Raw genomic sequence first — 71,483 nt, 5'->3', positions numbered from 1 at the left:
AATTTATTTTTTCCCCTTGTTGAGCAGAAAGATTGTATGGGCTCTCATGTTGAGATCCAGTCAGTAGGAATGTACAAGGCCTGCTAACTTTGCAAAGCTCCAGAGCGCAATGACAGTTTCGGATTACGAGGTCTAGGAAGCATACACACACACACACTGCTTTCCCTGTTGTAATATTAAACTACCTTCGCCAATCGCCAGTATTCCACAGCTCTGTTGGTCATCTCATTAGTAAAGGTCAGACAAAGGTTCTGTCCGAATAAGTTTTCTTTTTTTGAACATAGTCTATCTATTTTTCATATATTGACTGTATACATTTAGGAAATGTTGTGCCCATTTTTTTTATTTGAGAATTGAGTTAAACTGCATTATTGTGGTATTGTATTCTGTTTGTGTTACTGAGCTGACTTGGAAAGACCTGTTACTGTGAATCATAAATATTAACACAGATTGCTCCAATGGTATTTCTGCTGGAATGGTTATCATACAGCGAGTACTGGCTTCATAGAAGAGATCAGATGTAATTTCAATTTAAAAACTGAACAAGCACTGTAATTTTGTATCGTTATACTGTTATCCATTTTGCCTTGTGGGCATGTGGGTTGTGCACAGGAAGTGTTTATGGTATTCAGCACTGCATTTAGATGCACATGCTGCCTCATCACATTTCCCATTAAGCAACTTATTTTTACTCCTGTACTGTGGGTCAAAGGTTGTTGAAATGTCTCAATGTGAGTGATGTGTTTTTACCGACCAGTTGTTTCATTTATGAATGTTGCAAGAAGTGTTGCAAAATGCTGTTACGTCAGTAAGGGAGAACTTTTGTACCGTTACATCCATGTTGCAATGTGGCACTTTTAGATTCTCCCCAAAGAATGCAGTAACCCACACTGAAAGATAATATATTTTACAGAGATTGTTTCAAAATATAATTTTTTTTGTCTATACATATACACAATACACATGTTATCCCAAACATAAATATTTTGGCTATTTTTGTATTTTGATGCAGAAGAAATGTTTATCAGCGGTTGGGTTTTCAGTACAGATGTAGATCATGTCTGGGTGGAACATGGCAGCAAATCCTTTGATTTATTTCCCCAAGTAAAGTATTTTTCCCCCCGTGCATGTTCTGTAGTTGCATTTGTCTTCCTCCAGGGATGCTCCACTTGGGATGCTTTGAGCCAATATTGACATTTTAACAAAATTGTACAGAATTGTTTGCATTACAGTAGGTGGTCTATGCTTTTAATTACTATACATAAGCAGTACACGCAGACATCTTTTAGCTGTGCATTTCAGTAAAGGACCTAACACGACACACACACATGTTAAATTAAAAAGGTTAAATTAACTCAAGATATTACTGTGTAGTAAGACCACTGGGGGTCATATATATAATGAACCTGTTAATACTCCAGGCTTATCAGTTAGAGCATCCCTATTGCATTATTGTAACTTGGCATTTTCAAATTTTAAATAAAAACTATGAAACATTTACTGGTATTAAGTCCCCTCATTGTCAGATGAGACACAACATTAAACCAGCAGAGGGTGCTGAACATTGTAAGTGAACTAAAGTTTTTGAGAGTGATGATTCCAGGTTTGTGGTTTGACACTAGCCCACACAGCACCATTCTTGCATCCAATTGAATTTATACTTGACAGTCAAGTGCCATGGTTGTTCAATTAAGTAAAACCAGCTTTTAGGTCTAACGTGTGCTTCCACACTCACAAATTATTTCTTTTGAGTTTCAGAATGTTTTGCAGTTGCATATCTTTTAAACAATTGTACAAGTGAACTTGCGTCACACACTGGAGAGGTTAAAGACTTATCAGTTGTTCAAGGATAAAGATTTGTCACACCAAAGCATAGGGCCTTGTACTGCCTTTGTAGTTTCAAATGAGTTGCGTGGGGGGCAAGGCAGGCGAGAGCAGAGCTCTACGCATTCAGAACCCAGACCATGGCCATCTGTCCTTTGAGGACCTGATATGGTGTCATTATTTTGGCTCAAGGTTCCAAATATTGGCTGCTAACCCACCAACCTGCAGCCAATGTGGGTCTCGCATTATACCACACAAGTGGGACCTTGCACAGTCGGCATGAAATAGTATTCAGCTATGGTAAACCACCCCAATCACATTTAAAATTGTATTAAATTCCACGACTGGGAGGGTTTACCAGGCTAGCATTCAGCAGCCAGGAGACATCTGTACACTGAATAACCTAAAACATGTCCCTTATGCAGTACATAAGACACAATCCATCTGTGCTTTGTTTAATTGTATGGTGATAAAATGCTATAAAGAAAAACTTAAATTAAAATGATGCAAAATAGAAAACGATTAAAGAAAACTAAAGGCAAAATATAGCAAAGCCAGGACAACTGCATTGCATTACTGTGCAACGTTTGAAAGTATGTGTGTCGTCTGCAGCCTGAGCTCAGGCAACCTTTAGAGGAGTTCAGGGGCACTCTAGGGTGGCCAGCTGCTTGTCCTTCAGACATACGCTGATGCCTGCAGCTTACCATGCACCATACTGCATGAACACTTAACAGACTGTCAAAGTTCATTGTTTTACAGCACATATGAATTGTCAGTTCCAGTAAGTTTGGACACGCATTTAGGCACGGTGCAGCTGTGTCACTTTCAGCACAGAGGTGACAGGTAGTCCACTATCCAGTCAAACATACTGTAGAATCGTGTGTTAATTTAACTCTGTGTACAAATGTAACCAAAGCACCCCTCGTGTCTTCTGCTAAAAACAAAACAAAAAAAACAATGTATACCAAAACTGTCATTTCAGCAAATGTTTCAGCTGTTCCTGAAGGTTTTTTGAGTGCTCCACGCTGCAGGATGAAAAATAGAAGGAAAAAACAATAATACAAGACAATCAGCATGGAAATGCTGTCATACAGTATGTTATGGCTTTCCTACCCCAAACCTACTGTCCCCATCCCCTAGACATAAACAGAACTATAATGTTTAGACTTACTTTTTCTGAATGGCCTCTTGTCTGGGTGATAAGAGAGACATGATTATCATTTCAGTTATTTCATTTACATAATCATTCATTTGCAAAATCAAAGGGTCCTTATATTTCAGCTGGGTAAATTAATATGAAAACGAACACTGAATCAATACTTACTGATATTGTAAATGTGTGGTGATGATGGACATTTTTCTCAGACTCTGCAAGGAAATAACAGGGCAATGATCAACATCTGACATCTTGTGGCTCGAAAGGCGTACTGCAAATAGCGTGGCTACGTACAACGTAAAGCCGTCCCATTCATACTCATTAGCTATAGCTAGACTCATAGATTGTCATACTTACATCTTCAGAGTGTAGAATTGCATCCTCCTGAATAACCATATTTCTTGCTGCTTGGCCAAGTAGCTGAGGGGGGAAACAAAAAAATACATTAGCTGGATAAAGAGGCTAACTGAGAGCTACGGTAGCTTGCAATGTTATTGTGTCAGCATTCGTCTAATTCCTATCAGTGCACTGGTGTTACTTGAAATGCTAAATAATAATGCGATTGACATTATTATTTGCATGTCAAGTGATGTGATTGTGATCGTAAAAGATAATTATTTTCAGAGTAGATCAGACCCGGTAGTACTGTATTAGCCGCATCCCAAATGTGATTTATTATTTTAACACCGTCTAACCTCCTGACTCCGGGACCCCTTCAGCACCTGGCGGGTCAACGCAATAACGTCCCCGCTGCAAGAGCCAACTTTATCAGATAATAAGCCTTTAACAGATTGGCCGAACCTCGGCTGGGACTCTGTGGACGCCATCTTTGCTGTTTGTTGTGTTTAGCTACGGCACGTCTGCCGGGACATAATAAAGCAGTTTCTCGTTCTCGTAGTGAAATCAGTAATCACATTGGTACTGATGGATGTTTAGCTACTGCGGTAACTGCGCTATAGTTTAAAACCCAGCTATTCATCTATCTATCATGTATGATAGACATACACACACACACACACACACACACACACACACACACACACACACACACACACACACACACACACACACACACTGTATGTGTATTGCTACTATAGTCACAAACTATTTGTTGTTGTAATTGTAAATATGTTGTGTTGTCTATAAATGTCTAAATTAATTGAATACACAGGAGGACCACAATGGAAACAATACCCTGGGCTTTTTGTGGTATCCTTTTAACAATCATTTAAAATTGAAAATTGCACTAGTTGCAAACTGATAAAGTATTCAATTAACAAAAAGCAAAATCATTGTAATGCAAGAAAGCGGAAAGGTGAATAATAACCACCATTTCAACTATGTGTTTTCTAATTACAAGTATCTCCCTCCTTCTCCCCTTTCCCTCTCTCTTCAGTCTTCAGCATAGGCACATGAAATGTGACTTTGTTTTATTGCCAACTCCCACAGACAGATAGATACCACAGCAAGATCTATGTTGTTAAGGGGATGAGGGGTCAAGGAGATGGCACTGAAGGAGGCGCATAAAACTCGCCTGCTGCTCGACAGTTATGCAGTCTGCATCTGTCTGTGTTGCTGCTTGACCTGATCCTCCTTTGCACGCCAGACTTCTCTCATAAGACATGGATTGGTGTTTGTGTGCTCTCATGATCTTGGCAGTCCTGTTGGCTTCGTTTCTGGTTCTGCAGGCATGGATGGCATCTCTGGGGAGCCCCGGGGACCCTCCTCACCTGCCTGCGCTCCCCATTATAGGTAGTCTGCTGAGTCTGCATAGCGACCGTCAGCCACACATGCTTTTCCAAGACCTGCAGCAGAAATACGGACACACTTATTCCCTCATGATGGGATCACACAATGTCATCATTATCAACCACTACTTACACGCCAAAGAAGTGCTGCTGAAGAAAGGAAAGATCTTTGCAGGAAGACCCAGAACTGTGGGTGGTGATTTGATTAGCCTTATTATTAGAATAGAATAGAATAGAAATAGGCCATTTTAACCATAGGTGCATCAGCAATGCATAGCCTGGCAATATATATTATTTTAATCAACAAGAAATGGATTACAATAATTGGGATGTATCACTAATCTGCGAGGGTTTAATCCAGGTAACCACAGATCTGCTCACCAGAGATGGAAAAGACATCGCCTTTGGAGATTACAGCCCTGTTTGGAGATTCCACCGCAAAATGGTCCACAAAGCCCTGTGCATGTATGGCGAAGGCTCAGCATCCATTGAGAAGATCAGTGAGTAGGCCTAGTAAATTCTGATGTTTGTTTCTGTAAAGTAGCACTATGTAACTTGTCCAACATGTATAATGTTAATATACAATATAACTTATACAATTGGGGTGGTTGTATTTTGTCACCCAGCTCTTCTATTGAAAGATTTAGATCTTGTCAAAGGTCATGTCTCACCTAAACACAGGATCTGACAAAGATTTTTACGTGATCAAAGATAATCAAGATTCAATTTATCCCTTGAGCAAGCAGGCAGCGCCAATACTGGCCATGAAATATAGCTTAAGTGCATTAGATTAAAATGGCTAGATAGATGACACAAAAACGGTTAAGTTTAGCTTCCTACCGTATTTTCTTCTAACTGGTTCTTGCGACTCTTATCCCCGTGGACAAAGGACAAAATGACAATGTGACACTTTTACTGGTGTTCCTGCACCTCGCTTCATCATCTGTTCTTTGTGTCCTGTGTGACTACTTTGTTGGCGACAACATTTCCCTTGTGGGATCAATAAAGGCCTATTTATCTTTATCTAATAGAAGTAGTAGTATTTAATTTAATTAAAGTACACATTTACCCCTCCCCAGTCTGCCATGAGGCCCAGTCTCTGTGTGACACCCTGTCTGAGGTGGCGTGTTGTGACCAGGCGTTGGACATGTCCCCAGAGCTCACCCGGGCCGTCACCAATGTCATCTGCGCCCTGTGCTTCAACTCCTCCTATCGCCGTGGAGATCCTGAGTTTGAGTCCATGCTGCTCTATAGCCAGGGTATCATTGATACGGTGGCCAAGGACAGCCTGGTGGACATCTTCCCCTGGTTACAGGTAGGTAAAATCACAAGTTTTGTCATGCAGAAAAAACAGACAAGTCAACATCCTGCCTATTCGCCTGTTTACCAAACTAATAATGTACCCATATATCTCTCACTCTCAGGTTTTTCCCAATGCGGGTCTGCGCCTCTTGAAGCAGTGTGTGTCAACCAGAGACTGTCTGCTTCAGAAGAAATATGATGAACACAAGGTAGGATTCTTTAAGACAATAGTAGGCAACAGGCGAAGTGGTGGTAGGCCAGAAGAACTGGCCTGCCAGCGATAATAAGAGCACCTGTCTTCAATTTGAAACTGGTCCTAGACAACTAAGTCTTCTAAGCTTGACACCAGAAATACCCCCCCCCCCCCCTCCCCCAGTGTTTTCTGTACATAATATACTCTTATTGCTCCTAGTGTTGATGATTTATTGTATGTTATATGTCTTTAACTGTCTTGAATTGTATAATATAGGACGACAATGGAAATAAACCATCAGATATTTTTGTGTTCCATCCATTATCATCATTGTATCAATCAATCAATCAACCAATCAATCAATCAATCAATCAATCAAAACTGCAGTTTCACTATAGCCATTTGTACTTGACATGCATATGGTTTAAACTTGAGACAAGCATTATGCTACTGGCACGAACTACTCTTTCCATTCTTCTTTGAATGTTCTGTTTTCACTGACAACTTTACTCTTTAGACTTTTGGATAAATTAAATCAGTTTCACGTGCCTTAAACAATAGTTTCTCTCAGTAACTAAGAAGAGACCTTGAACAATGAAAGAGCTCTTGTTTTTGATTTGCTATAGTGTATATCCTCTAAATACCACATTCAAGGCCTGGTCATGGACAACATTATTACACAATAATTTGTATCGGCACCTGTAACATTAAATTACTCACAAACTTCTATGAGTATACATTGACAATATAGTTGTATCTAACTTCTAAGGTGGTCTGTTGCATGTTCCAATTATTAAATTAGCCATTGATTGTGTTACAAATTCATCTATGCATTTGTCATAGGTCCGCCGGCCAGCCAGCCCACCGGACGTCCCTATGATAGTATTAGGATTTGAAATGGGGCTGAAGTGGTTAAATAATAATATACATTTTGGTATTGAGTCCCAAGAGTCCCTAGTAATGTAGTTTCAAAAGTACAATATTTCAATTTGAAATGTGGCCTGAGGGAAAGTCATGTGCTTGCAATGAAAACAAATAATCCAAAAATGTACTTAAGTACAGTAGCCTACTCAAGTCCACCACTGGTGTGCATGTAGGCAGACTACAGTGACCATGTGCAGCGGGACCTGCTGGATGTTCTGCTGGGAGCCAAACACAGCGCAGAGAACCAGAACCCCAACACAGCCCAGTTCAGTGCAGAGACGGTGGGCCTCAGCGATGACCACCTCCTGATGACAGTGGGAGACATCTTTGGAGCTGGGGTGGAGACGACCACCACTGTGCTCAAATGGGCCATCGCCTACCTCCTCCACCATCCACAGGTATGAACGAGACATGGACAATTAACACTGTAAAAGGTTCACCATCAGTATACCAATGGGCTTTATCACATGCATGCACGCATGCACACATATAGTTTTATGTTATAGTATCATTAAAAGTGATGAGTAGTGTTTTGGCAATTATTTGGGGGCCCACTTGCAATACCCTCATGGCCCACCAGTGGTCCCCAGCCCACAGGTTCAGAAACACTGCTGTATTCTTTCTTTTCAAGGTCCTTTTATTATATAGATATGAATTAACATAACAAGCATTATTCACAGAGGAAGACACCATTTGACTTCACTTGTGTGTGTTCTCAGGTGCAGAGCCGTATCCAGGAGGAGTTGGACCTTAAAGTGGGAGCAGACAGGACCCCCCAGCTCAGTGATAGGGGCAGTCTACCCTACCTGCAGGCTACCATCAGGGAGGTGTTACGCATCCGCCCTGTGGCACCACTTCTTATCCCCCATGTAGCCCTCGCAGACACCAGGTACTGCTGGACACACACACACACACACACACACACACACACACACACACACACACACACACACACACACACACACACACACACACACGATTGTAGATCCCCCTGGGGGTCCCGACCCACAGGTTGAGGACCACTGCTCTAAACAGGATTTGCGCACTCAATAGTGAATAGAAACGGCAGAGAATCTGGTGACACCAGGTAGCAGAACTCGTTGATAAATCAAACTCATGCAGATCAAAAACTCTTCTCTTTGTTTTTCCAGACTAAATACCTCATACAGAAAATTGATCTGGACGGATTTAGGCTAAAGCTTAGAATACAACATAGACATTCATTTTCAAATCTGCTAAATGTTATCACACTTCCTCTCAAAGATAATCAGACAGTTATATATTTTTAGTTAAGTTTTATCCCACAATTTTGCAACCCATTGTTTTTTATCTAATGTAATTCTGGGCGCTACACTTCTACACATCTGCCAACCTGGGGAGAGCAACGGACTGACCTCATGCTTCGTTCTATGCATAAGGAGTCCAAGCCGCTTCTTTTCACCTGACAGGGGGGCACATGGAAGGAACACGTTATTCCAACCAGTTCCTTTCCCCTCCATCAGGTGCCCAGGCTGGTCAGGGGGAGGCAGTTTAGAGACCAGGATTACTGCATGTTTTGTTTTTGGTTAGGGTACCACTACCTACCCTAGGGATCACGGGAAGAACATGCAAACTCAGATCGTTATTTGATATACCGGTAACCATTTAATATAGTGGTTTTCAACCCTTTTCATTTCAAGGTCCATTATTTATTCGGCATTTGAGCCATGGACAACAATTTGATGAGATTTAGCCTCTCAGACACAAAACAAACTCATCATTTTTGTTAAGATTTTGTCCACAATTTCATGCTGTATTGATGTGGTACCATAGGAGAGATAGCCTGAGCTAACGTGTTAGGTTTCTGGTCTAGAGGGGCGGGTCGCGGCTGAGATTTGCGCACGCCCTGATTGGATCTCATCGATCTGTCCGTCACCCCTGGCCCCTCCTCTCCCCCCTAGTGCAGCGCTACGTCACATCATTTGGAGCGACGCCCACCCGGAAGGGTTGACTCCCAATTTTAGACCAGAGCGGCCAATGCGTTCCTCCAGGCTTTAAATTTTTGCACCAACAAAAATGAAAGCCTGGTACCGAGACTATAGGAGAGATAACAGGCAAAAGATCTAAATAACAATTCTTCTACATTCTCTAATTGTGTAGACTTCTTGTAAATTAAGTAATGCAGATACTGTAACAATAATTTTACTTTTGAGTTAAATATATGTAAGGGTCCATTTGGTTACCAACTCTCCATCATTTAAGGACCACTGGTTGAGAACCACTGATTTAATATGATCTCATCTGACTCTGTCTAGCATTGGGGAGTACACAGTGAGGAAAGGAGCTCGGGTCATCGTCAACCTGTGGTCACTGCACCACGATGAGAAGGAGTGGAAGAACCCAGAGCTCTTTGACCCTGGTGAGAATAATAATATAATAATAACCATGATGATTTGATCAGCATGGTTTGAGCTCATTTTAAACTTTTTGAGAGGAAGTCACCTTCTCTATAATGAAAATTGGTACGCCAGAGTTAAAGTGGCAAAAGAATGTTCTGTAAGGGTCATTACAGGTAAATATTTACATACAGTTAGAGTTAACATAGAGTTAAATTAACATACAGAATATTTTCTCCTGGTGTTAATACAATAGACAAGATTGACATACAAATAGATACACAGACTGTTATAACAGCCTGATCCTTTCTTTCCGTAAGGTCGTTTTTTGGATGAGGACGGTACTGGCCTGGTTATCCCCTCACCCAGCTATGTGCCGTTTGGTGCGGGGGTCAGGGTGTGTTTGGGGGAGGCCTTGGCCAAGATGGAGCTTTTCCTGTTCCTCTCCTGGATGTTACAGCGCTTCACCTTCACTGTGCCCACGGGCCAGTCGCTGCCCAGTCTGGAGGGGAAATTTGGGGTGGTTCTGCAGCCAGTGAAATTCCAGGTGAACGCCAGGATCAGGCCAGGCTGGGAGAAGACCAGCGAGCCCCAGAAATGTTGTTGAAATTGGCCGATGACGGTTCCTCAAAAAACAGACTGCGATTTGCCAGTGTATGAATCTGTCCACTTAGATAGTTCGAGACTGCAACATTCACAGAAGAAAGAAGAATTGGCCATCGGTAGTGTGAGTGGCAAGAAGACCTCCTGGGTTACACATTCCCCCTATTTGCCCTGTTCAGGATCAATGTGTAAGAATCTCCCTCAGCTTTACTACCATCTTTTTCAGGGCGTCCCACTCCTTCTAACATGCAAATGCATTCCATTTCCAGTGCCACAGCCAGAACCACTGAACCAGCTTGCATACATTGAACGAACACTCCACAAGTGTCTGTCTATTCAAATGTATAGGAACCCAACCAAATGTAATATTCATAATGTATATAATTAATGGTTAAGTTAAGTAGATGGCACCTCTGACAGGATTTTAAAAAACAGCAGGAATACAGTAGATGGGAATAATAAAATACACGCTTCGCATTCAGTCAAAATCACACGCACTGTTTATGCTTGGCAACTCCGTTAGGTGGTATACGATCCATAGCTAACTTTTATAAACTAGCATTAATGCCATTCATTGTAATTAAGACCTCAGCTTGCCTCTTAACTTGCTAGTTTTGACATCTAGTTCATCCTCCAAAAAACAATTGAAAGGTACTTGAGTAGAAAGGAGTATGAAAATAAATTCTGTGTTTAAGGTGCATTTTTTAAGACATGGTTTGTTACAATTTAAGGTTTTACATAGACTAGGCCTACATTTATCCCCTGGCAGACTGGCCACATTTTATCCAGACTCAGATCCAGCCTGTGCCAGGTGTGGTCAGGAGTCTGCTATGCACATGTTTTGGTCATGTCCCAGATTGACTGCATTTTGGACAGAAATATTTAATACCTTCTCGTATATTTGTAACTCAACAATCATCCCAATCCAATAACGGCGCTGTTTGGTGCCCCTCCAGAGAGAATACAAATACCAACTCATCAGGCTGAAGCTATAGCGTTTTCCTCTTTACTTGCCAGACGCCTGATACTATTTAATTGGAAAAAGGAAAAAGGCAGCGCCGCCATCTCACAAACATTGGGTGGAGGATGTTATGTCACATTTCAAACTCAAAGAACTTAAATATACAATCAGGGGCTCCACTCAGAAATATACCAGATTATGGAAACCGTTTCTAACCTACTATGCGGTAGTATTTTCTACGTAGTCATTGCCCCCCCCCCCCCCCCCACTCATTAATATACAATTTGTGGTTTTTACATTGCATTTCAGACTTTTATACTCTATACATGAATGTTGAGTACTGTTTGAGTTTTGTTCTGTATCTGTTCTGTAATTGTTGTCATGTATCTGTTGTCTGTCCTGTCTTATGTGCAAACTTCAATAAAAATACTTGAATAATAATAAGGTGCATTTTTGAACATCTTAACATTGTGTAACATAACACACTGTACAGTGCACACAAGCCTTCAGCATGCACCTTGTTCTAGGGGTTCAGTCTCTTTCTTTCATAGTAGGCTACTATATAAAGGCCGATTTGGTTCAAGTCAAAGTACTGTAGTTCCCAGTCTGCAATATTCAAAATGTAGGCTTCATACCATTTATCCAAACAGCTCTTCTAAACTGGGAGGTCAGGGTTCGATCCCCAGCCGATTATACTTGCCATATAAAAGTAAAAGTCATACGATTTGTCACACATGTTACCGCAGTGAAATTTGGAGTGGTGAGCTGCAGCCGTGCCACGCCCGGGAAACATTTGATTAGTAGATTTGACCTAGCCTGGTTAATAAACCAGACTAATATCGCACGGACCGCGGGATATTAGTCTGGGGAGGCTCAGCTTGGATTTCATTTCCAGGGAAACATTTTCTCTTTGACGCAATTGGTCAGAGCTACTGTCAGTCAAAGGTCTCAAGCATTGAAAGTCACTGTACCAAAGCCCGCCCATATTGCATACCGTGTCCCGATTGGCCGCCCACATTCTCTGGTGTTTTTTGATTGATTGAAATATTTATTAACAGTTTGTAGAATTTACAGTACATTTTAAGCACAAACTCAATACAAAGACTGTCAACTGTGAGTGGACGACCCAATTAAGCATTACACTTGTTTACAACAGGGTCCACATTGTTCAATTCGTCAAAACATTTAAAGACATACAGACATTTAGAGACATACAAATAGACATTTCTATGTAGCTAAAGTACAGAACAGGAATTCATCATATGGGAAGCAAAAAAGGGAAAAGATACAATATACAGTGAGGGAAAATGGGGGGGTGGGGGGGGAAATGTAGGAAATGTAAAATGTGTAGGAAATGGGCGTACAATTGAGCCTCTCCAGACCGAAATCCGCCGGCAGGCAATTTATTTTTGCCAACGGCTGATTCGGTCTGGTTTATTAACCAGGCTAGATTTGACCCCCCAATCCAACCCTTGTTGCATCAGTTCTGGTCCTGCCCCAACCAAACTAAGCCCTTTTCAAACCTTTATTTGTTTCAAAGGCTTTAAGCAAATATTGCACCTGATTCACGATGCTATATTTAGATCTCATATTTGATGTTAGCCCCTCCAAAAATACATTTGAAGGTCAAGCCATTTCCCTGTGCAAACTGTTGGCCAAAGCCTAATCCTAGAACAGAGGAAGTCAGAGGCTAACCCTTTATTCCAGACCAGTGGTTGCTTAGGGACTTGGGGTATGTGCTTCATATGGAGAGGTTTCACTACAAGTTCTTCTTCCTGAAAATATGCAACCTCTGTCTGATAAATGGTTGGTCTCCTTTGATGAGACTCGCTCAGGGTGTCAGGACTTGAGAACAGATTATTTTCATTCTTTAGGAAACTCAATGAATATTGAATAAACCTATATTGCAATACACAGCTGTCAAATTATCTTACATCACATTAATGGATACTACTGTAGTTGACCTGGTCTCACTGGTCTCATTGTCAGGGAGGCAGAGTGATAGATGATGTCGGTTGGGCACAGGGTGATGTGTGGGATGTATGAGTGATGTATGAGTGTGCATCCCAACCACATGCAGATCTTGCAGCTATAGGCGTGCATCTTGTGCTTTGTCTGACTCAGCTCCCCGTGCACACTGTTGTGCGTCACGCATCAGGTTGTGGTAGGCGCGGTTCTGTAACTGTGATCTGTAACTGCCATCTATTAGCCAATTTATCATTCTGTTGAGCTGGTCAAGTCATCGTGATGTCAGAAGTGATGTCAGCTGTATCACCTTTAATACCCATCTTTGTCAGGCATGCCCAAATATGGAGTCTATGCAGATGTCAGAATGTCAGTCGGTGGGACGAACCCATATTTAGGCATACCCAAATATGGAGTTTGGCACGGGCAGAGGCCTTGTGATGTCAGCTGTGGCCCGGGCAGAGGCCTTTTGTGGCGGTTCTGGACAACCGTGGGTCCCACCAACTCGACCCCGGCACTGCACTCCCTGTGGGGGTGTGGAACGTGTGTGTCGAATTTGAAGTAGGTGGGGCGAACGTTTCTTACATGGATTACATGGATTACAGATGTACAGACGTATAAGTGGCGGTCTTTAGGGCCTTAGGCCTATGTTTCAATCGTTTCAATTGAAACGGGCCTCGAGCCTCCGGGGCCTCCAAAAAGAAAGTGCTGCCGTTTGGAAGCACTTGTCGAAGTCACTATAAATGGTCCTGCGTACCACCTGTTTCGAATTTGCAGATAATGCAGGAGGCAGCAGACCCATTAAAAAAAAACGTTTTCGGAGGCCTCTGGAAGCTCAAGGATTGAAACATAAGGCCCTAAAGGCATCACATTCACATGCACAGAATTTCTTGACAAAATTAAAGTAGCTCAGTCATAACATGAATTATGAAACAAAACTCAGCAGATTGAAAGAGGATAATTCAAGCTTGAGTTAGAGCTGCAATGTTGGTGAGTTTTGTTATTTAATACAAGCAGATCGCAAACGCAAATTGGAGATTGGTCAATGGAGATTCATCCCATTCCAAAACAGAGGCAGAGGCAAAATGAGGCATATTTTCCTATAGGCTAATGCATAATTTGCAATAATAATAATAATACAATTTCAGAAAAATATGTAATACAATATATCATTGTTTTCATGTAATTAATCAACTAGGGAAGTTTCATTGTGATCACTCATTTCTTACGTTTTTTCATCCAATTCACCCATCAGGTGAAAATAACGTGTAAAATGTGTGATAAATATGAAAAAGCTGCACCTGTGGAAGTGTTAATTAATTTACTTATATTGAATTTAAATGTATGGTTTTCTCATTTCGTAATGAGCCCATGGATACATGGATACATGGGCTCATGGACTATTCGGCGTATTCTAAATGTAAGTTTACTGCCGCGCTACACCCCGGCCTCCACTGAGTGGTGCACTTACACAAACAGTTTGTAACACTACTGTACGTGTACGACGGAAGAAAAAATAAATAATAATAGACCGAGTTACCCGGATGTACTGTACGGCTGCACCTCCCCCCGTTGCCTCCTCTCTCTCTCCCTCCACCTCCTTGTCAAACCGAGCCTCCTCCGCTTACTGTCCCCTCCCAACGGGTCTCCCTGTGCCACTGCAGTGAAAGCGTCGGCAAAGGAGCTCAGAGAGGGAGGGAGTGTGTGTATGTATGTATGTCAGAAGCTGGAGGAATAAATCTACAACGAGCCCTTTAATTTAAAACACTACCGCCGTATTTTGAGTTTTTTTTTTTACAACTACAGCTTCGCGGCCTTTCAAGACACTGCTTTTCTAATCGCCTTTTTTCGTTAACGTCCTCTGGATTTCAACATCCAACCGGCAAGATGGTAAGAAAAACGACTTGTTTTATTATTTTCACCCACCAGCTGATAAAAACTACACGAGTGGGCAGGCGACAGGCCCGTGTCAAAAATGTGTCGAATAATGGCTAATTTATACATATTCGCGCGACTGTCTCTCGACAAATATGACGTGTTTTCAAATGATAGGCGACACGGCCGCGAGACTAAAGTATATTCCGTCAGTAATGTATTGTTTTGACAGTTCGTTTTTCGCGCAGGGCTGCGTTTGTTTGTCCGTTTGGAACACGCGACAACATAACATACCGCCCTGTGGCGAAGAGGAAACGCTCACTAGACTGCACTCACTAGACTGCATCGTACGACGCTGTCGCGCGCGGAAAATAGCCGATCTACAAGCTCACAGCGTGTCTCGGACGTGACACGTTGTGTGCTTGTAAATCGTCTATTTTCGGCGCGCGACAGCGTCGTACGACGGATATATAGGCTGACGGACATTAAAGCCTATGTCCCAGATTGATATACGCTTCTTATCCCTTCTCGGCCTATAGGGTAACGTTACTTAAGTTACACTCCTATTCAAAACGAAACCACATCGGAAAAAAGCTTTAGCTTTACTTGTACGATACAGGTTAACAGTGACACGTTTTAGACGTCCGTTCCAGGCCAGCTATCAACAAACCAAGGCCACATTGGGGCAGGATATATGTTAGGTTTGATATGGCGGTGCCCTGCCACTGCCCTTACATTTCCCCTGGGCAACTGTTCCATCCACCATCCAGGTGCCCTCACATTTCCCTGGGGCAACACTTCCATCTACCCACCCAATAAGGATTTCTGGACAGCATACAGTAGCTCTCTGTTGATAGTTGCAACACAACCATGCATGCACATACATTGGCAGGTCTGGCCTTGTGCTCCTCCAAGTGAATTGGCCAAAGTGACATTTGCACATTTATTTAATATATGGAATCTGCCATAATTAATAACTCACTGATCTGTATAGGAACATGAGTGGATCACTTGACTTAAAACAGGGCTCAGTTTGTGTCAAAATACTGAAAATAGCCCAGTGGCCACATTGGTTAGATAGACTAGGCGTCTTGAATTTAGGCCCTAGTAGCCCGTATATACAGCAAATTTGATGACCCAGCATGTCAGTAATTAAGTCACACATGCAAGAGGTCCCATATAGACTATAGATTCAGCAGAACTTGCGGCCTGTCAGAAGGTTGTGACAGGGTGTGAGAGGATACAGTTGCTTGATCATGTAGCCGAATTATCTGATACTAAGGGACCATATGCTGCCTAGCAATCAAGCACCACCCACATACAGATGGAACCATGGTTAATGTAAAAGAGATAAAAGCTGTGACGACCAACCTCCACCAAGCAGAAGTCATGATCCACTCAGGGAGGATAAGCCTAGAACTGTTGTTCGCAAGCAGCCCACTCATTCTGACTGTATTTTACTTTGCTTCCTGACTATTACATTGCTGCACTCTCAGCAGCCTGGGCCCTGGTGGTGTCTACCTTGGCTCATGCTGGGGCCAGGGGTGAGAATTTATTGCCAAACCTCAGAGCCAAAGGCTGGTAAATTCTATCGTTGTCGGAGCAGATCGGCCAATCTACCAGCTACTTTGGCAGGTGACCATCATCCATCACCAGGGTAGTATTCTATCCATGATTGAAGTGTGAGAGCATGTTTTCTTATACGATGGGATTATGTTTATGTTTATTATGTATGTCATTTCTAGTTAAATGCATAAGAAGATTGGATATATTGTTTGCATACTTAGTATTATCGAGGCCCCTTATAAAGCCTTAAGCCCAACTCAGGGATAGAAATGGCTGAGGGGATTAGCCCAGCGGGAACTTCTTCAGGTCACTGAGATTTTGGTAATTATTTTCATATTCAGGCTATGTTACCCAGCGGGAGGTGACAGACGATGTCTTCAGAAGCAGAATGAAGTAACTTGATGTTTGTGCAAACTAGGTCTGTCTGTAAGGTCCAGACAGTTTGTCAAATTGCAATACCTTACTGTGAGGAAAGGACTGAGGCAGGTAGAATAACACATGCACTGTGTGGAGACACTAAGCACACTCAAATGAAAAATATGTTGTTAACTTATTATTATTATTAGATATATTCATATATTGGATTGAATATTTATTTGGGTATTAAGTTATTTTGCCATGTGCAATGTTTGTTTACATCTAAGACAAATGTATTGTTAATAACATTTTCCAATGTTCAAGGCCAAAAACACAATTAGATTGTTAATCACTATCTTTTGTATGACAATTAATTGTCAAGTAAAATGTCATCAATTTGACAGCCCTACCGTCACTACCAAGGTGATGTTTTGAACTAATGAACACACACACACACACACACACACACACACACACACACACACACACACACACACACATCCTTTATTTGAATCCCCAAATTACAATTCATTTTAAAGGGGAACAAATATAAGGGCCAGGTTGACAGTTCATATGCACCGAAGGACACGACACCTTCTCCTCCACACAGACAAACAGAGCAGTATCTGGCAAGTTGTTTGGTTTGCTCTTTGTCATGCCAGCTATTGTTAGGCCACTCGTGGTCAGTTTATTTACAGTATGGCGAATCTACATCTACACAGGTACCCAAGGTTTGTTATGATTGTAAAGTCATGGTTGGTACTTAAATAGAAGAAGATCAGCCAAGTCAAAGGTTAGCGGTATGGTAAACCTCTAAGCCCTCATAGTCTTGCAATAGTCCAATGTCACTCATGTGGCCTTACTTTGCACAGTACTGTCACTGTATATTTAGGTACTTTTTTGTCTTAGCATCTGTATTAGCATGAATAAAAAAATGATACAATTAACAAAACACATCAGTAAGTAATGGTTAAGAATAAGAAATATAACCTTAACCTTAGATGTCATGTGTGTTTTTACTGTCACGGTTTTACTCAGCCAAGAAGATTAGGGAAATGTCAATATACCTTTTTTAGTGACCACTTTAATCTACCTTCAGTGATAGGTTTTCAATGTAATGGGTCCCGGGACCCAGGGGTGATCTTTTAGATGGGTCCAAGCCAGGGACAATTCATTAGTCCCACTTCAATGACGTTGAGCATTGCAGCATTTAACTCCTATTTCATCTTATATGGTTATAATAAATACACTTGTCGGCGCACAGGTGTCACCACGGAGGTCCCCGTGTGGGTCCACGACCGCGGCTACAGTGACTCAGTTGTGTTACGGTTACCCATTCAATCAGGTCTGTTCATGTCTTATGTTCCACTGTTCCTCTGCGTTGCACTGTTATGCTCAAAGAAGTTACCCGAAATAATTTGGTCTTTGGTCTGAGGCTGCGCAACATATGGCAGCACCCGTGTGTTATGATTATCATTTCGATCGTGTCTACGACGATTTCTATGTGGATTTTATCGTTATTAATGTATGTTTTTATTATTATTTACGGCAGTGTTTTTTTTTACGTGGATTCTGTTACAGAATACAGTAGTGAGTACCGTATTGCATCCCAGGACCCAGTTACTGAATAGTTTGATAATGTAAACGGTGCAAACCACATGGGCTTTTCGCTAAGACTGTAGTATGTCTCTTGACAAATATTGCGATATGAAATATGATAACATTTTAAAACACGGGGAGGAGTTGCACTAAGATTTAATTGTTTGAATGAAGTGGAAGATTCCCTCATGCATGTGACTTAAACAAACAACCCACAAGCCACTTAATCATATAATGAATGGTAGGAATCAGTTTGTAACATCCTGGTGTTGCCGTTAACTTCACATATGTAGCATGCAACAGGGGGGACTCCTACAGCTTGGTCAAGGTGCCTATTCAGCAGGGAGTTGAACAGTTAATCAAATTGATACATTTAATACACTATATTAATTTTTATACATTTTTTAGAGGGAAATATATTTGTAACATTATCATAATAAATAGTCATTGTTTAGAGTTATTTGTTAATATGTAAATTACTTCCTCTCACTGCTTGCCACTGCTCTTGTACCCTACTGGCTCACCTGCCAGTGAGGAGCCCCAACCGGAAGCCTTCCTACTCCTCACATGCAACATTCCCAATCCCAACTGTTCGGTGACAAATATCACCCTCCCTGCACGCCAGTGGGGGCAGGGAACACGGTCCAGGACTGAATTTGGTAGAAAATCAGTCCTATAATTTTACCCATTTCCCTCTATATACCAGCAGTCCTTCATCAGCCACTGGAATTTGTGGGGGTGTTAACCTGCCGAAACGAATTCCCAATCCACTATATTATAGTTTGTTTTGTAGATGTAAAAAACATGTGTGTTTGGTGTGGAAAGACCAAAATACTGTGAGAGGGCAATGTGTTTGTTTATTCAGGTAAAGACTACACTACTCCAGTGGCTTATGACTGTTGTTATAGAGGGAAATAATTGCAAAAAAAACCACAGGGCATAGTTACATACTTTAATCTCAAGTGTGACACATCTGTGACATGCCCAAAGGCATCAAGCGCTGAGTCGATCAAGCGTGATGCTTGGTTCATGGAGACGCATTGTTAGGGATTGTGTATTCGAACACACTGAAATGTATGCAACGCAACCCCCAGCAAAAAGCAGTGTATTCATTTCATGTGTTGATTTCTTGCATCATTTCTATTCATTGCATTTACCATTTAACCGGTTACTGAAATCTGTAACAGGCTATATAATGCCCAAAGTGACGCCTGGAGGCGTTCCAAAGCTGCAAGTGCTTTGTCATTTGTCATTGCTTCCAGGGTGCTGTCTTATAGTAAACAGGGAAATAAATTATCGTTTGCACTTCAGGAAGTTGACAACACTGTTTTCCACAAAAATTATGATCGGAATCAATGTTTTAGCTTTGCATCAATCAAAAATAACTCAATTTGATGAGTGAGGCAATTATTACGTCCTACAGATGACGACACGCAGATTCTACAGTAGTAGATTAGGGACATTTTCTTCCTACCAGCCTTCCTACCAACCAATGTTTTGACTGATAAATTGTCAGAAATGTCCAGATCAACTATAGCATATTAAACTCAGATCACTCTGCATCATTTTAGCATTAATGCTCTGAGATATATATATATATATATATATACTGGTGGTTTTAATACATTCCGCCGCCCTTGATATAGATCAGACTGCGTCAAGCCCAATTCAGCGGGTTACCGCCATTGACGTAGATCAATGTGGTCCTTATAGTGGTTTATGATAGCTCGCCGTCGTAATGCTACATACATTAGCATTGGGTTGCTAGGCAATGAAGTAAACCGAAAATGTACCATAAGCTTCCACGTATTGTAAACATATTTTCAAAGCCATTGAACTGATGGTCACGGTAACGCTACGTTTTCTCCAAGTGAAAGTACAGCATATACACCAGTAAGACTCCCTGAGGGCGAGAAGCGACCTCGCCCTAAACAGAGCTTCTTAATGCGGCACAGTTGAGAAGCAGGAGTTAAACTATTAATCTGGTGTCCGTGAGGTCAGATGTAGAGTTGCTGGCCAGCTCCATATATGCAGATCTAGTATTTCAAAACATGTATGGCTAGGCTATCCAGGGTTTGAGGAGGTCCGTATATCTTCATATATGGGGATCCAGGTGATGATAGTCAGCTCTACATATGGAGATGATCCAGTGTGAATCGCGTTGTGGCAACCACACTGGTTATTAGTCTGGTTCACTATGTAAAAAATATATACTTTTGTAAAAAAGATTAGCAAAACAAATTAAACAATACATTTTTGTAATCTTCAGAACATGGGGAATCTAAAAATCTATGTTTGCATTTGCACAGACACCTGCATGTCTGCCACATTGGATGTTCAAAATTGCCACCATACAATACGTATATATCATGAGACTTTGACTGTCACAATATGGCCATATATTGACATTCCCATATAGGCTTAATATAGATGACATCATTGGGCATATAAGGGATTGTAATAGGGCATCGTCTGGGAATGCCCACAGTATGGACCTTTTTTAATTGACGTTTTCACATTTATGTGTTGATCTGATTGACGAACACGCTATACAGTATATGGTCAGGGTTCATGGCCATATACTGTATAGTGTGTCTTGAGGCTTTGATGATGTCAGATCAACATATGGAGACACGTGATGTCATGAGGCGTGATGTTCTTACAACCATATATGGAGGCGTGACCGACCGACTGACGGACAGGTTTTGCATGTTCTCATAGTATTAATAGTAATTAGTGGCCGTCACAACACACACCATGCGTTACTGCTAGCATGGAATGAGTTAAAACATTTTGAAAATTAATGAAAAGTCTGCTAGAGTAGCCTACATGAACATGCACGTTCATGTATGCTGGATTGCGGTATGGAGCGAGCGAATGAGCGGTGAGCTGCTTACAGCCATGTGGGGCAGATCGTTGTATACAGACAGCAGACGACTTTCTTTGATCACCAGATCATATAACAATTAAAGGTTTTATGACATTCATTTTCATTTATTTTTATTTATCTTTTTTCTTTTAGGTTTTATGACCTCAATTACACCCAAAAAACCTGAACTTTGAACATTCAGTGGATTTTCTGTGGTCTGAAGTTTTCTTTGGGGTTTGGAAGCCTTGGAAGGCTACAATGAAAACAGGCAAACAGTGAAAACAGTGACATCTGCTGGCAAATCCCATTGACATATATGGGATTTGCAGGGTCTTACATCACTTACTGCCAGCAAATCAGAGCACCTGTTTGAGCCAGAAATCCCCAGATCACAGAAAATCTACTGAATGTTAAAAGTTCATGTTTTTTGGGTGCAATTGAGATTAGAAAACCTAAAAAAAATAAGAACAATTCCAAAACCTTTTTTTTTATGTCACAATCCCTTTAACAACACTAATTACAGAGACAATTTCGCAGGAGAAATCATTACAAAACACAGTACCACAGGGAATGAATGTGAAATTAGATGTAAATGTTTTATTTTCAAGGCAATATTTTCACTGGCCCAACAGATAAGTGCCGTGCCTTGTGCGTTATGCTGGCCCTGCCTGACTGGTTTAAGAAGTACATCCAGACAACCGGGCCATTTATTTTGTCGAATTGACCCCTGGTCATTATATTTGTTATTAATCAAAACGCATATTACAGCATATTACAAGTCATCGTTGCTCTTATTATTATTTTTTTTAAGATATTTTTTTTGCGGCTTACGCCTTTTATTGGTCTTTTGAAGGGACAGACAGTAGTCTGACAGGAAACGGGAGAGAGATGGGGGGATGACATGCAGTAAAGGCCGTGTCGGGCTCGGGAGTCGAACCCGCGGCACACTGCGACTGGATTACCAGTCGGGTGCCCAGACGGTTACGCCACCGCCTGGGCCGTTGCTCTTATTTTGATGTAACTCATATTGTGAGTGAACGGAAAACCAAAGTGTACTCTTAGACTACTTCACAAACGTGCTATTCAATGTTCTATAATATTAATATTGACAGTAAATCACTGATAGAATTTCCTTCACTGGTGCTGTAAACACAAGGCTTTAAAATGCTTACCGCATGAAAGGTCTTTTTGGACATGGATCAATTGACGTGCATACTAATTAATGTTCGATCAACAAGAGGCGAGCAGGCATATAGGGTGAGTTTTAAGCCTGATTCACCTTGTCATATGATCAGATGTCACATGCTGAAAATAGCCGATGTACAAGCTCACAGTGCGTTCCAAGTTTAGGCTATAGATCTGGTATTTTTGCCAGGGGGAGGGGCGGGCATGTCCACTGCTTTGCAGAGAGGCAGAGTAGAGATGAATGTTTCTCTCGCAGAGAGTGCATGGATGGCGGTCAATCGGACACAGCTACTACTCGCGGATTCACGTTAATTTGTAATTGTGTCCTCAAAATTTGAGGACGGAATTGGCGCCCTTTTATGCCATGTATGTATTGTGCACTGTGATTGGCTGGAAGGTGTGTCATTCTGTGCTGTGATTGACATCGAACTCTGTGTGTGTGTGTGTGTGTGTGTGTGTGTGTGTGTGTGTGTGTGTGTGTGTGTGTGCGTGTGCGTGACACCTGTGTGAAGTGAAGGGCGCTCTTATCATCTTACAACATCGAGGAGGTGATTAGGTGATGTAATGATGATGTAAAACAAACATTAAATTCTCTTTATTGTTAATGGGATTTAATGGTTGTGTTGGGGACAAGATGATGTAAATGTTTTAAAGCAAACATTGAACTAAAAACAGACATTAAACCTGTATATAGGAGGGGGCCTCAATAAATAACACCTGTGAAATGAGGGGCACTCTTATCATTGTACATCATCATACATTTCGGCCAATCACAATCCTGACCTTCGTCTTCAATGTTTGTGTTTACACAAACTCAAAGATTGCAATTCATTGTCAATGGCATTCAATGTTTGTGTTAACACAATGTTTGTGTGTGCACAAACCCTCAAAGCTGGACATAGGAGGGGCTAGCACTCAAAAATAAAGTAAGTGGCAGAGAGAGGAGCAGAGAGAGAGAAGGGTTCCTTAGAAGTAGGGCTTGGGTTGATGCAGTGTTAATGTTTTCATCAGATTTTGATTTAGTCTTTTGAATAACACCATTTAGTCTTAGTCCTATTCAGTCTTTTAGTCTTAGTCAACAAAACACTGGTATGATATCCCCGAACGGGTATGGAGTAACTAATAAAAAAGGAAATCATCGCGACCCTCCGTTCCCTAGTTATTAGCAGTTGGATAGGTTAGCAAAGAGCGCCATCTAGTGTAAAAACTGAAAAGATGCGTAGACGTCATCGGTGGTGTGAGAGTGTTAAGTGGTACCAAAATGAAGTACTGAAATCTGCGTTGTAATTTGTCATTTTGTCCAGAAGGTTTAAATATAGTACTTCCGGACCAGCAGGCCAATTATAATGTCGATCACTCCTGACTGAGTGAGTCACAGACCTTTGTCCATCCTAAATAGTACATGGTAGGTTAATTACCTAGTTAACAAGTTTCAGTTATGACAATTTAAATGATTAAAAATGTTCATCCATACCTACAAGAACATTGGGGAAAAGAGGATGGTGGAGTTTAAGTTTAAGCTGCTGTAGTATTAACTCACTATGTGATGTTGTGGAGTACTTGTGTGCTTTGTGATACAGATGAACCCCACAAAATCAGGCCTAGAACTAGGGATGCTCCGATCACGTTTTGGGGGGCCGATCCCGATCACCGATCTTTTTTTTAAAGATCGGCCGATTCCGATCCCGATCTTTTTAAAATATTTCTATTAATATTTTTATTAATATATATATATATATATATTTTTTTTTTCTACTTATAAAAAAACCTGGCGCCCCGCGGTCATTTTCCGCTAACCTGAGCGGGGCTCCCTAGCCTGCTGGAGGGGCTCCCATCATCCCATGCACCCTCGAGAGAAAAGAAAAGGGAAAAAAATGCAGCCTTGAGCCTACCAAATATGTTGTGGTCTTGTGGAGCTGCAGCTTGATCACCTCCTCCTCCTCCTTTCCCCAATTAATGTATTTTTATATGTATATACAAAAATGTATTGTATACAATAAAATGTATGAAACATGCATGGCAATGATGAGATGGGGAAGAAACGATGCTGTTTCATGCATTTTCTTATAGCCTACGCCCTACTGTATTCAACAGCCAACAAACAGCTGATTGATGGACCACGCATATCATACCTTCCTGAAAAAAGCTATTCAGATCCTGTGGGTGCAACGTCACTGAAAACTTTCATAATAGCAATTAAATTAATTTACTCACGACTCCACGAGTGCTGAAATCGTGAAATGGAGGATGTAAGAACACACTTTTGTTGCATTAGAGCAAGGTAAATATGAAGTTTTGCGCCACGGTCCTGTGTTTATATTCCTAGTACATAGGCTGTATGTTGTCGTAAAAACACACGTTGTGTGTTTGAGTGAGGGGGCCTTCCTGAGCAAGGGGGCTTCTGACGGCGTCGCTTACTCGCCTCCCCTCTGTCAGAGGAGGAAGCGACGCGCAGCCGTCGGGAACCCCCCCAAACCGACTGCCCCCCCCTCCCGAAAACTAACGCTGCTACAGAAACTCACTGCCACTGCAGGCAACATGCATATTTCTAAGAAAGTTGTCTCAGGGGCCAGGGCACACTACTTGTCTAACAATTTGGATTATAGTTAGCTCCCTTTGCTGCTGGTCAATGAGAAAAAAGGTAACGACTGGACTGGAGCTGAGCCTGAGGAGCTCTCTCCCTTTCTCTCCGTCTCCCTCCCTCGCTGGGGTGAAGACGTGCGTGCTCTTTCTCGCTCTCTCTCTCTCTCTCTTTTCTCTCTCTCTCCCCCCTCCCTCCCTGGGGTGTGTGTGTGGGGGGGGGGGGATTCGTTGCGCTGCCAGTGCTACACTTCTCCATTAAGCGGTGCAGAACCGAGAAAGTGACACATTATTTTTGGATGTAAACGGCGCAGATTTTTGCTTTGGAGATCGGTTTCACGGATCAGTGGATTTTGCACGGCCGATCCGATCGATCGGTGATCGGCCACGATCGATCGGCCACCGATTGATCGGAGCATCCCTAGCTAGAACCTCAAATGATTAAAACTGCACCCTAAGGTAGCATGCTTCTTGTTACTTTTATGTTGTGGTTGAGTCTGTGACTGTCTATAATTAGCCAGGGTTTTTGTGTCTGCTGTAGCAATGGGGTTGAACCAGTGCCGACGCCAGACTGTTCATCATGCAGGATGTGTGTTGTGTGCCGGAGGCCTAATTGATTCTGAATGAAGCATGCATTATTGATGGGCCAACATACATCTCTCTCTGTCTCTATCACTCTCTCTCCTGTACTCCATGCTCTGTAGTTCCTTAAATGTATTTTTTCCTTTGGGTTTTAGAATCGCTTGCTTTATTATTTTTCTCTTCATCTTGACATTTCTCTTTCTATGTCAATTTCTCTCCATTGCTAGTATCTCTCTCGCCTCTGCCGCATATTTCATGAACATATCTGCAATGCTTGATTAAAATAGGAAGAGGGTGGTCTGATTATACAAACCAGTCGTACTTTACTGAATATAACTAAATGACTAATGGTTATTCCCGATCCCAGTTTGTAGCGTTGCTGACTTTAAGGCAAGCCTTAGTTAGTAACCTCATAATCCTAAACACTAAATCTGCTTTGCCCGTAAGTCCCTTTACCTCCAGGGACCCTTTCTCCAGCTCTAACCTAGTAAAGACCAGCTATAGCTGACTGTAAGCCTACTCAAAGGGTATACACCAGCAGATCAGTTGGTAGAGCACTCTCCTTTCGACCAGAAGGTCAGGTCATGGGTTCGATCCGGGACACCACCACCACCTCGCCGCATGAGTAGCATGGCTTGGGTGTGGCTAGTCGTGCGTTAAGGACTGGGTGTTGATGGTAGGTGTTGTGCTCCACCTCAGCAATCGATCTCCCACCCATGGGTCTAGGACTTTGTGAAGCAGGGTTATAGTCTCACGCTCTGCCTGATACAGACAATAAGCCTCTCCAACATACTACTACTTACAACTGACACCTTCACAGAAAATAGAAGATCTACAAGCTCGTGTAGATTGGCTGTTTTCAGTGAAGATATTTAATGAAGAAAAATAACTAGAATAGAGCCCTGAGGGACTCTAGTCAACCAGTGTAGGGTTTAAGTGGTAGGGTAAGTCATTCTAGAGATTAATCCTGCATTACCCCTTGATCTTTGTTGCTTTTAGAATACTGCAGCGGCACGTCTGGAGTGAGCAGTTTCTGAGCAGTGACCCTGCAGTAACCCCGCGCATGACTCAGTTTCTGAGCAGTAACCCTGCAGTAACCCAGCAGTAACCCTGCAGTAACCCCGCGCATGACTCAGTTTCTGAGCAGTAACCCTGCAGTAACCCAGCAGTAACCCTGCAGTAACCCCGCGCATGACTCAGTTTCTGAGCAGTAACCTTGCAGTAACCCTGCAGTAACCCAGCAGTAACCCTGCAGTAACCCTGCAGTAACCCTGCAGTAACCCTGCAGTAACTCAGCAGTAACCCTGCAGTAACCCAGCAGTAACCCTGCAGTAACCCAGCAGTAACCCTGCAGTAACCCTGCAGTAACCCTGCAGTAACCCTGCAGTAACCCTGCAGTAACCCAGCAGTAACCCTGCAGTAACCCTGCAGTAACCCTGCAGTAACTCAGCAGTAACCCAGCAGTAACCCTGCAGTAACCCAGCAGTAACCCTGCAGTAACCTTGCAGTAACCCTGCAGTAACCCAGCAGTAACCCTGCAGTAAGTTAGTAACCCAGCACATGACTTAATTTGAAAAGTGCGCTGTTCATAGCGCAGATGCCCACCAGGCTGGGTGCTTAAGAGTGTGCCCAGAGCAGCTGGCTGGTGTGTTCATTCATAGCCACAATTAACCTATTCATTTTGTGTGTATCACAATGTTGTCCCCGGTGCTAAACTAAAGTAATGACTTGTGTCCTCTTAGTCTTACCCTCAAATGCTTTGAGAAGCACGTTAAAGGGATGTTTTATGGATACTCGGTTGTGTGTGCGTGCATATATTTCTTTCATATTCGCCAGGGATCCTTTCAATTAACAGAACTAAGGGCTGACTGCTAATCTGTGTTTACTGTTTGTGTGTGAGACCTTTTACTATTTGTTTGTAATGTTGTTGATCTAGGAAGGAAGTTGGAACTGTATCTTACTTCTGTGGATGCACTTGCTGTATGAGGCCCTGGATAAGAGAATCGGCTAAATGTTTGAAATGTGAAATCTGGCATGCTTGGCCTCACCCATTGTCCCTTTTTATCAGTGAATTACAGCACTGCAGCAGTATTGGATGTGTTCATTGACGCTGAGGGGTGTGTGTGTGTGGTTGCTAGCTGACATGCCTGCATTCGTCGATGGAGAGCTGCATTATAATTCTAATCGAATGCTCATCCCTCTCACTTGCTCATCCCTCTCACTCCCTATCACTTTTTGTGTCTCCTATTTTCTCTCTCTGGTATCTCATGGCTTGGAGGAACCCTCCCCCATCCCCCCTCCTATGAGGGAACTCCCTACCAGCTCGTGTGAGCGTTCAGTCTGAGCTGCTAGCCACTGTGTGACGGTTCAGTCTGAGCTGCCAGCCACTGTGTGAGTGTTCAGTCTGAGCTGCCAGCCACTGTGTGAGTGTTCAGTCTGAGCTGCCAGCCACTGTGTGAGCGTTCAGTCTGAGCTGCCAGCCACTGTGTGAGCGTTCAGTCTGAGCTGCCAGCCACTGCCAGATTGAGGCATAGTGGAAAGTACTGCAGTGCTAGTTGAGATGCCAGGACATTGGGGGAGGTGAGAGGGGGGAACACACACTTGCACACCTTTACATACAGCCCCAAAACCTCTCCCCACAATGCAGTTCTTATTGATGGTATGCTCTTAAGACCAGCCCCCTGCATGGCTCTTGAGATTTGAAAGAAGGTCCCCTTTGGCTTTTGCCACAACAGCAGGGTTCTACAAATTGCGATGTTGCGTTGTCCATCCATCTCTTTGGTAACCAAAGAGGTTAGATTGCCGTTGGTTCAATTGCGGTTAGGATAATACCTTTTTATTTTATTTATCTATTTTGATATCTGCATCTCCACTAAGGGAAGGTATATATATATATATATATATATATATATTGCAGTTAACTGATGGAGAAAAAAACACTTGCTTGACTACAGAATTGCAATTCAAAGTTTAAACCCACACAGAGCAATTTTCTGCCCTATATGATTCAGTGTGTTCACCCATTCCACACAGCCAGCATTACACCACACACAAGTTTTCAGTTTCACTGGTATTTTTTGAAAAGCAAGGCTTTTGCACACCTACAGGCGACAGGTGCGTAGGAGAGGGTACGGTGCCCAAAAATGAAAAAGGAACAAACACCGCACACTGTCTTCAAATGCAGTGACCAACTTTTATTCAGGGAAACGGCAACATTTCGGCCTATGCGGCTATCTTTATGATATGACATAAAGATTGCCTGATGTTTTATCTGCAAGCTGATGAAACAAGAAATGATCACATAGTGATATGTGTCAGGTGAAAGAAGCACTGTCTCTGTTGTGTTCCCCCCCCCCCCCCCCCATATTAGTACTATTATTGCGTGTATGTTTGTGTCACAACCTCGCGCCTCGCGGCCGTTGTTTTCGTGCACTGTCTCCATTGTGTTCTCCCCTGTGCCGTGTTGGGGTGAGCTCTTAGCTCTTAGTGAGTTTGAGCATGCTTCTCTGCTGCGTTGCTCTGTGTATTCAGCATGTGTGGCTGCCAGGGATATTTGTCTCTCCCCTACCCATTGGCCAGAGGGCAGCTTTGCCGTTGCTTGGTGTCCCATTGGCCAGAGGAGCCAATCAGATAAGCATGACTAGGGCCAAAACAGGTCGTCTAGTTTTCATGAGCTTTCATTAGTCAGCTGGTTTCACCTGGCAAAAAGAAGCATGTATTGCTTTTAGAACAAGTATACAGAACTAAAATTAGTAGCATTGGACATATTCCAATAGTGTCCATCCCTAGTTATTATCTTTTGTTAATAATCACTGTTGGCTGATCACCAACACTCACCTTGTAGCGGAGCACAGGCCAGCACTGCAGGAATTGGGCTCAGTGCCCCCTTGGAGAGAAAGTACACCTGGTGTGTGTGTGTGTGTGTGTGTGTGTGTGTGTGTGTGTGTGTGTGTGTGTGTGTGTGTGTGTGTGTGTGTGTGTGTGTGTGTGTGTGTGTGTGTGTGTGTGTGTGTGTGTGTGTGTGTGTGTGTGTGTGTGTGTGTGTGTGTGTGTGTGTGTGTGTGTGTGTGTGTGTGTGTGTGTGTGTGTGTGTGTGTGTGTGTGTGTGTGTGTGTGTGTGTGTGTGTGTGTGTGTGTGCTTTATGTTTGTGAAGCTTTTGTTTTTTATTCAAGTAGTTAACTAAGCAGTTTCTTCCTTGTCCTTGAATTGTTATTGGGTTTTATCACCAACACTGATGTTATTGAATGAATATATTGTATTTACTCAATGACACTGTGGATGTGTTTGTGTTATTACTCGGTGTAGTCTAAAGACAACACAGTTAGTTAGACAACACGAGAAAATGAAAGAAAGAGAATGAAATGAAGAAGGAATGAACTGGGAAAGCATATTCAAAAGAATGGGCGAAATAAAGTCAGTCTGGCCATTTGTGAATATATTTTCCTGTGTCATAGGTTTTTAAGTTCAGCATAATCAGAGCAAATATCGTGCAGTTTGTATGAGTCATAAGGAGGAGGAGTACGACCCCAGCAAGCTTGACCACTAAAATAGGCGCTCTACAATCAATGTGACATGACGGATTGGGAGATTGGCTATATCCGCTAGTTTAACATCTTTCACAATTCTTGCCTGTAAATGTAATTATAGGCATGTCACTGAGCATGTCATCATTAATGGCATGCCCAAAATAGGGATGGAAAGTTGAAAGTTAAAGACTGTTAAAATGTGTACATTTTACTTTCTGTGTTTAAATTAATTTGTATTGGGTTAAAACTGCAACTGAGTCTTTCTCTTCTGTTTTTCAGGGAAATGAAGCAAGTTACCCCCTGGAAATGTGCTCACATTGTAAGTATCCTCCCTTGTCCGCTGGCATTGTTCTTCTGGCGAGGGCTTATCTGAAACTGTGTAGTCTATAAGAGCTGCATGTGAGGTCACACCTACGGTATGAGCCTGCCTGGCCTGCATATCTCAGATCTTCCTAATATTGGAGAGGATGCAAAACTTGATGTAATAAATGTATGAGTCACTTTCCTCTGTTGGCTGTTCAGCAACACTCCCACAGATATTCTTTTGTGATTTTTACCCCCTTTTCTGCACAACTTAGTCATTATGCCAATTAATTTCTCCCCACACACATTTGTGTGTTATCACTGCTGTTAACTGCGACTCACTTGTCATTGGGGAGCCCCCACCGGGAGGACATGCAGACTTTGTCCTACTCCTGCCGTCCAACACTCCCTGCTGATGGGTGCAACCCCAGCCCATATAAGAGTACCAGCAGTGACAAATATAACCCTCCCTGCACGGCTTCCCACCTCCGAACACAGGCCAATTCACCTATAGCTAAGACCCGGCCTCTCCCACTTAGACACTTTCCAGCCAGGCTCATTCATTCCAATCAAAATATCATGGATTTTACACATTAAATACTGGTTCATTTTTGGAACCAGAACTTCAAAATCTCTTCCAAATCCAATGACAAGGCCTGCCATATGCACTGGAAAAATATGTGCGTGGCATTTCTTGTTTAAAACAATGTTTTGTCATATAGGAAAACTATTGGTGGAGAGGTTTGTCTAACCCAGCGGTTCCCAAACTGTGGTGCGCACCCCCTGGTGGCCGTGCGCGAGTGGCCACCAGGGGGTGCGTGACATGAAAAGGGTAATGGTGGACAGTTTATGGTGTTATTTAACACAAATGGCAAAATCGGTAAAACACCGTTTTATGGAGATGTATAGAGCCACAGCCGCTCCGTGTCTCACACTCTCCGTGTCAGAGAGTGCAGTCAACATTCCAGCCCCTAAACATAACCGCAAGCACGGGAGCAGTGCATGTTCGCCAACCTTAATGCATGTTCGGACTAACGGGACTTCGGATCTATGGGCAGTTCCCTCCTCCCCCTCCCCTCACACATGCACAGCGGCAGATTCTTTAGTTTTAACTCAAGACAAGACCACATACTTTGTCCATGCTTTGCTGATGTATCTTTAGTTAACCAAACTAAAATCCAGTAATCCACACGTGTCAGAAGGCTATGTTAACCAGGAACACTGCGCAGTGCAAGCTAAGTAATGAACAACACTGTGTGTGTGTGTGTGTGTGTGTGTGTGTGTGTGTGTGTGTGTGTGTGTGTCACTCCCTGAAATGAAACTGAAAGGATGCGCAGGACTATTTTCCGGCCAAACAGAACATTGAGGGGTGCATAAGCTAGGTCAGGGGGAAATGGGGGGTGCACGACCGCTGTTAGGTTAGACTCTAACCCATGTTATGCTTAGCTATGATCGGACTGTAGCAGTTTGGGGAGGGGCTTAGCTATAGGTCAATTGTGTTTGTATAGATGTTCAACAAAGCCTAATGCAATATGCTGGTGGACAGACACTTTACCACTAAGCCACCCGAGCGCCTCACTCCAGCACGGTTTACAGCAGTTCGCGAGTGCAAGCCTTTCTCTATGCTGGGATCATTACGAATCACCATGTTTGTGGAGTTCCTGCAAGATGCTCCTTTCTAATTTTGCAATGCATGCATCAACTTTAATTGGTAGAAGGGGCCAGGCTGAAGATATCTTGCTGGTTATACCTAACAAGCACTGAGACAGAGGCAGATCCCTAAGTGTAGGCTATCCAAAGTACAACACTGAGGATTTTCTGTGTAGGCCCCTGGGACTAGCTGTATATCAAAATATCTGAAAATGCATAGAGCAAATTCCACTAATAGCGCTTCAGTTAAGGCTTGTGAACAAGCCTGTAATGTGAAATGTATTTTTTGCCTTGAATTATGTCCATGCAGCCTATTATTTGCCTGGCCCTGGGTAAATTAAAAAAAAAAAAAAAAAAAACACTAACTCCCCGGATCCAACACTAGTTGGCTGTGGCTGGAGAGACGATGGAGAAACAGGTGTTGGCCAGGAGCTGAACCCTGGAGGGACGGTCTGGAATCTGTTCAGCTTGTCTCCTCCAGTTACTCTGTCCCTTTGACTGGCTGGTCCTTTGTCTTTAGTTTCATATTTTGTCTCCTGTTCTGTATCTCTGTCTTTCCCTTCTTCATTCTTGCTCTCTGTCTCTTTCTTCATCCGTTTGTTTATTTCCTACCGTCTCTCTCTCTCTCTCTCTCTCTGACCCACCAAGTGTCTCTTTCTCTCTGCTGTCAGCGCAGCTGTTCAGCGTTTCAAGTGCTTGGACAGACATGCACTGGTATAGTGAAGAAATGGGTGCTCGTTTGGCCTGTCAGTTAAACCTGCTTCAACAAAGCCCTGCGTGGCCCCAAGACATGAACCTGTCCTGTACAATGGTTTACCTGTGCATAGACCCACCTGAGTCAAGACATGAACATATATACTGGATACCTGTGCATATAACGAAGACATGCTTGATCTGTCCATAGACCTACTGTAGATCACATAGGTTTGCAAATTATCTTAAATCAATGTGAGACAGAAGGTTTATTTGGTTTGTTTGCTGTATCTGATGACGGATCTGACGTGGGTGCCTTCAGTGGGTTAAAATGGCAAGAATGATTTCTCATCCTCAGCTTTCAGTTTGTTACATTTTTATTGATAACGCAGACATGATCTGCAGCATTCAGACAGAATCAACTTTAGCAAGAATGAACCTCTCTCTACCTTAATTCATTCATAAAGTGAATAGAATAAAAACATATGAAGACATTTATGTGTGCGTCTTCTTGTTTTAGACATCTCCTGTTAGCAGTGCAGCGCTTCACTGCTGCTCCCTGAGCCAAGCTTAGGTCAGGCAAAAATTGAATGGCCTACTTGCGAGAGGGAGCGTAATTAGACACACATAGTCATGCGCTCAGGCACATGCCTAGTCCATGCAACCACACATTGCATACTGCATGTGTGGTTGTGCATGCATTGCACAGACCCCCCCCCCCCCCACACACACACACACACACAGTCTCACACACACGCACACGCAACTCTTATTGCTTTCTTTACCCCACACCATACAAGTAGACGCATACATATAAGAGCAACAGCCGTCTGAATCCAACGCCTGCTACTAACACCACCCATCCCACCCTACCACACCCCACCCCCCGGTTGCAGCCACCTAAAAATAAACACTCAGCTGAAGGCCGGAGTTCCTTGTTGCTAGGGGTTTCCCTGAGGGCAGGAGCCAGAGCCTTCTTTGGGGTGGGGCTGGTGGGAGTTCTCATGATGCCATGGCTATAAATATCCGCCGACAGCATGCTTCCGCACAGCCTTCACTCGCTTCGGTGCACACATGCAGGCGAGAGTACTGTAGGTGTACAGTGCATTAGCGTAACGCTGCTGGTGCTAGGACCACGCGGTCTCAGCAATCTGCCTAATGCACACATTAGGCCCAGAGCCGAGCACGGCTCAGCCTTCTCTCTCTCTTACAGTACGACACCCTCTCTGCAGTGTGGCTCTCCCCTAGCAGTGGCCTAAATGAGAGGTGACAGGAGAGAGAGGGATAAAGCTAGAGTGAGTGTGCAAGAAAAGGTGTGCTCTAGTTTCATGTGCATGTGCCTTTTCTGACCTGATTTCCAGAGCCAGGACTACTGTAGCCTATACTGATCCTGCAGTAAAAGTTTATTTGACTAATTATTTATTTTCTGCTAAAATGTCTTACTGGTTGAGTGAGGGGGTGAATGAGAAACTATTGTAAGGATACAGTCTGTCAGCATTATAATATGACTATGTATATTTGTCCACCAGAGGGTGCTCTAAATGCAGCTCATCTATGCACACCTCTGGGCTGCCTTGATTAGGAAAGAAATACAAAGGCTATTGGCTATTTTAAGATCTTTGCCTACCATATGGTCAATGTCAATATAAACCATATGATCTTTGGAGACTGAAATTGCTGTGTTTTTGACGCTACACGAGTGTAGTCAAGAACATTTAAAAAGTAGAGAAATGAAAAACTAAAGAAAACACAAAGGGCTGTATTTTGCGTGTCTTAAGTACCAGGTCTTATTCCCTAACTTGAGTAAACTAAAGACCTGGAGGCGTGATCAATGCTCTTTGGCCACTCAGAATAGCCAAATGGCATTGATCACGCCTCCAGGTCTTTAGTTTACTCAAGTTAGGGAATAAGACCTGGTACTTAAAGGGACACTTCACCCTTTTTGCAAAAAAATATATGTTAATGACGTTTAGAAGCTTTAGAACACTTTCCTGGGGGTCTTTGTGTGTGTAATATGTGGTTTTAGTTATTTTAGATTGTAGCAGTGAGCCTGTTGTCTCTGATGTCATGGACACTGGTCTCACTACCTCCCTGGACTACAATTCCCATAATTCTTTGGTGCACTGCTCCTCCTTGTGGATAGGGGGAGAGCTGTCTTACTGAGACAACATGTAGTCCAGGAAGGAAGTGAGCCCAGTGTCCATGACATCAGAGACAACAGGCTCACTGCTACAATGTAAAATATCTAAAACCACATATTACATACATAAAGATCTCCAGGAAAGTGTTCTAAAGCTTCTAAACGTCATTAACATATATTTTTTTGCAAAAAGGGTGAAGTGTCCCTTTAAGACACGCAAAATACAGCCCAAAGTCAGTAATGGCGGACAGTAGTGGTGAGCAGTGTTTCCTGCAGGAAAAAGCTTTGGTATGGTGCTGGGCGCGGGGGGGCCTGCTGGGCGCGGGGGGGGGCCTTCTGGCCGCGCGACGAAAATCTTGATTTATGAATGAATTAATTTGATTAATTAATTAATAAGATTAATAAATTAAGATTAATTTGTATTCTTGCTCTTGTATTGCTATTGGAGACACTGGGGGGACACTGGGGGACACTGGGCAGGCACTGGGGAGGCACTCGGGCACACTGGGGAGGCACTGGGAAGACACTGGGGAGGCACTCAGGGGCACACTGGGGAGGCACTGGGGAGGCACTGAGGGGACACTGGGGAGACACTGGGGAGGCACTCAGGGAGGCACTGTGGAGACACTCAGAGGGACACTGGGGAGGCACTTGGCGGACACTGGGGAGGTACTGGGCAGACACTGGGCAGACACTGCAGGGCAGACACTGGGGAGGCACTGGGGAGGTACTGGACATTTCATATCACAGACACCATGATTCACTAGCCCCCTCAAAAAAAAAAAGAAAAGAAAAGCTTGGGCAGCTTGGCATGGCACAATTTATTTCAAGCATGGCGCAGCGCCATGCCAACAACATTGTGCAGGAAACCCTGGTGAGGGAGTCTAGGGATTGGATCCAGAAAGTTTCCCTTTGGTTAAATTTCCTGAGGCCTCTTGGAAACGGTTAAATGTGTTCTATACCTGTAATGTGTAAGAGCATCATTGTTATTTGGATATTGTTGAACATTGGCATTGGTGGTCTAATGCCTACCCCATTCTGGATGGGAACCTGTTTTGGTGTTTTAACTAAGCATTAATTAGCTATTGAAAAATAGCAGATCTACAATCTCATAGCGTGCCACCGAGTGGCGCGCTACGAGCTTGTAGGTGTGCTATTTTTGAAGAATCGTGAAAATGTGGCACAAATATTTGAATATAATATTCTTTCAGAAGACTTTTTATTTCGACGTCAGGCCTAAATGGGCTAATATATGGGCATATTGGTCAGATCAGCGGGAATCACACTCACTTGGGCGATACACAACGTCAAGTTTGAAGTGGAATCAGTGGGTCGGTTCTTGAGATACTCATACATGCAGAGTTTTGTCAAAGAGATTCTATATAAAGAGACGACAGTCCTTAAATATTTTTGAATCACCAGTAGATGGCATAGCGGTAGCGCTGCTGTCTTCACACCAAGATGGCGGAAACGCTTTGTCTTTGTAACACCTCAAACACGCACGTAAACATGCACGGTCGCTCGTGCACGTGCATACATGGTACATGCATGTGCACACATGCACCCTGACATTCTGAATGAATATGTTACTAATTTCTACTGGATGCTCTTGATCCATTCATAAATATGATAAATAAATGAGTAAATCAATATATGATGATGAATTTAGAATAGGATACATTTTGAATGTTTTTTTTAAAGTAACCAGAAGTTACGTCATCACTTAAATATGGTGGAGGCGCTGGTTGTTACTATGGGACTTAATGGGAGTGTTGTCTCTTTATATAGAATAGCTTTGGTTGTGTGTATGTTGCCCATAGAGTATTAAAAGGATAAAGACTGATCTGGCGCGAAGCTCCGCCCCCTCCGCTATTCATGTCAGTGGAAGTTGCTCAGTGGCGTTTTGAAGCACCCGGAAGGACAGTCTCAAAACGTCTACTTCCGCAATGCGGAAGTGCAACCGAGCGCTCAATGTTAAAGCCCAGCTGCACGGGGTTTCCTCAACAATGTAATGCACTTCCGGGTCAATCTGGGAACCCATTCGGTAAAAAGGAAAAATATAAAATTCTTTCTCCATTTTGTTTTTACCCCTGGGAGGCACCACTTCCTTTTGTGTGTAGAAAGTTAAACCGGAAATCTGTTTGGCTCCTCCCCTTTCTTAGTCCACTTCCTCCTGGGTGCTTCTGTGTTGATTCCTATAAACAGCACTACTACATGTTTAGTGCAGTGTAAGGTTAATTAAATAAGGTTAGGAAGCAAAGACCATATGGTGGACTCCATGTTGCTCCCTGGAAGGAAAGAAGCATGCGCAATGGGCTATACTACTGTCTGTACTGCCACCTGCTGGTGAACATCTGCGCAGATGATCCAAACCCTAATTGAAATTTGAAGCTAATATTCAAATATTGAAGTAGGTGGGACTAGCCCTATTATCTTATATAGATGTACTTCAATACATCTACATGTTTTGATGTGTTGTTGTTGCCAATCTGTTTGCTAGAATAACCAGAGGTATTGGCTCAGTGAAAATGACAACTGGCTCGGTGACAGTGTCACATATGCAACCAACCTTCTCTCTTATTTACTGTGTGTGTGTGTGTGTGTGTGTGTGTGTGTGTGTGTGTGTGTGTGTGTGTGTGTGTGTGTGTGTGTGTGTGTGTTCGCTCATGCATTAGGACCTAGGCTGTAATTATCACTAACCTGCCAACTGCAGTCCTCCATCTTTGGGGCAGGTTAGCAGAGTTAATGCAGTCACATGTCCCCACTAATGTGCTGCGAAAGCTGCTGATGATGCTGACGATGGCAAATTACTTAATGACGTTTTGGAAAAGCAGAAAAACAGGCCCAGCTTGGCCAAAGGAAGTTGAATGGCGATGGTAAGGATATAAGGTGACTGGTCAGTTATTTCTCTCATAAAATTCAAAAATAAACGGCCAATAATATTACTTTGTTCTGTTGTTTGCCGTTCTAGACATGGTTACCATGGTGAGGTTTCTGAGGTCTGCGGGGTTAAGTGAAGTGGCACGTGTTTACGTTCCATTCAGCTGATGGAAACGGATGGATTCATGTTATATATTGTATTAGTTTGTTTATAATTCACTTGAAAATGTAAAGCAAAGACCTTGCATTGAAACAGACACAGGCTTCATATACTATGATGAATAAAAACTGAAAGGCCTGTGTGTGTGTGTGTGTGTGTGTGTGTGTGTGTGTGTGTGTGTGTGTGTGTGTGTGTGTGTGTGTGTGTGTGTGTGTGTGTGTGTGTGTGTGTGTGTGTGTGTGTGTGTGTGTGTTCTGCATATGTTTCATGTGTGAACAATTGCCTTATCGTGCTCACCTTCCTTTGTGTGTGTATGTGGGGGGAAATAGTGCGTTCTAGTTGCTTAGTAACACAGTTGAGGGTGCATACAGGCTTTCCACATAAGTGGTGTGTGTGTGTGTGTGTGTGTGTGTGTGGGGGGGGGGGGGGGGTTGGGGTGGGGGGGTCGGTCTGCAGTGGAGTCTGTGAGATTATGATAATAATTTCACACTTCCATTGTGTCTCCCTCAGAGCCAGTTATTAGAAGAGTGCTGTGCGGAGCCTCTCTCCTGATGTGTAGTGTCTGAAAATGGGTTGCTGCTGATCGCTTTTGATATTATATCTGTACGCTGGAACATCCACCTGAGTGTTACAGGTCAATTTGGTTACATTGTGTACACTCTCTGACTTGAAAATGGATAGATTAACACTAGGAATTTCACTGTGTGTACACACAGTGCTTGTGTACTGCTGTTTTATTTTCACCTGAGGAGGACCATGCATGCAGCCAAATTCATATTTTGAATTTGATTTTTGAATATGTCCCCTTGTCTCTAGGTTTGGAAAATGTATTTCCCTTTCGTGTAAGGCTTAATTTATAATACAAGATACTAAGATAGGTGGCGTTTCACAGTAGTTCTTCTCCGTTACCTTCAAATGAACTTGTTATGCTAAATTAAAAAGAATTGCAAAATATGTTCATCTAAATCCTTCTTTTGCTAAATTAAATAATTCTGAAATATCTGTTCATCTAAATCCTTCTCGGCTGCATCATCGACATCAAAAGACGATTGATGCAACTTATGGAAAGTGCTGCCCTTTGACCTTGAGAACCCAGGAAACACTAAATATAAGAGTCTAAATCTTTACACACTATTGGATTAGATACAAGTCAGTTGGTTTGATTAAGTAGATTACATTTACAGTAGTATACACACTAGTTTGATGGTTCAAAACTGGGAAGGGTGGATGTCCTATGTGTCAACTACAAAAAAAAACATTTGAATTGTTCCATTCAAACTTTATTTGCAGATGCTCAAATGTGTACCAGATTCTATGATCCCCTAAAATCCTATCATAGATTTTTGTGATGTGCCCAAGTTATCCCACCACTTGGCATTTGACTACCCAGAACACATACAGAGTAATATTCCGTTTGCGTTCACTTCACTGGCTTCCAGGTGCTGCACCCAGACCCAGTACAAGACACTGGAGATGGCCTAAAAGGCAATCACAGGCATGGCATCCCCCATACCTTCAGCTCACTTACATCAGTTAACACAGGATGAACCTTTCCTATTTAACACTCTGGCCAATGCTCCACGTGTCCTAGACCTAGAGTAGACTCTTCTCCCTTCTGGCTCCCAAGTTGTGGAATAAACTCCCCGTTGTGGTCGGGGCTGCAGACTCCCTCCCCATTTTCCACCATAGTCTGAAAACTCACAGCTTCAGACTCCAACTCACCCCCTACCCCCTAGCACTCTCTTCTTGTACCACTTCTTGTCACCTATTTTGATAGATGCTAGTTGGTTACTTGTTCAAATGTTTTGTCTATCTAGTATCTATCTATCTATCTAATGCCCAACTGCGAGCCAATGGTTCCCATGCATACATGTTACTCCCTGACTATCTCTCCCTTTTTACTGTCTTTCTTAAACTGTAATAATAATAACAATAATAATAACTATCAATAAAGGCAAGAAATCCCCCCCAAAAAATCCTGAAAATAAATTCAACTTGTTTACGTTCTACAGGTTGACTCTTTTGAAAGCATCCCCAGAAAACCGATTTATTCAGCTTCACATTCAAACAAAATCACACTCATCATACATCATCACATTCCGGCCAATCACAATTGGTGTCTTCACTTTTTTGGCCTCACCTTTTATCATCAATACGTACTTTGCTCAGGCAATCAAGTCATCGCTATGGGGTGCTCAGCCAATCAAGTTTAAAATGAACACTCAGGACTTTCTCTTACTGTCTGCTGTCTCTGTTTCACTTGTTTTCTCTCTCTCCCGCTCACTCACTCACTTAAAACACAATGAGGGTGCAAAAAGCCTTTCTTTGTGTGTGTCACAAGTTCACAACCTAAAAAGCACCCAGCAAATATATCTCCGTCTCTATCCCTCTTCTCTAGCTTTCTGAAGCTACACTGCAGCATCATGGGACGGGGTGCTAAATTAACTCTGATTTTACTGCGTACCGTCCCACCCACCGTAACAGTACGTTGTTCTCTCTCCATTGCCTCATTTTCTCATTCTCTCAAATGTTGTATTTACTCTCTGGTTCAGTTCACCTTTCCACGTATGAAAATGCTTTGGAACAGCCCCCCCCCCCCCCCCCGTGCGTAATAAAGTTGACTCCGATAAAGTTGGAATAGGATAGGATGTAATAGGATAGTCTACACTACGGTACAATTCGATACACTGACAGCAGAGGAATTAATCGAATTGTCAGTCCTCTAAATTTGGCCGTTATCCATTTTCTTTCATTCTCTCACTCTGTCAGTGAGGTGTAAAGATGAATAAATGGCCTATATATCATTGGACAATGCAGATCAGAGCAAACCAATTCTGGTTGGCTGGGCTATCGGACCATGTGTGAATGAGCTTATATACTATTTAACAAGCTTTTCTAATTGCTTGTGGATTACCCCTCCTCTCCCACCACCACGATATCTGCCATTTGTAAAGCGGAGAGCGGCAAAGCCAGAGCCATTGGAGCTAATGGCAGGAGTACAGCGGATCCAGCTCTCAGCTGGGCAGACTGGACGAAGGGACACAAATAGATGTAAGTGTGCTGGGGAGGGTTGGAGCTTCCCTGTCGAACTCGGGTCACCGTTTTTGTTCTGTAGCTGGTTTTCGGGTCTGCGCAGGTTGTCCTTGACCTACATGCGGCTCCGGGTGTTGTAATAGATAACTACAGTATGAGCAGGTGCAAGTAAAGGGCGCCTGTGTGTGTGTGTGCGCGCATGCTCCTCTGGCGTACATCGTGTGTATACTGTAGGCCTACATGCGTTGTGTGACTGCAACTCCCCAATCTTGAGGGATTGTTTGTTTCGCAAAAGACTAATGTGGTTCTTCTGCTGCTCATCCATATGTTTCCCTTCTTCTCTCTCTCTCTCTCCCCCAGTCGATGCTGATGAGATTAAAAGGCTAGGGAAGCGGTTTAAGAAACTCGACCTAGATAACTCGGGCTCGCTCAGTGTGGAGGAGTTCATGTCCCTTCCAGAGCTCCAACAGAACCCGCTGGTTCAGCGGGTCATCGACATATTCGACACAGATGGGAATGGGGAGGTGGACTTCAAAGGTGTGCAATAACGCACGCACACACGTGCGCACACACGTGCGCACACACACACACACACACACACACACACACACACACACACACACACACACACACACACACACACACACACACACACACACACACAAACGTGTAGTAAATAAAGGTAGTAAATCAGTTTGGTTATACATTTATTCTATATTGAATAACATTTTGTTTTTTTTACTTTAAATACATGAATCAGTAACTATAATTGAAAATATGCTCTGCTTTATTTTTCAGGAAAGCACAGACTTGGGTTTAGTTTTTTCCCCTAACATTTACAATTTCTGTGCATTGTGTACAAGAACACTTTGGCATTGGTCTGTCCATTTTCTAAGCTGATTGAATTAGAAAATGGACCTGTGCCCAGTACTTAATGAATGGTGCTGTAAAACAAGCCTGTTGTCCTCTAGGCTGAGAAAGGCTCAACACTTTAAGGTTTTTTTGGCAAACATTAATCACACAGCATCAGTAACAAAAGAAGATCTCGATAACCAGGGACCTTGGACGCGCGCGCGCGCGCGTGCACTCTCTCTCTCTCTCTCTCTCTCTCTGCATTACAATACATTATCTCTGCATTGCAGTACTAATGGTTTACAATAAGATGAGAGATAGGTCAGGGTTTCTGCCTAGACATGACTTGTTTAATTAATTGATCAAATTTTGTATATTGCCTTTTAAGGGGTATTTGATTAATTTATCTCATTTTGTAAATTGCCTTTGAAGGGGTATTTATTTTCCTGTTCCAGGAAGTTTAAAAGTTCCTTTACATTACTTTAAAATGATGTTGAAATTTGGTATAATACATCTTTGGTATTTATGGGTACCTGGCCATGATATGCAGTGTACGTACTGTGTACACTGCAAGTCCAAATAGTGGACTATATGATCTGTATATCTGTTGCAGCAGTGTTCTATGAGTGGGGAACAGGGAATCATGTATGTTTTTTTCTTTCACCATTCATTTTTTTGCCTGGCAAAACGGGTCATTGAATCACTTGTAGGGGAATGTGAAGTTACTTTATTCATATTTTATTACCCTTTGAATTTGAAAGAAGATCCGGTCAGTAAACATATGGAAACTAGTTTGTTTAAATATTACTGTAAGTGGACCGACTCCCCAACAGTCCCCACTCAGAGCACAAGAACAACTGATAAAGATGATTGATAATATTTGGACTTATATCATGGAAGGTATCTAACTATATTACAAACCAAGGTTCTACTAAAGTTCAACAACATTCTCTAACTGAACATGTTTTATAATAGGTTAAAACACATAGGTAGGTTTTTAGTAGAGGAACTAAAACAATCCCATCACAATACAAACAATTTTAAACAAATCCCCTTCTTCCTAGAGCAAATGTTACTGACTGTCACTCTTCTCCTCCCAGAGTTCATCGAGGGAGTCTCACAGTTCAGCGTCAAGGGGGACAAGGAACAGAAGCTTCGGTGTAAGTAGAGCTGCAAATCTTCTGCCACCTTGAAAGAATCCTTGAAAAACACATGTGGACAGAGGTGGCGCTAAGTGGTTAGAACTCTCAAACACACCATTGCCAAACCATTTCCACCCTGGTCCCCCTACCCACACCCCATCCAAGTCCTAAAGAAAACCCCAGGCCATAACCCTAATCCAGCCAAATGCACCCACCCCCCTCTCCCTGACATAATCCCAAATCCCCACCAACCACACCAACTCCTTCCACAAACCCAACTCAACCTCTCCCACCAATCTAACCCCAAGTCCTTACCCCATCCCAACACAACACATCCCCCATTAACCGTGTTAACACTGACCCCAGCCTCTATCACAGCCCCTAACCCGCTACCTGTCTCTAACCCTGCCACCTCTGGAGCCACATGTGTCACTTGCTGGTGGGGGTTTGAGTCTCGCCGGAGCTTTCTCTCCTGTGTCTCCCCTGTTCTGTGTTCCTCTCAACGTTCCACTCAACCAACGAAGGAGGAAGAAGTACCTTGAGAAAATAAGTAAAACTTTTTATTTACTGTTGGAACTGTCTTTGAGCAGCGTGAAGGTGACGTTTTCTTTTCTTTTCCATATACAAAAGGCTGCTAAGTATGTTATGGTCATCTCATGTCACTGGTGATTTAATAATTTGAACTTTTATCTACCGTTTTCCTTTTCACTTCTGTTTTTTCTTCTTCTTTTTTTTCTCCTCCTTGCCCCATCCTTCAGTTGCATTCAGAATCTATGACATGGACAAGGACGGTTACATCTCCAACGGCGAGCTCTTCCAGGTGCTCAAGATGATGGTTGGCAACAACCTGAAGGACACACAGCTGCAGCAGATCGTGGATAAGACCATCATCAACGCTGACAAGGATGGAGACGGCAGGATATCCTTTGAAGAGTTCTGTGCAGTAAGTCTGTCCATCCAGCCGTCTGTCAGCGCACAGGGATATTTTTGTTGTTACATTGAAGGCTAATATTGTCCAGAGGGCCAGAAAGTTGCTGACTTTGAAGTGTGATGTCAAAGGCTTTGAAGAATATAGGCGAAGTGTTTGTTGCAAAGACAACGTTAACATTACACGTTAATATTGGATGCGTTATAGATCCATATTCCATAATGGTCTTAAGAGGTGTTGGATGTGTTATGTTCAGTGTTAGAAACTAACTGAGGTGAGTAATTGTGGAGAGAGACTTGTCTGATTGGTGATTCTGCTCTTTAGTGACGTCATATTGTATACAGTATATATGAGAGCATTTAATCAAAATAGGATCTCTCTGCTGGTTCTGGGGCCCAAAATGTGTACTGGCTGAAAATCGCTGGCTTTACACCATACAGACAGCCAACATCTACTGTGTATTCACTGCATGCAGGAGTGGAATCTTTTTCATAACCTCTGCAATATATTCAGCAAATTATGTGATTAATGATCGTATTTCATATTCTAATACAGTACATAATATCAGTTTGTCATGGTCACAAAGTGAACTGTGCATGATACTACTAGTCAGAACAGGCATGGGCTGTTGATGTCATAGCACTTGAGAGAAATGAAGGCCTGCAACACTCCAGAAGATGAAATTAAAGTCTTAAAGGTGCAGTGCACAGCTCAATAATGTCATGAAAGTGAGGAAGTAGCCAGCATACAATGTATGTACAAAGTATGTTATGGTCATCTCTGGTCACTGGCAGTGGTGATTAATAATTTGAACTTTTATCTACCGTTTTTCCTTTTCACTTCAACCAAACAGGCAGACCTGTTTGGTTGAAACGCATCTGTTGTTTATGTCCGTAAGAGATAAATAAAACCATGTGAAAAGGACATTAATTGTGTGCTGGCTATTTCATCACTAAACATTTCAAAATGTTCACAAATGGCAAAACATTGCCGATCTACAAGCTTTTCGTAACTATTCATTGTACGAATAAGTGTAGGCAGGACAGAAATGGTTAAAGACGTCCGCCTCCAAACCCACATGTTCCCCAAACTGGCCTAAGGTTTTCATTTCATGTGATGTGCCTCCTTCATGCAGTCTCCCACTCAGCTTCCTTACTGTCTCAATATGGAAAGAATACCAAGAGGAATGGGCCGCCCACGCTCATTTGAACCAAACAAAAATGTCTGTAAAACAATGAAGTGAGTTAGTTGAGAAGAGAACAGCCTGGAGATAGTCTGCGGACAGACATGAGCCCTAATGGATCTGAACATGCGATTCACGTGGCCTTGTTGAAAATATCAGCCCCAATATATCATTCGTATAATAACCGTCTCTTGTAGGCCAGGAGCTCGTCTTCGTCTGAAACATTTCCATAAATGAAAGGCACCCCGCTTCTAACTTCGACGGACATAGGGGCCCACATTTTGATGGCTGTATCTCTGGAGCCTTGAGCTAAAAAAATTCTTGTCCTCGCGGGAGTGTATTTTCAGGATGGCTTGAAAAGAACATGCTTTAACAAAGGCAGTTAAGGAACACTGTTCAAACGCTTCAAGGTTTAAATGCAAGAGATGCAAGTGTGTGTGTGACCGCCTTGCTGTAAGCGCCCCCAGGTCTGATCATGGAGTGTGAGGATCAGATGGCATTGGCAACAAACAAAGAGGTGTAAAAATGACAATTGTGAAATGTAAAAATACAAAAGGGTTAGTAGTAGCCTCAGAAGCAGAGTGGAATAATTGTTTCATGTTTGATAGTACTTCATGTGTTACTGTTACATATGCTGTGTAGTGCATACATACAGTGCATTCATCATTCTCTGGGCCGATCCCAAACCTAATTATCACAACATCAATGGCCAAAAAAACAAAGATGCTCTTAGACTGTGTGTGTGTGTCTGTCTGTCTGTGTGTATACTACGCCAGATGGAGGACAAAACAGGATTGCAGACAAAACCCGGATGCAAGACACGTCACATGGTTTCAGAGAAATTGCCAACCACAACAGTCTACCAAATTGACTTTCTAATGCTCTGAATCTTGCACCACTCATCCTATTGTTCCGTGCTCAAAGGAAAAAACAACCGTCTTGGAATAATCAATAATGGATAAATAAGCATGGAATTCATGATATAAGAGATGTGATATGCTCACTGTTGGCCAGTTTGCCTTAGCTTGGCTAATAAGCCAGACTAATATCACACAACACTGTCACGTAATCTGCCGCTAAGTTTGCCTGGCGGTAGCATGTGTTGCTTAGACTGTACGCCATGTCTTTTAATCTGTAAATAATCATGTTCCAATGCCATGTTGCTTTTTAATAGTTTTATCTCTAAACTAAATCAAATCAAATTAACCATTTTACTAATGGTCATCAAAGGCAAAAAACATAAAAACATATTTCCTGTATAGTCTTGCTGTTCTTCGTTGCAGCTGAATATAATTATTAGGGACAGCAGCAATATCGGGCATTCACAAGGACAACTGCTTTAATAAAGACCGACTTGGCAGTTATGACTAGACATGATAAATCGTATCAGTTTTATTTATAAAGCACATAAAAACAGAGTTGACTCAAGTGCTGTATTGATAAAGCAGTATAAATAATATAACAGACAACAACAGGAGACAATGTGAGGGTTTATAGAGCCTAAAATTAAACCAATATCCAATAACACAAGTAGAAAATAAAAGGAGGTGTTGAAGACACGGATATAACATAATAGTTAGGAGACAGGGTGTGTTTTGAATCTTGATTTAAAAGGGTTCACGGTAGTACTGTTGTTTTGTCTGTTTTTGTCTGCCTTTTATTTTTCAACTTTTACTGATCAATGTATTTAAGGTTTGTCTGTCTTGTTTTCTGTTGTCCTTTTTCTTTGGGGTGAAAATTCAAATTCAATCTTTTATGTCATACTTATGGGGTTTATTTAAGAGAAGCTGTTAATGTCAATTATTTCCTTTTCAAACTCTATCTCAATAATGCTTCTGTGAAAAAACCAATAAACAAAGTTATAAAAAAAAAAAAAAGGGTTCACGGTAAGAAGCCTCATCCAGGGGGTAGAATGGTTCCATGTTGCTAGTCCTGTAAAAGGGCTGTAAAAATGAAATGTACATTTTAAAATCAATCTGACTTGGAAACAATGAACGGAGGCCAGTTGTAGGGGTGATGTGGTCCCACTTTCGGGTGCCAGTCAGGAGACTATTTATTTTTTACATATACTGAAGGCCACGTGAAGACTGAGTGTGATCCTCTTTTTAAAAACACCTTCTAAACTCTAACCTCTAAGTTTTCAGAAAATCTTCTATTTTTGATTAAAAACATAATAAAAGATTGATATACATACTACTACATAGCAACATCCAAAATGACACAGATGCTTTCCTGGTTTTAAAGGTATAACAAATTAACAACATGGACTTTCCTGGTCTTAATACTGTAGCCACCTGGTGGTGATACAAGTTCGGATATCTTTATCTGTTCTCTGTGAGAAGGGAACAGTTGTCTCTCTCTAGTATGCTGAAATAGGTTTCCTGTTAATTTCTTTGGGGAAAGTGAAATAGACATGAATAAGTTATGTTAACCTTTCAATTTAAAATATATGTTACACCATCTGTGAGAGTCAGTTTGGGATGAAATTGATAATCTTTGAAATTGTACAGCAATAGACTTTCAACTAGTGAAAGACATGGTCATGGTTGACCACCTTGACATGTCTTGAGTGTTTAGGGCAACTGGGTGCCTGTCTGATTACACCCTAATACAGACTATATTGTACATGATATAAACTACTGTAGCACTGTACCAGATCATATATGTAACCCGTCTTGTGATGTTGAATCTACATAATGCTTTGACTCTTCCCACCAGGTGGTTGGCGGTCTCGATATACACAAAAAAATGGTGGTTGACGTGTGAGAAGCGCCTCCTGCTTGCAAATCCCGGCCCTACTCTTCCTCAACACTCGCTTTCTTCTCCATCTCTGAGGATCTGCTCAAGACGTCTGGCAAACGCTCTCTGTGTTACTCAATGGAAGTATTCTATCTCTCTCTCTCTCTCTCTCTCTCTCTGTCTGTCTCTCTCTCTCTTCCTCTTCTCTCTTTGAAGCCACTTGTTTGTTTTTTTCTTCCAAAAACCACAAGCCTCGTGAAGTTGACTTTGAAGTGTTATTGAACTATAATCCTCTCAATAACAGACGGAAGGACAGCTGCTTCTCAATTGTAAGAGCATCTCCAATTGGACGGATGGATAGATAGAGATAAATAGATACCTGGATGGAGGGGATGAGGGAGGGAGATGGCGAAGAGGCTGGTTGGCTTGTTCATATTTCGTTATTTCTTTTTTTTATTGTTATTTTTGATATTTATTTTTGTTCTTGTCTTTTATAAAGAAGAAAAAAACACCAGTATATCTGTGGGTCGCTCGACAGGGGAAATGTGTAGCTAGCGGAGGTGTTAACGTCAAGATACTTGATTTCAATACAACTAGGAAGTAGGGTATGAAGTGCCAACCAGTACATATCCAGAAAACCAGTGCAAGTTATTACCTGTCATTATCGCTATCTTTTTTGTTGTCGTTTAGTTTGTTCGGTCTGACAAATTGTCTGTGACACATCAAAAGATCTGCATGGTCACTTGTCACGGCGACACATTACACAAGATGTTAAAATATTCCGACTTTTTTTTGTTTTGGTCCTTTGTTTTAGCTTCCACTTGAGCAGTTAGGATTAGAGCAGTCTGGGTTTCATATAAAGTTAAAGCTTCCGTTTAGCAAAGTAATTCATTTCTTTTTTTGTAATAAGAGTGATAGTTTTATTTATACTTCTACATGTTTATAATGTTGGAGATTATTCTCATTTCCTGTCATGACATAGATTAATTAATGCCAAGAAAGTGATATCTTTGCAAAACAAATTTGTGGCTGCAAACTGATAACATGGTTTACTCTCAATGACACATTTTACATTGAACTGTGTGCATTCAGAAAGACAATCCCCGGTGCGAAAGATGGGCTCACCTCTCACTAATCATTCTCTGTAATTCATGAGATGAATTTCAGTACATTTTCATTATTTGTAAGAGAAGAGGCTAGAGATTTGCCTAAGAACCAAGGAGAACAATGACAGAGAGATTTGTGAACAAAACCCTTGAAATTACAGGGTAAATTCATAAATACTGTACGTATATAGCAACTTAACATTCAGCGATTTATCTGCAGGCAGCATTATTTTTTAACCATGTGTATATTAGGTCATGTTTGCTCATGAGCCCTTCTTGAATACAAACGTACCTTTCTCCATATAGAGTGGGACAGCACAGACACCTCAATTTAGTGCAACAGAACGAAATACAGAATACATACGTTGCGTGATCAATGTGCAATGAGAGACTGTATATTTTAAGTTTCTTTTGAGCGTGTACATTTCAAAAGTTGGCTTCTGTCACGGTCACCTCTGCTTTTTTCTCTCACACACCAATAGTAAATGGTTCGAATTTCACAATTCTAACAAAACTGTCCATTTTTAAGGGGAAATACTTCCTATAAAATAGCACTGGGATGACATTTTTTATTTTTAGGCAGACTGTGGATTTGGACAGGTGTTTTAGTGAGAGATGTGAATTCGGAGCGCCCTATCTTACCCCAACACCCCCCAACCCCAAAGCTCTGCACGGCTTGGGCCTCCCTGTGCTTGCATGACATGGAAATATATTTTTTCGTTGTGCATGTAGATCAATTTTTTGAAATAATCCTCTTGTTTACACATGGATGGTGATGTTAATATATTTAAGAATTTCAATGGTATATGATATGGATGTTGCCAAACTTTGGTAAATGTACACATATTATGAGAGGTAATCCAAATGAACTGAACTACATGTAAACTTTTTTTGTATTTTAACCCGGGTCAGCCACATGCTTCTATTTCAGTAAAGTTGCATATCTGATCCTGTCTCAAACTGCCACACACTGTACTCAGCTTAAAGGGGGAAAAAAATTGATGTTTTTTTTTCTTTTGTATATAAGTATTTGTTAAAAGCAGTTCTGGCTCTCTGTTCTCTGTATAGTTCAGACCGCGCTTTAGTTCGTAAGTGCTTTTCTTTTCTCTGAGGATTATTTGGGTTCTCTTTAGTTTGTGTGGGGAAAATCTGAAATGATTAAGTTTGAGAACTTTTCTTTTTCTGCATGCTGCATCTTATGCTGTGGGACTGTTGGAAACTTGATACTGTATGAAAATTTAAAAAATTTAAATAAAACTTTAAAATGTTGAACACATTGGCCTCCTCAATTACTCAACATTTCATGATCATGTCTAAATGTTCTTTACCACCTCATTTCCACCACCTAGTAGGCTTCAATTGCAGGTTTAGGGTACAGTCACACCAAACTTTGATTCTGCCAACAGAGCGGCTTCCCATTCAGATTTCAAAAAAGAAAAAATCTGACTCGTCTGAAGTGAGTGGTGCTGTACTGTACTATTATTGTACAAGCTCTTCTCCCTGGCCTGTGTTAGGCTGCACAACAGTGACACTTGGTGGTGACAATACCATTTCGTGCTCTGACACAGGGACACGCATAGCTGTCTATAAGATTGACATTGAAAAGCATTGGCAGAATCCACTGCATAGGCGGTTAGGTGTGACCGCACCCTTTAGTCATGGAATTCTGTCAGTTCAGAGGGATTTTGCTCTGTGAATAACTGCAATTCCAGGTTTCAGAATGAGATGAGATATTCTTTGATGCAAGTTCAACCAGAAACATGGAGGTGTTTCTGGTTCAATATAGCTGCAGAGCCAATTAAACTAAGCTATGGAAAATTTACTGAACGGGAAACTTATGTCCCCTTCTGAAAACCTGGATCAATTGAGCATGAATTCTGGGTTTGTTTTTTCAATCGCAGTTCAAGCTTTTTTTTTTTGCTCTGTGGAAATGTGCTTTAAAGTAGTAAAAGTAGTAGCTTTTTAAGTCTGAAAATTAAATGTTAAATTAAATGTATCCACAATTTGAGTAGTGGGGCTGAAATACATTTATTTACAGGAATTCACATTGTAATGTACGGTATATAATTAACATTTATGTGAAAATGATGCATCTTAATTTGGAACTGTGTAGGCTAAACAGAATGCGAGGTCCATCTGCTACAAAATAGATACTATTGTAGAAGAACCTGTAAAAGGCTAGTCCACACCAAGGCACAGAAACCATTCATGGTGTTGGCTATGGCCAACCACACAGAACAACCTGGATCCATCAGCCGATGAGGGGGAGCAGACATTTCAGAATCTGTCTGCAGACCTGCTGGCCACTGCCCTGATGTTGCCGTAGACCTTTGATGGTGGACTTCCTGTGGGAAGAAGAGGTCAAAGATAATTTCCTGTCTTTTCACGCATTAGACTTTTACGCAGAAGTAAGTATAGTATGTCCATGAATTTAAATTAAAAAGTGTTAGTATCCCACTTACCTAAGATTAGATTGCATATGGCTGTGCGGGCCATCTTGATGTTCAGAAAAGATCCTAATATGTGTACTTTTCTGTTGAATGAATAAGGGAAAGTATATATATTATTTTAAAACAACTTCATCACTTCCATAGGATATGGACTTTATGGAGCCCCCCCCCCTCTTTAAACTCAGGAGAGTCACTCACGTGTCTGCCAGCACAATGCGAGTCTTTGTGACATTTTCGATGGTGAATTTGGTTTTTCCGCCCTTCCCAGCTATCCTGCCGATGGCTCGGGATAAGTGGTCTCCCTTCAGCGGTTTCACTGCCAAGACAGCCAACATGAGAAAACACTTAGACAATGAGCGCATGCCAAAAATGACCTTGAAACGGGGATCGAAGGAGAATTTACAATATGGAGTAAAAGGGTGCTCCTCTTACCGTCTGTGACCTCGAAGGATTCTAGGAAAAGCTCATCTAATCTGATGAGTGCCAGAGCATCCTAGGGAGATGGGAGCGATAGATTGATAGAAAGGGATAAAGTCAGAATCGGATGGGTGTAAATAAACAACTAGACATTTGTTTTACTTAATCACATGATTGGCGTTCTACATACCTCAACCTGGAAGCCTAGTATAAATGCCTTGACGAAATCCGCAGCTCTTGTGAGTGAAGCGATGTCCGCTGTCTCTTTGCATGTCTGAAGGAGGACATTTTATACACATGAGCACATCATCAAAATGCATCACACACGTTGTTCATGTGTTCGCTTATCGACCTAAACACATGTACAAACGTCCTTCAATAAGCCCATATTTATGGGGCACACAAATTGAATGCGATTACAATTACTCCACAACACCAGGGACGGATTAACCCCCATGAGGGCCCCTGGACCAGTAATTTTTTCAGGGCCCCCATAGCGCAACATTTTCAGTGTTTTTATCATCTTTTTGACCTACATTTAACAAAATCAATGGCCAATGGAGGGCCCCAGGAGCCCATTTCAGGGTGTCAAACCTAGTACCTCACGGTCCAATTTCCCTGAAGTACCCCTGAGAGCCACGGCCCCACTTGCCCAATGGCCAATTTGTCCCTGCACAACACAACAACCACAACGCACCTGTCGATTTATGTGCCCTTTATCTTGTAATGTGTTTGTTGAAGGAAGTTTAAATACATTTAGTGCTGCTGTGAATGCCACAATCTGCTCCTTTACTTGTGGAACTAAATTAAAATTTTCTGCCAGAACGTTGGTGTACGGGGGAAAAAAGAGCAGACCAATAAGAGTCAAACCAAATGTCAAGTATTGAGTGTTTAAGTGGTTAAATTTCTGGAGAAAATAAAACCTATAAGACCCCTTGGGTAGAGTAGCCTCGGTACCAGGCTTAGGGCCGATTCATACTCCTATTTTAGAGCCGAATAAAAGTCGGTTTGGCTCTGTAGAGCCTACAATGTGACGTCATTTGAGGTTCAGGGGGGCGGGTACCGTCCTAAAGTCGGCTCTTCGGTGCTACTGAAAATTTCTGACGAGCCGAAATAATTTCGCCACTACAATGCCGAAACAGCAGTAAAATAGGAGTATGAATCGGCCCTTAGGGGTAGAGGGAATAAGAATGGCATACAACCAGGGGGCACTGGTCAACAAACGTAGAGGGTTTAAGAGGTTATGCATGTGTAGATTTAAACGTGAATGTATAACTTACTTTAATTTCAACATTCCTGCTTTTCAGGTTGAATCTAACTTGAAGCTGTAGGTTCTCTACAATGGGAGTGAATATCTTCATCCAGTTCTCCTTCAGTGGTGTGTATCTGTGAGGTGGGACAGGGATTTTACGCAACTCATCTACTCCACCCTGGAACAAAGATGAAAAGTACATGTTCGCATTATCTGTCAAAGCTGACCAGTACATGTAAAATGTTCACATAATGTGTCAAACAGAGCCTTATATAGACAGAGTTTAAGTTACGCAAACTGCGTTCACTTTATGGGGCCAGTCCAATGGCGGCTCTCTGGGGATAACCAACTGGGACAAGTAGGCAGAAATGCATTGGACTCAGGCAACAGCCTAGCTCTGGTCCATAGCTCTAATGCGTTTAGAGCTATGCCCAGCTTTAATGATCTTAAATCCCTTTATTTTAGATTGTTTTGTAGTAATATTACAACATAAACATTAAAGAGACTTTAGTTGTTACTGTACAATACTTTAAAACAGTTGTCATGTTGCACAGTGCACACATGCTTACAACAGTTGTCATGTTGCACAGTCCACACATGCTTAAAAAAGCTCTTATTTGCCTCGCCCTTGCTGAAAACGATGTATTTCCAATTCCAGTCTCAGTTCAGGCTGCAAGCTCGGTTTCTGCCCCCTCTATATCGTAACTCTATTAGATGACTCTGGTGTCAAAATCCATCAAAGTATTCAATCAATCAAAATTGTGATGTCAGCAAACTAGCTATAGTCTATTGCGCAAGCGCAACACAGTCGCCAGGCTCGCCAGCTGACAGAACCAACGTGGGTCACACATTTAGTGTTTATAGTAGATCATCATCATCATAATCATAATAATTATAATACTAAAAGCCACAGGCCAACAATATAAAATAAACCATCCATTACCTTCAACTGATCGCCCGAAATAGGTGGAAACTGTGGCCGCTTGATCGCCACTGAGTCTTCTGCCTCCATTCCCACTCCATCTTGTTCACGTTTTCGTTTGTGGCTCTTTTTAGACTTCACTTGTATGAAATCTGTAGCATTTTCCGTTGCATTTTCACTGTCATCAGCGATGGTGATCTGAGGGGCTGAATTATTATCCGTGTCCATGATTATATCCACGAAAAAAGAGCTAAATGAACAGACCAACTTCTAAACACGGGATGGATAGGATGTTCGATGTTGTCCTCGTGCAATGAAAAGGACCCTAAGAAGCAACTTAACATTCGCCTGACATTTTATATTATAATATTAAAAAAGAACCGCTACTGCAAACAATCGTTTGATTGCAATTAAGCAATTAAGTAATGGATTGCAATTAATTTGTACGTATTTTATACTTGATTTATTTATTGTATACGTTATCTGATCAGGCCAGTGTTGGGACAGCTCAGTATAGAGGGTCTTTCGCGTCACGTTTTGTTGTGGCAGTTCGTGAAAACCTTAGGTGAAAACAGAAAACTCTTTTGGGGGAAAAGAAAATAGAAAACATCGACAAAGATGTCAACGCCATTCGAAAAACCTCAGATCATTGCGCATATACAGAAAAGTTTGAACTACACTATTTTTGACACTAAATGGATCCCTTGCAGTGCCAAGTTTGTCTGCATGGGGAACTTTGCTAGGGGGACCGGGGTGATGCAAATATACGAAGTGCAACATGGGGAAGTTCATCTTGTCAAGGAGGTACGTGCATTTATTTATTCCACATCTGACAACGTAAATGTTTTTTAAAATTTATATTAATGTTCTGTATTCCCCATTTGACAATGAGAGTATTGCTAGGCTAGGCCTGGCTAGCTAATATATTACTATATTCTTCCAGAAACGTAGAGTAGTCGTTTCCATAGCAACCGATAACACACAAATTACATTCATTGTATATTCCCACTGTAAAATCTTCATCTTGTTAGTGTTATATTTTAAGTATAGCTTTAGAGTTGGATCATGCACTTTACTGAAATCCATTTATTTAAAATTGTATTTATTTTTGAGTAATTCAATTATTATTATTATTATTATTATTATTATTATTATTATTATTATTATTATTATTATTATTATTATTATTATTTGCGACCAGAGGTCGCACGTGTTTGGCACCTAAGCCACAATCCCCGTAACACTCTCCCGTCACTGACTCACCCAAGGCAAGCCCCCAGGTCATCGTGACATCACGTGACATGGTGTCTTGAGTCCTGTGTCCTATAGTGCTGTATCCTGTCTTGCTTGGGTGCTGTAGATTCCGAGAGATCCTGAGATTCCTGAGATCTCACTGAGCAGTGTAGTCGCACCTCTTCGGATTCTTCTTATATATGGTTCACTAGATACGTGTCATGATGACGATGCCAGCCAACTGAGTACGTATCACCATGACGATGCCAGGCGTGTATAATCCATATATGAGGTTTCTACACTAGTCTGATGTCAGCGCTTGATATCGCTGTTGTCTCCATATATAGGTGAAATAACGAAGGCTTTCACCTAGAGCTCCATATATGGAGACAACCTATAGCTATAGCTGATGCCCCCCATACATGCCAAAGCGCCAGCGCTCTCCCAGCACTCTCCCAGAACTCATAATCCCCATACATGAGGAAAGCCCCATATATGGTGCCCAGGTCTCATGACATCATCCCCAGGCGTCTTACTGATTTATTATTATTATTATTATTATTATTATTATTATTACCATTTTAAATTGAAACATGGTGTTGAACCCTGACCCTAATGTCTTTCAGGTAGAGAAAGCAAAGCCCATAAAGTGCGGGACATTTGGGGCCACCTCTCTACAACAGAGACACATAGCGACTGGGGCTTTTGATGGAAATCTCAGCATCTGGTATTTATCTATGCACTGTACTGGCCCTTGCCTATAAGCCTTGAAAACAAAACGCCTGCAGGCTCTATTGAGGCTACTATGAGCCTAGACACCAGGCATGTTGACTTTGAAACTGCGATTACTTTTTTTTATAATGTTAATTTACCATTCAACATTGCATGTCATTTGATGGAATTTGATCTTACGCTACAATGAATGTGCACGTTAGACTTTCTCACATGCTTTAATGAAAAATATCTTGTCTTGCAAGGTTGGGATCAAATCTATTTAATTAATTAAAATGTAGGCAGAGATTTTTGATGTTCGTGGTAATGGATTTAACTTAAGCCTGTAAATTTGGTTGAATAGTGCGCAACCTTTATGTGGTAAAAGAAATATCCTCCATATTTGAATATAAAGATTGTCCACTTTGTGATTTTCCTGAATTGAAAGTTAAGTGAACATTTGGTTAGCACTAATTTGGATTGAATAGAATAGACAGAAAATCACAAATGTCCTCTTAGGTAAGCCTTCAAGATATCCATGCTTTAGAGAGTTTCTTTCTTATATTAAACATTGTAATGCAAGTGTTTGTCTTGTGCACAGGAATCTGGAAATGCCGGACACTCCTGTGTACTCTGTGCAAGCTCATAAGGAGATCATCAACTGTATAGATGGTGTTGGAGGCTTGGGGATCGGGGATGGAGCCCCGGAGATAGTCACAGGAAGCAGAGATGGTAAAAACTCAATCCTAAGAAAGGCTGGTCTTTTACTGTGCTAATTTCCTTCTTTTCCCTGGTCACACACACACAACTACAAAAATGTTTTAATTGATTGGTATTTTGTGCACATCACATGGTTAGGGTCAGCAATACATTATCATCTTCATTTAGAAGGGAGACGAACAGAATCACACAATTTAAGTAAAGAAGATTATTGACGACAGCCACGTTGGTACTGCCTTTTATGCTTGATTGGTTGTCAGGAATGTATGGCAGGTATGATATTGAACCACGGCCCAGGCCGTAGCGTAACGGTCTGGGCACCGGACTGGTGATCCAGTCGCAGTGTGCCGCGGGTTCGACTCCCGGACCCGACACGGCCTTTACTGCATGTCATCCCCCCATATCTCTCCCGTTTCCTGTCAGCCTACTGTCTGTCCCTTCAAAAATCAATAAAAGGCGTAAGCCGCAAAAAAATATCTTAAAAAAAAAAAAAAAGATATTGAACCACTAGGCATTTGGCACTACTACTACTTACATATGCAGCAGCATTTCAATCTTGTCACACAGCAAAATGAGTTAATCCATTCAGTTAATCTTGAATGGTCAATTTATGCACTTTCATTAGTTAAATTAACACTTTGTTTTGCACCAGAATAAAATGGCAGCGATTAAAGTCACATCCACGTGCAGCGCTCATATTGTTTTGAAGTGTCTAATCAGTCACTTTCCAATCAGTCATAGGTCTGATGATTCTACAGCAGTTATTGTAACAGATGTGTGATGTAATGGGGTCTATAGGTACAGTGAAGATCTGGGACCCCAGGCAGAAAGACTCACCTGTGGCTAACATGGAGCCTGTGGAGGGTGAAACCAAGAGAGACTGCTGGACTGTTGCCTTTGGTACGTAAACACAAAATACATTGGATTTATGTCAAGGACCCCCAAATATATATGCAGGGCACACCATAGACTATAGGCTATTTATTTTCAAACATCCTTTGAAAATAATAAGTCTATAAGTTCACAACGCTTCACATCACAAGTTCACAACATGTTGTGATCTTGTAGATTGGCTAATTTCACATAGCCAAAAAATGGTGTTGAAATTGTTCCTCCTTCTGCTAGGGACCATCAAGGACCCCTGGGATTCCCCAGACCCCACTTTAAGTACCTGTGGTAAAAAAGAATACCTTGCACAGCCAAAAACACTAGCACATCTAGATCCGTCTTTTATGTGCGATATGGGTCGAGGAAGTGGGTCATAATTGTTCCTGTTCTGAATTCACCACATTCTCTGACCCACTATACATTTTCCACACAGTAAAACAGTAGTACTACTACTTAGTGTTGTTTATGTTGGAGATACAGCAAAGCTTTCCATCTCAGTAAATGTGGGGTCTCTCATACAGGACAAAACTTGATCACCTACAGAACATATTGAACTTGAGTTGACCTGTGCTCTTTGGAGCACAGGTCTCCAGGCGCCAGGTCAGGTAGGTTATTGTGGCCTCCTGGTGGTGCTATAATAGACCAATGTGAAAAGGGTGGCATTTCTTCCTCTGTCTTTCATGGCAAAAATGCCTCATGATTTGAGGCTTTTTGAGGCACACAAAAAGAAAATTGAAAGAAATCGGCCTCCTGCTGGCAGCTATAACAGGCGAAACGGAAAAAGTTGAGGCAGAGGTTCTATTTTGGCATTCAGGGAGTGTGTCTGGACAGTTTCACTGCGATCGGGCCAACAGTGCCGAATATTAGCTGCTCACAGACAGACAGAGAGACGATATCCTTTTAAAATCATATAATCTCTCCTCTTCAAAATCATTAAAGAAACAGTAAAGATATCAATATTTAAAGTATCTTTTACTTATTTGTCTCTTGAAGTAACTTCTGAAAACCTTATAACTGATTCTGAAACGTTGATTGATTACGTCATTGTCCTATTCAATACTTAATTGGCTGTTGATGGTAACGTAACCAATCTGTGGATTTTCAACTGGCATTCCTCCAGATTCGAAATACTGAGGTTTGGATGCTTCCAAGCCTTCCTTCCTGTTCTTCCAGCACAACCAGTCAAATATTTGTATATTTGACCCTGTGTGGATCAAACTTGTTGTAAGCATGTCACAAGGTCACTCTGCTCAGCCCATACTAATGTTCCTTTCTCCCACCCACAAACTCTGGTGTTTTCTTTTGCTATACTGTATATACTACTAGTATGTTTATAATGTATACTGTATTGCTATGGTTTGTGTTCTTTGTCTAAGTTGGAGGTCTGTCTACATCCACTGCTGTCCCTACATCCCTTTTCATGACAATTCTGTAATGCATTCTTCTACTCCTACTGATATTGTACTGTATACTGTATTGATACTGTTTTTGAGCGGTGCCTCCACTCCATTGCGCAGCTGTGTGTGTCCGTATGTACAGTATGTGTGTCCCTGCAACAACTCTCAAGGCTCGCCGGAACGGGGCCGGCCCCCTGGGCACGTTCCTGGGGGGCTGGATGTTCCGGGGACCCCCACACGGTAACTGTCATTTCACAAAGTTTTTTTCTAAAAATAATCAAAATACAATACAGCACAGTACTGTAGCTATAACAATAGTTACACCACCCACTTCACACAGGTGTGATTTGTTGTTGTTGTTTTTTGTATCGGCTCTATTTGTTACTGCTGTATTGCAAATGGCAACTGATTTTCTCTCACAGGATCAACACAGGTCTAGCCTACTTATCTAGATCTAAGATAGTTTCATTTTGCTTTCATGACCCTCTGAATGCAGGTCATGCCTTCAATGACGAGGACCGATGTGTGTGCGCGGGATACGACAATGGGGACATCAAGCTCTTTGACCTCAGGAATATGTCCCTACGATGGGAGACCAACATAAAAAATGGGGTGAGATCAACTTTCAAGACAAGATAGTTTGAGGGCAGTAAAGTTAATGTTTATCACCAGTGCAATTTATTAGTTTGCAAGTTTCCCACACAGCAGAGGAACCAGCAACATTGCATTTCATTGAATTTTATATCATCATTTTATTGTGAGACTAGTACTAGTATGTTTGGCATATATTTGCTATTATGTGTATACTTTATAGTTTATAATCTAAGTAATTCAAAATAAAATGTAATAATTGACAAGGAGTCCCACCTCTAAATATAGTTGAAGATATTAAGGGTTAGTTGAGATGTTTGGACTTGTAGGAAAGCTGTAGGAAATACTGGCACTGGGGGCCACTCATTAAAAATAAATGAATACACAATACTAGCGTAATTTGTATTGTTGACCTAGGACTCAGGCAATCAATTAATACCATTGCAACCACTCTATTAATGGCACATATTTCCTTTAAATCTGAACTAACCATTTAACCTGAAGTAGTAAATCAGACATTTTTCTTAAGACAATTTATTATGCTCTAAAATCTTTATTTGTTATCAGGTATGCTGTGTAGAGTTCGACAGAAAAGACATTAACATGAACAAGCTGGTGGCCACCTCCCTGGAGGGAAAGTTCCATGTGTTTGACATGAGGACACAACACCCCACCAAGGGCTTTGCCTCTGTTTCCGAAAAGGTAATCAACACAGGTGGAGAGAGAGAAACAGACAGCCAGACATATGTTTGGCTCCACTATATGGAAAAAGTGTCCAAGGTTATTTTTCAGCATTTCAGAATACAGAAAAAGAGAGGGAGGACAGGAGCAGATTTTGCCCATTTTTACAGCTGGAAATGTTTGCAGTCATGTTTGTCTAACGTGCTTCGCAGCCATGAGGTCATTAGCCAAGAACGACATTGGCCCAGTGAGGAGAGAGGTGTGGATTTTTCACCGTGCCTTTGACTGGGTTTAGAGCAGGTTGGCCACGCTCGGCAATATTTCTGAGAGCAAGATCAGCGACTGTAGCTAGACCAAATATTTGTCCAATTCCACAGAGTGATAAACAGCAAGAACATCACTAGTCTTAATGAAGAATTATGAAGTTTTAGTCCAAAATGATTTCATACAATGTATAGCTATCCACAAGTGGCCTGAGGTAGATTTCTTCACCCTGCCTGCAGCAATGCATGGCAGGATTGTTTAAATAACAAGGGTTGATGTCTCCTCTCTTATTACTAATTTAGCAAAATACGATTAAAAAAATGACTTTAAATGCAGAATCACGTCACAATGTTTGAACCTGTCTTGCAGCCGTTTTATGAGACAAAAGCCAAAGGATGTGGTCCACTCCACTCCCCTTTGTGTGTTAATTTTTAATTTATAGTGAATGGGTGGCTCAGGATGAAGGCATTTGCAGGATTTGATCCCAGGCCAGCATAGAGTGCATGTGGGTGTGGGTTCTGTGTAACCACTCGACCATCAATGGGTGTGTTTTTGTTACACTTTCATGGCAAACGTTTTAGAGTTGACCGTTATTGAACATGTAGACTGTAGACTCATTAAACTCCATTTTATAATGGTCCTGCTCTTTTCTGGACTCAATTCTAATTACTTTATGATTCTGTTGGGATGCCAGTTTGAAAATGTGATTCAGCCAGTTCAGGCAGTTTTGGCAGCCCTCATCCCTGAGCTAATCCATAAAACATGCAGCAGTGCAGTTTGGCAATTGGCATTCATCATCAGTGGTTCTCAATGTGGGGTCCAGGGCCCCCAAGGGGTCCTTGAGGGGCTTATAAGGGGTCCCCAGCAAATGTGTTAATATAGCATTACAATCACTTTAACACAAAATATCAACCGGTTGTGAGCTGTAGAAATCTTTTTTACATTTAGAATAATTAGTGAAAGGAACAAAAAACCCACATGCTCTCCCTGGCATAAAATCTTTTCAGATGGGGCTGAGGCTCCTTAAGATGAAAATGTTTGAGAACCACTGGCACGATTAAACATGATGGTGCTGATGAGCTTCTTACAGTTAAATCCTACGTTAATTCAAAATTAAGAAAATAAATTAAACTAAGAAAATAAACGTTCACTCTACTGTACACCATATGAAGATTGTAACCATTGGGGAACAATCAGTTCATAAAATATTTCATTTAATTTAATATTTATTTCATTTCAGTTATGGTTTTACATGATTATATTCATTTTACTTTGTACTTATTTTTTACATATTCCATACCAGAAAAGAAAAGGAGCAGGAAGAAGATAAATCTTATTTATAGCTGCCCCTATCATTAAAAAAAACATCTAATTGATGCTGCTACCAACCATACATTTTAGATCACCATGATTACGTCAAATAAAAAAGAAAGAAAAACAACAAAGACAAAAGAACATAGAGCTCAAATTAAAGTATTTACAGTTATTACACGGCAATGATAATGTGTGTAGTGTGGGTGGTTTCTCTTTAAGATAAGGTTAATAGGTTAATCTGTGCAAGTAAATAATTATTTTCCTGTTGTTTCAGGCTCATAAATCAACCATCTGGCAGGTTAGGCATCTGCCTCAGAACAGAGACATCTTCATGACTGCTGGCGGTGCAGGCAACCTACACCTTTGGAAATAGTAAGACCTCTCCAGTCTCCACTATAAAAATAGGCTTTAATTACAGACCAAGTGAAGACATTCAACGGGTGTAAGAAATAAGAAGCTGTTAACCGAAATGTTCCACACAATATTTCAAAAGTACAGATGAGTCAGTACTTAATGTAGGCAGCAGTCTTGGAATAGATATTAATCGGAATGAGTTTAACTATTTAGTCACAGTATGTGCCACTTATTTTAAAATGTATCAGTTTGGAAACAAAAGGCATGCAAACTTGTCACCTTTCTATGAAAATTGCTGCAGGATTCAAAATAAGTCAGTAAGTTATTATCAAGGTGGCCCTGATTATGTCTTTGGAACCCTCATACTGAGTATAATCTTCTCAGACAAGCATGCACCTTTATCTTACATTAAAACACAATGTACCCAAAATGTAACATCTGGATTTTATTAGACAACAAATGTCACAAAAGATGTCACAAATGTGACTGATCACGCCTATCATGTCCTACTTCTCTCTCTCTATTTTAAGTTCACTAAACGTTTTGTTGCTCATGATGGGATCATTTTATTAATGCCACTCACATGTCAGTTTTATTAACAATGTATTAATGTTTTGGTAGAGCCAGCTGCAAGCATTGCATCTGCACAGTAACAAGATCCTCCTAATTGACTTAATGGTTTTGATTCCAGTGAATACCCTGCCCAGAGGACTAAGACAGACTCTGAGGACGTGGACATGGGGGTGGCTGGCTCTGTCAACCTCTTACAGAACGTCACGGTGTCCACACAGCCAATCTCAAGCCTGGACTGGAGCCCCGATAAGCAGGGCTTGTGTGTGTGCTCAAGCTTTGATGAATGCATCCATGTGCTCATCGTGACCAAACTCAACCGTGTGTAAAAGAAAAAGAAACAATAATGGTAAACTAAAGCCAGATTCATACTTGGTTGCACAACGGTGTTGCATGTCTAAAATAGCTCATCTACAAGCTCACAGCGCGTCGCGGAAGCGACACATTGTGAGCTTGTAGGTTGGGCATTTCTGGTACATGCTACATGACACTGTTGTGTAAAAGAGCTTAAATTAGTCTTGACACCACCATTAGATTGACGGTAAGTCCAATTTCCCAACACAAGAAGTTTTTATTATTATTTAAACAATCTGCTCTCATGCTTATGTTATCCAAACAATGTTTAACACCATCATGCAAATATTTAGCTTGAAGTATGTTGAGTTTTTTTTTTTTCATAAGCAATGTGTAAGCGTAAATTATTATGGAATATTTTGCTCAAATAATCTTTGTTTTTTGTCAGCATCTGACATGCGAGTGTAATACCCTACCTAACTGTAGGGAAAACAAACAGTCTGCTTCAGGATCAGTGCCTGTATAACCAATGGAGTGGTCCTGTTATATTGAAAAGCCTCTGGGATGTTGACGTCATCTAGCCTGTAATCTCTATGATAGCATTCTAGGGGTCACATTCCCTACCAAAGACAGGTACTGTATGCTTGTCCTATCAAATAGCATAGTTGAATTTGAGGCCAGCACGAGGCCGCAAGACACCACAACATCGTTTGTCTACCAGCTGGACCTTGTTTTTAAAGCTACGCTTGACAGTAACTGGGCAGAGCAACCTTAGAAAAGAAAGTGTTTCATATAGATTCAGTTTAAAGGTATATTCAGTGATTTCACTTAATTCAAATATCACTTATTTTTTTGTTTTGTTGTGATAATCCTCCCTACTATAGAGTGTGCTGGCCATATAAGGAGTTCCTCCCTGTCCCCAGTTAACCCCTGGGGGTCAAAAAACCTTAGGTTTCGTTTTTGACTCTATCCTGATTGGACGAAAGGCTGGGTCCCACAGCCAAAAACGAAACCTAAGGTTTTTTGAGTGAAATCACTGAATATACCTTTAAAGGGTAAGACCACTTTTTTTAAGGTTTGGGTTGTGTAGTTACTTTGCCATGATGCAACTCCAAATGTGGACAAGAAATAAAAAATAACTGCTCCAGTGATTAGAAATTGATAATTCAAAATTTGCTCCTCATTGACTTACATTGTAGCTAAAACGGCTCTCAAAGTCACTCTTTTAGTACGTAAACAAACACAAACAATGTTGATTCAGACAATATAGAGCATCACCAAAACTCATGCTGTTTTATTTTTTCATAAAAATGTTTTCTTCCTGTTGATTTGTCCATTTTATTGGGAAGAAAACCCGGACTGGATCCGTGGATCTGGATCCAGATCTTCAAATAGTAAAATCAACAGGAAGAAAACATTTTTATAAAAAAATAAAACAGCATGAGTTTTGGTGATGCTCTATATTGTCTGAATCAACTTTGTTTGTGTTTGTTTACATACTAAAAGAGTGACTTTGAGAGCTGTTTTAGATACAATGTAAGTCAATGAGGAGCATATTTTGAATTATCAATTTCTAATCACTGGAGCAGTTATTTTTTATTTCTTGTCCACATTTGGAGTTGCATCATGGCAAAGTAACTACACAACCCAAACCTCAAAAAAAGTGGTCTTACCCTTTAAGTGAGATCGTGATACATTACTGTCTACTAGCGTCTCCGTGTCTAGGCGATAAACCGGAAGTGATTCGTCCGTCGATGAAAAGGTTCCCCTTCATTGACTTGAATGGTGGCCGAGATCTTGACACCCTTTTATCTCGGATTCTAATCCCAGATTCCGGTTAAAAAAAAAGCTTTATTTGCGTCCGTTTCCTGTCGCTGGTCACGGTTAAAAAAAATCATGCCTAGGGTGGTCCGCGATTGTCCCGCGAATCGATTGCTTATCTGTGAGCTAACGTCCGGTTCACGACCTGGGGTAATTTTTACGCTCGTAATGTAAAGACATCGGCAGGGGAGAATTAATTAATACATGGCAGGCAATGTGTTTTAATATCTCTGAGTGATCTACTTACTGTACATCTTGGTAGGATGTGGCCTCTCTTTTTCCTCTTTTTGTATCGGTATATTGTTTTTGTTTCAGTTGTTTGTACTGTGATTTTTCATTCATGTTTGACAAGTTTGTTATTAAACAGACCTTTTCAGACATTTCCCGAGTGGTATGTTCTTTGGTTGCAGCCCATATAAATAGTTTCTGATAAAGTCAGGGTACTGGACCGCTAGCAATAGCCAACATCACAGTGAAATTAAGGATTTGACATAATTTACTGGTTTGAGCCTACATCAAGGATATAGAGCATAATACCTGATTTATTCTTGATTAAAAGTCATGCCTTTCTCATTATCACTCAGTAAATCTTGTTTCAGCTAGTGTTAAGATGTGAGTAGCTTATTATCTGTTCAAGAAGATAAATATGCCCATTTGTTCCAGGACCACCAGATCATATCCAGCCTTTGAACTTGAAGAAGTCCTGGAGATCTTTATCATCCTCTGATTTGTCATGGAGCCCGGCGTACACGGTCTTCAAAAGTCTGGTCATGCATTTCGCATCCAAGATGTCGATGTATTTCTCTATGCAGACTAGGAAAAAGCAGACAGTGGACAATTAGTTAATCTGACTAATGGTAGAGCAGGTAAATAATTTTAATTAAAACAAAAAATTGAGAGATTTAAACAAATGTTACTGAAGTCAATGTATCAATAATTATAAATGCATGACTCGTACATGATCACACGAGCGCCATCTGACTCATCAATTTCAATCTTGACGTGTCAATCTTGGCGTGTGTGGACAAAAGGTTGTCCAGAGCCGAAAACACCATGAAGAAAAACAGGCAAGCCTCTGGCTTGAGGTATGACTTATATCTTAATTACTGGACCCTCTACATATTGAGCTCGGTTTTTACTTTCTTTTCTTCATTTCCTTTCTTTATCCAGCTGACATCACATTGAACGTACAGTATGTGCTCTGTTTTATGTCGCACAATGTTTTTAAACACTGCATGGTGAATCTGATACTTGTAATAGCAGGGATCGATTATATATCAGACAGTCTACATTTTCCAAATGCAAATGTGTTTAATTCAGTCTGACCAGAAGCAGGGATAAAACATCACCAGTGATAACAATAAATGACCCCCCCCCCCCATTACAGCCATCCTGCCTGCCTCCACTCACCCGCACCCATGACTTTGGCATGGGCGATGAGACACGGTCCCAGCTGATGGTGGTCAAACATCTCCAACTTCACCAGGAGACGGACGATCTCTCCGGTGATGAAAGCGTCGTCCATGCTCTGGTCAGCAGCAGGCTTCAGGGGGTACTTGCAATAAACCCCCACAGCAGCCAGAGCGTCCGAGGGTTCCAGGAGCTGAGCCAACTCAATGTACGCATCATGGACCTGATTATGGATGAGTGAGTGCAGCTGATTTATTGATTAACCGATTAATCAAAATATTCTGTGCCACACATTGCTCCGAAGTGCTATTAAAACTAAGCCTAACCCTAACTCTAACCTCACACTATCATAATGTGTTGGGACTACTGGTCTGAATAATAGGTTAACTTGTCACTGAAGGAGGTACATTCTTTTAGAGCTCTTCTGATGATAGCAGAATATACAGTAGACTATGTGCAATGAATATTGAATGTTTTTAAATGTTACTAGTTACTACCATATCGTCCCTATTCTGGGCATGTCATAATGTGTGAACATGATTCTCATTCAGCAAAAAAATAGGCAACAATTAGGTAAACATAGCAGATCTATGAGCAACGTGACGCATTGTGAGCTTGCAGCTTGTAGTTGTGAGCTTGTAGATGACCTATTCTCGGTGAAGACATTTTGGTGTGGAGGGGGGAAAAAATGACCCAGTAAAAAAACATAACCATATTGAACTGTTTCACTTGCAGAATAATTATTCCTTATACTATATTATTATTATGGTTGCTTATATCTAACCTTTATATTTTACCATCACGTGGTGTCTTATAGCACATATACATTACATTCTGATATTTGGAAGCTTGTAAGAGCTAGTCTCAACTAGGCCTAATAGCTATTGTTTATGTTACAGCCTATCTTGTTATGGTGTGTTATTGTACTTATCCTCATGATATCATGTACGTGAAGCATAACCATCACCACCTAGAAAATTGTCTCTAGTATTGCCTCATAAATTGCTCATTGATCCAGAATTCCACGACACACTAAATGTAAAACATTGACCCGTGGTCCCGGCACCCTAGGCTGCAATGCCAGCCTGACAGCGTGTCGCGAGTTCGAATCCCAATCCCGATGACCTTTGCTGCGCATCACTTCCCATCTCTTTCCCCATTTCCTGTCAGTCTACTGTCATATCAATAAAAGCATAAAACCCCCAAATTAAAAAAAAGTTAAACATTGAAGTCGGCCACAAACCCGTGGTGCCATGCCGATGACTTCGATGTAGAGCTTCTTTGCCTTGTCCAAGGAACGTGCCGAGCGGGAGAGTGCCCGTGCCAGACCCAGCCGAGCCATATGAGACCTGCGGTTCACAGCATTGGGTAAGCTGTGTGGGTCTCTGTTCACTGTGGCAGGCTCTGAAACCGCAGCACACGTACACATTATACAATGCTTTTTTTGTGTAATTGATGCGTGATTTCCAAGTGCTCTCTCAATGTTTTATACAGTTTTACTTGACTCAAATGCATTTGTATTGTTATCCACACTGTTGAGGGAGCTTGAAGTATAAGAATATCAATACCTACTTATAGTATACTCTTATTGAACCAAAATGGAGTGCTGTGATCCCCCCCCCCCCCCCCCTAAAACATGATCATCAGGTAATATGATTATACTAGGAAGATTTTTTTTAAAGTGTACATAAAGTGTTAAAATGATGATGTGGCCACACCCACCAGTTCATTAAGTATACCTGGTTTTCAGGTTCACCTGAACTGTTAAAGGGGGAGGGGTTAGGGGGGGGGGATGATATTGTGACGTGTAACGTGGTGGTATTCCGATTGGGCCTTTTGACTCAAAGGCTTTCAGTTTTCAGGAAGAAACCATAAAATACACAGGGAAGGGAATATTATAACCACACCTGGTTAGAGTAGTGTTAACTCCACATACAGTAGAGGAGATCTTGAATAAACAAGAAGGTGGCCGCACACACCAATAGCTAGAGTACCAATATTTATTAGGACAGCAGGTAAGACAGGAATATCCAACGTTTCGGCGGTTAAGCCTTCATCAGGGAAACTCCACATACAGAACAGAAAAAGTGCAAAAAGCACAGCACTAATATCTCCTGTATGAAGAAGTCAGGTCATAGAGGGTGCAAGAAATGTTACATCATCAGTTATGTTATCTCCTGTGCCCTAAAGGTTAGAAATGCAAGTGTGTAACTGTAAGCGGTCGCTGGTTTGAATCCTAAAATGATCTTGAATGAACAGCTGCTAGATCAGAGGCCAGCAACTGTCTGTGAGTTCACGGTATAACTCTATTCTAATAACGTGTGCTGTGCATATGTCTTGTGTGTGACTGTGTCGGGAAGGGACTTGTGTGGATAGAGATCACCATGCAATCTAGATACATCTGCATGCATGGCTGATGGCCATGCTGCTTTGAGTGTATCAGAGTGTGCATGCCAGCACACTGCAGCCCTACTGTACCTTCTGTCCTCTCTGCAGAGCTGGAATCGCAGTCAGGTCTGGACTTGCTCCGGGAGAGCGTGGTTTTGGAGCCGGGCTTCCTGGGAGGTTTGGCAGCCCCGTTTGCCTTTACTGCTGCGCCTCCAGGTTTGTCAGCCCCGTTTGCTTTTACTGCCGCTCCACCACGCCCCCTACCGGTGAAGAAAATAATACATCTCAAATGAATTTAAGAAATAATAATCGGAGCAAAAGCACTTAAAATAATTATAATAAAGCAGTAACATCATATAACATAGATGATTACAGATTGTTTTTAAATAGACATTTTCAATTTAAGATAGTGTATACAAAAGTGCTAAATAAACAATAATAGCCTAATAATAATACAGTCCTTTAATCTACTGTACTATTGTGTTTCACAAAAAGTGTCCCCGGTATGAAACCGTAGTTTCCAGCTAAAACATGTAGAAATCTATAAATATTCTATGTATTTGCTCTACAAAAACAACACCCTCAGCTAAAATCAATTTTGTGAAAAAAGAAGAAAAACAAAGATGCACAAACAGAAACAATGTGCCAAATAAGCCTGACCCACGATGACTCACCTGGCGGCGGGGGGCTTGGCAGCAGCCTTGCCTCCCTTCATAGTGGAGGTGGTGGAGGAGGTGGAGGTGGTGGAGGTGGTGGGAGCTTTGGCTGCGGCCGCCACCCATCGACCGGGGCCTCCCTTGCCACGCACATTTCCCCTGCCGGCCGCGGCGGTGTCGGAAGGCCCCTTCCCTCCCGCCAGCTGGCTGGGTGTCTGCTTGGCAGCTTTCCTCCTGTCCACGTCCAGCCTCTCGTGCCACCATTTCTGCTCTGAGAGGAGAGCAAGGAGGCGGATATTAATGCGATTGCATGGGTTGCAGCCACGCAAATGCGCAAAAAATATTTATATTAGAGTGAGCATTGACTGCTGTACAGGAACAACACCCCTGTCTAGTGTCTACTATATGTAACCACCTGGATTTGAACCCTGGTCTCCACGCATCTACCACTCATTCAAAGGGGAATCCCCCTTTGATCATGGGCGATATTAGGCTTCTGGGCTTCAGGTAGCTCTACTCTGCATACACTGCTCTCATCTCAGCCTCTTTGTGTTACATTTCATCAGTGCACCAGTGAGTGCAACCAACGTTGCATTTCCTCACCGTGCAGCTGGGCAGGGGGTTCTCCGCCCTGACTCTGGCCTTCCAGCTCGATGCTGGCCCGGAAGCTCAGGCAAGCGTTGGCCAAGGCGATCTTTGACCTGATGGAATCAGGCTCGTTGTCACACTGATCCAGCTGAGCCAGGCCCAGGACACACAGTGCATGTGCGTCTCTGGGCACGGTCATCACCGCCACCTGGCACACCTGCAAGAGTAGCGTGGGACGGGTACAGCATGCAGTTGTTACGTTTAACATGTTATTAATTTCATCCCCAAAACATTGTTTCTCCAAACCCCATTTAAAAATGCATGAATTTCCATGGCCATACCTTCTCCTGCATGTCCAGCAGCTCCTGACAGGGGGCGATAGAGGTGAGCCGGGTGAGAGCCATGAGAGCCTGGCTTCTCTTGTGCAAGTAGACCTGCCTGTCGGTACCGGCGCTGTCCTGGCTTGGCATCCGATGATGAATCAGCCTCTGCAGCAGGGCAAAGTGAGCCTCTAACAGGACCCATTCCAGCTGCTGGGTCACCTCGCCGCGACACACACACTGGCTCATAGCCTGGGCAGTCAACACTGCAACACTGAAGACAAGAAAAAGTCATAGAGCTGTAGCAGATCTGGGGCATGCTCAAAGCCCTGAAGGTGAAATGGAATGCACTTCTCTTTCACTTGCATCCACCGTGTTTGCTGATAAAATATTTAAATGATGATCCGTCTGCTCCTGTGTCTTAAGTGAAGTTATCCAGAGTGTCTTTATCTGTTTGTTTATTGCTGAGAACAGCTGGGAAGCTGGCTGAAGTATGGCTCTAAATTTGTTATGTATACACTATTTTCCACAAGACTATTCATAATTATGAGGTGTAGAAGTCTTGACACATCTTCTAACACAAAATGCCAGTCCACAGCCAGTATCATCGCCGCTGTCCGGCAGAAACCAGCTAACTCCATTATTCAGGATTTTGTTTTTGTAAATCAGCGCTATTGAACACCCTTTACATCTGTGTGTTGGTTAAAACAAATATTGAACCAATGTAAAGTATTAAAAGCGTTTCGACCAAAACCTCCTAAATCCACTTGAGCTGGATGTTTTGTTTTTCTTGAAAAATTAACATTTTGGTTTCTGCCCGACAGTATGAAATTGTCTCCCAACGTGTAACGTACGTGTGATAGACCTGCTCGGCCGCCATGGACTTCCCTTTCAGCACTTTCCGCTGCTGGAGTTCTCCCAGGGTGAGGACGCCGCGCAGGAACTGGCTGTTGAGGCTGGAAATGGGGTCAGACGGGTCCCACTCCATGTCACTGCAAGGAAACACAGCCGAGGTCCATGATGGCCGTAATCATGAAGTATAAACACATTATTGGGAAAAAAGGCTGACATACAATGCAATGAAACATGTATGCCAGATGTGTACTACACACACACACACACACACACACACACACACACACACACACACACACACACAAAGAGACCTTGGTCTGCAGTGCTTGCTGAGGAGGTGTTCCAGTCCCTGTTGTAGGAACAGAGCGGCCTGCTTCTCTGTGGCAT

General features: G+C 41.9%; 6 protein-coding genes across 6 annotated transcripts in view; 4 read left to right on the top strand and 2 right to left on the bottom strand.

The window, feature by feature from the left end:
- Positions 1 to 745, top strand: part of nt5c2a (5'-nucleotidase, cytosolic IIa) — a 21,804-nt gene extending 21,059 nt beyond the window's left edge. Inside the window, exon 18 of the mRNA XM_083775526.1 lies at positions 1 to 745. This exon is cut by the window's left edge and continues 2,245 nt beyond it. The gene's annotated coding sequence lies outside the window, so the exon portion shown is untranslated.
- Positions 746 to 886: 141 nt separating this feature from the next.
- borcs7 (BLOC-1 related complex subunit 7) lies at positions 887 to 3,813 on the bottom strand. The gene is made up of 5 exons (XM_083775528.1): positions 3,676 to 3,813; positions 3,338 to 3,400; positions 3,149 to 3,192; positions 2,996 to 3,016; positions 887 to 2,849 (listed from the first exon to the last, which is right to left on the bottom strand). Exons 1-5 carry the CDS (start codon positions 3,805 to 3,807, stop codon positions 2,798 to 2,800), a joined length of 312 nt encoding a protein of 103 aa, XP_083631654.1. The 5' UTR covers positions 3,808 to 3,813; the 3' UTR covers positions 887 to 2,797.
- An 861-nt stretch (positions 3,814 to 4,674) lies between these two features.
- Positions 4,675 to 10,129, top strand: cyp17a1 (cytochrome P450, family 17, subfamily A, polypeptide 1; the record flags this gene model as incomplete). The annotated part of the gene is made up of 8 exons (XM_083774876.1): positions 4,675 to 4,917; positions 5,090 to 5,228; positions 5,808 to 6,043; positions 6,153 to 6,239; positions 7,321 to 7,545; positions 7,867 to 8,036; positions 9,442 to 9,545; positions 9,843 to 10,129. The coding sequence occupies 8 exons, from the start codon at positions 4,675 to 4,677 to the stop codon at positions 10,127 to 10,129; spliced, it is 1,491 nt and encodes a 496-aa protein (XP_083631002.1).
- A 4,540-nt stretch (positions 10,130 to 14,669) lies between these two features.
- On the top strand, positions 14,670 to 50,276 carry LOC310865465 (calcineurin subunit B type 1). The gene is made up of 6 exons (XM_083774591.1): positions 14,670 to 14,941; positions 30,471 to 30,510; positions 41,411 to 41,587; positions 43,003 to 43,062; positions 43,803 to 43,987; positions 47,874 to 50,276. Exons 1-6 carry the CDS (start codon positions 14,939 to 14,941, stop codon positions 47,919 to 47,921), a joined length of 513 nt encoding a protein of 170 aa, XP_083630717.1. The 5' UTR covers positions 14,670 to 14,938; the 3' UTR covers positions 47,922 to 50,276.
- A 750-nt stretch (positions 50,277 to 51,026) lies between these two features.
- pno1 (partner of NOB1 homolog) lies at positions 51,027 to 54,346 on the bottom strand. Its single transcript, XM_083775803.1, has 7 exons — positions 54,063 to 54,346; positions 53,148 to 53,297; positions 52,058 to 52,141; positions 51,883 to 51,943; positions 51,649 to 51,766; positions 51,463 to 51,533; positions 51,027 to 51,345 (listed from the first exon to the last, which is right to left on the bottom strand). Exons 1-7 carry the CDS (start codon positions 54,267 to 54,269, stop codon positions 51,278 to 51,280), a joined length of 759 nt encoding a protein of 252 aa, XP_083631929.1. The 5' UTR covers positions 54,270 to 54,346; the 3' UTR covers positions 51,027 to 51,277.
- Positions 54,347 to 54,582: 236 nt separating this feature from the next.
- On the top strand, positions 54,583 to 63,390 carry dnaaf10 (dynein axonemal assembly factor 10). Its single transcript, XM_083774773.1, has 8 exons — positions 54,583 to 54,845; positions 55,901 to 56,001; positions 56,587 to 56,717; positions 57,504 to 57,605; positions 59,487 to 59,602; positions 60,149 to 60,283; positions 62,115 to 62,212; positions 62,886 to 63,390. The coding sequence occupies exons 1-8, from the start codon at positions 54,660 to 54,662 to the stop codon at positions 63,091 to 63,093; spliced, it is 1,077 nt and encodes a 358-aa protein (XP_083630899.1). The 5' UTR covers positions 54,583 to 54,659; the 3' UTR covers positions 63,094 to 63,390.
- Positions 63,391 to 71,483: the final 8,093 nt, after the last annotated feature.

This window comes from Protomyctophum parallelum (genome assembly GCF_964188405.1).
Source record: "Protomyctophum parallelum genome assembly, chromosome: 10".
NCBI classification, from domain to species: Eukaryota; Metazoa; Chordata; class Actinopteri; order Myctophiformes; family Myctophidae; genus Protomyctophum; species Protomyctophum parallelum.
Note: the sequence above shows the minus strand (reverse complement) of the source record. Positions and strands in the feature narration are given on the sequence as shown.

Bases quoted from the DNA above. Each gene is read 5' to 3' on its own strand.
- borcs7 (XM_083775528.1), bottom strand. From the start codon at position 3,807: ATGGCGTCCACAGAGTCCCAGCCGAGGTTCGGCCAATCTGTTAAAGGC. The intron at 3,401-3,675 runs GTTAGACGGTGT...TTCCCCCCTCAG, and splicing joins AGGGGTCCCGGAGTCAGGAG to CTACTTGGCCAAGCAGCAAG. The intron at 3,193-3,337 runs GTAAGTATGACA...ATTTCCTTGCAG, and splicing joins CAATTCTACACTCTGAAGAT to AGTCTGAGAAAAATGTCCAT.
- LOC310865465 (XM_083774591.1), top strand. The intron at 30,511-41,410 runs GTAAGTATCCTC...TCTCTCCCCCAG, and splicing joins CCTGGAAATGTGCTCACATT to TCGATGCTGATGAGATTAAA. The intron at 43,063-43,802 runs GTAAGTAGAGCT...CCCATCCTTCAG, and splicing joins CAAGGAACAGAAGCTTCGGT to TTGCATTCAGAATCTATGAC.
- pno1 (XM_083775803.1), bottom strand. From the start codon at position 54,269: ATGGACACGGATAATAATTCAGCCCCTCAGATCACCATCGCTGATGAC. The intron at 53,298-54,062 runs GTAATGGATGGT...TCTTTGTTCCAG, and splicing joins TTTCGGGCGATCAGTTGAAG to GGTGGAGTAGATGAGTTGCG. The intron at 51,944-52,057 runs GTATGTAGAACG...CCATCTCCCTAG, and splicing joins TACTAGGCTTCCAGGTTGAG to GATGCTCTGGCACTCATCAG.
- dnaaf10 (XM_083774773.1), top strand. From the start codon at position 54,660: ATGTCAACGCCATTCGAAAAACCTCAGATCATTGCGCATATACAGAAA. The intron at 54,846-55,900 runs GTACGTGCATTT...AATGTCTTTCAG, and splicing joins AAGTTCATCTTGTCAAGGAG to GTAGAGAAAGCAAAGCCCAT. The intron at 56,718-57,503 runs GTAAAAACTCAA...TGGGGTCTATAG, and splicing joins AGTCACAGGAAGCAGAGATG to GTACAGTGAAGATCTGGGAC.